The 71,035-nt window shown below is 36.2% G+C and overlaps 1 protein-coding gene across 1 annotated transcript; it reads left to right on the forward strand.

The window, feature by feature from the left end:
• Nucleotides 1-45,586: 45,586 nt before the first annotated feature.
• LOC102809273 (serum paraoxonase/arylesterase 2-like) lies at nt 45,587-59,249 on the forward strand. The gene is made up of 9 exons (XM_006820129.3): nt 45,587-45,678; nt 52,146-52,216; nt 55,038-55,093; nt 56,061-56,247; nt 56,902-57,028; nt 57,270-57,473; nt 57,791-57,872; nt 58,015-58,149; nt 58,873-59,249. The coding sequence occupies exons 1-9, from the start codon at nt 45,614-45,616 to the stop codon at nt 59,050-59,052; spliced, it is 1,107 nt and encodes a 368-aa protein (XP_006820192.2). The 5' UTR covers nt 45,587-45,613; the 3' UTR covers nt 59,053-59,249.
• The last annotated feature ends 11,786 nt before the right edge of the window (nt 59,250-71,035 follow it).

A 71,035-nucleotide genomic window follows, 5' to 3' on the forward strand; every position in this document is an offset into this window, starting at 1 on the left:
CTGTTCGCAGATAATATGGATTCATATTTCCATTTCTTGAAGACATTTGTAATACATTACACATGGAATATTGCGTCGATTTAACACTGCGCACTTTGACTAACAATGGAAAGTATTTTAAGCTGACATAACGGGATGTTTAACGTACAATAAAATCAATGTTAAATAGAAATCTGAACATAAATGTTAATGAAGATCGATGCAACTGAATACACGTTTATTGTTTTTGGATGCTAACCTAATTAAATTTATTTCTGTAGATAATGCGTAAATTCTGCCTTCTGATTGGCTGAAACTTCGTGCATCGTACGCTAAGATATTGTCCACGACGTGAATACAATCGCTGTACGATTCACAAGGACGTAAATTTCGATATTTTGTGAATAACCTAACGCATATTGCGAGAAAAGTTTTTGTGCGGAACGTGATCGTGCTGCTTAACATTAGAATCAAACACGTGGCGTCATTTACTCATCGGTGCTGGTGCTACTCACCGGAACTGTATATTGTACATTGTATATTTTACTTTTTTTGAAATCGGTTTATTGTTTATTATTACCGCTGAAATATAATGGAATTGTTGTATATTTTGTCATGCGCCTTACCAATCTAAGATTATGTTCAATGAATTGCGTTTTAGCACTAACAAATATCTAACGCGCACTACAAGGCGAGTGAATTCTGCTCCCTGAAAATATATTGGAAATGCCAGTTTAAAAATATTCAATCTATGCACGTCACGGTAAATGACCTAATGAAATACACAATGAATGTAATTTAAATATACTAGTATATCTAAAACAATGGACGTGCTGCGATGGGATAAGTCTATTCCTAATCGATTACTGATATGTATTCTTTACTTTTTGCAATTATTTTTTTAAAATCTTACAATGAAATATGTACATTTTCAGAAAACAATTACGCATCTAAAGCTGATGTCATCATATGAGTCCATTATTGGTATTATAACTGTCTCGTATCTTAATCGCTTCTACTTCTAAGCAACTGGGTGTGTGTGTATGTTAAATTATTAATTGTTTTCTGATTAGACTGTGGAAAATCACTTATATGCCATCGGAACTACTTTCACTTCATTGACATTGATAAATATAAAGCCCCTATTGGTATTGTCGCTATGCTAAATGCATCTAAAATAGCTGAAAGTCTGTTTTGTCACGTATTTTCATCAGTTAAATTGTCATTTGCAAAAACGAGTGAACATTGACTATTCTTAAATAAAATCACCTGTACATTAAAACATGTATCAACAATCTGAAGGTCAAGTTACATTCAACGATACGTTACTTGATTTTGTGGAAAGAAGTTCGTGCAAAACATTCTAACGCCCTTAAAACAGTGGAATGGTTACGATATTTGCCGACAATGTTGCGAATTATGTAAAATATGTTGGAATTGAATTACAAATTAGTAACAATGGGATGGCAAATATTGATAATAAATTAGTGTTCGATTATATGAACTTAGGTATATGGTATATTTTCGGGCAGTGATTGTTCTTGATAGTATAAAAATGAATGACATTGCCCGATATTATATCCTATGTACATATTGCAGGCAATGCATTAGGGCATTGTTGGTGGCAGTGAATGAACACATGCGAAATGTAACCAATATGTTTATTGCACAAATTACTTTTGGTGACATCACATACAATTGGCTATGTATGAATACTAGCATTGGATATCCCAGAATATTTATACATGTGTATATTCAATTTGAAATGTCTTAAATCGAAATGTTTAACATCTACTTTTATATCGCAGCATTGATGTTACGACGCTGTATTTTGTAAGATTATTTAGTTTTCTGTGGAATATTGTTAGCCGTCAAAATATTTACTTCATTGTCATGAATATTGATAGGTGTGTATCAGAAATATTGGGAGCATTTATTGTTTTATTGGGCAGATATAATCAATTCAAGATTTTGTTGACTTAACCAAGTCATGTAAAGAACATAGTCATGTATGTTTATTGTGTATTAAATCCATTTTCCAAATTACGCTGTATCAAAAAGTGGTTGAATCACATTCCTTTATATGTACCATTGACCAACGAGTTGATCATATACAATTCACATTTGTTTTTTTGCAGGCAATCTACATGCTTGATTTCATAGAACTGATAGATACTCTGTTGTGTGCATAGACTTTACTCCTGACTTCAACTAATGGCTTCAAAATCAACATCTTAACACTTGTTAGGCTTGCATATATTCTACTCTCTTGTCATTCAACGACGCATAGCCAGAATGTCTAGGTGTTCACAAACTTTTAACTTTTTCTCTTTTGCGACGAATTTTGTATTGCTAAGTCTATAAACAGAATTGTTTAAACTGTTGAATATTCTCATGGATATGTCACGGTATTGGAGTTGATTTAACTATCGACATAAGTTCCGGGAAATTACACATGTGCGGGGAGTGTAGTTGTGAACGCAACATGTAATGTACTGTACTGTAGTGCGTATACACTGCAACCTCGAATGTACACTGATAGCTTCACGATCACGATTGTTGATTGAAAGTATAGGTATCTTGGCACCAAGTTTAAAGATAAAAGTGACAATTTATTGTATCTCACATATGCCTTTTTGTTTTTAAACTTCTGTAAGTGCGCTTATTTTATCTGACACTGCAAAACGCATGCAAAAGAAAACCATGACGCATGCAACGACGTCAAAAATTTCAAAGTCGAAATTCATAATTTATGACAAAGGCCAAATTTTATTTGATCCCGATTATATTATGACAAATAAATGGCAGTACGACGTCATAACATCCACTAATATTAACCATGCTGTAATACCTAATGAAGGCCGAGCAAAATCCTAAGGACTACAATGTATGTTACAGGTGGGTGAACTTATAGTCTCTATAAGACTCGACTTTATTTTGGTTTATTGCAAAATTGAGGCTTATCGAAACTGAGCCAACTGGGGAAAACATGACTATCGAACACGCGCCGAAATGTTAATGAAGTCGATGAGATCGGTGCATCTCACCGCGGTATAGACCTACCACCTTTGATGATCATTATCTGGATATATCCCCATTGTACAGTGCATTCATGTGTACTCTCTCGCTTTGATATAGATTTTCCTACGGTACTAAACCAATTAATTATTTTACAGTTCGACAATCACTGAATACATGATTTATCTAGTACATTGATCGTAAATCACAATAATAGGTTCTCGATATGAGTTATAGTAGTACATAGCACCTGCGTTCACCGATAATTCGCGATTTCGTCATATTTACAAATACGCCACTCTTCTTTACAATTTGGTTTTAACACATTTTTTGTAACACACTAAACACATAATTATTACAGTACAGTGCTGGATTCCATTACACATATTACCTATGTACACTAACTATGTCACAAACATTCGTTGTTGACCATCTTAAAAATGTAAGTTAATACGTGGCTTTTAGTTATACAATAATTCTGAAGCAATCATTTACTCTGTATCGAAATATTAAAATATTTCATCCGTCAAATCAATATTTGAAGGGTTCCCGTGTTTAACACTACATTTAATGTCATCATAACTTATTGGAAAATCTTCATGCTGATTTAGTAAAATTAGTAGATTGCAAACTCCAAAAATTATAAAAACGTGTGAATGGTGTCCCAGTCAGCTTTTTCGAAGTTGAGAAAAGAATTTCCATATATGTTGAATCCTAGATTGAAAGTACATTACTCTCGTATTCCATTAGGTTAGCTATATGTTACCTAATACCATTAAAACTGACATGGGACTTACTGCCCAAGTTGTTCTAAAAAGCATTTCAAATGCATTAACTTTTATATCATGGAATCGATTTACTATGATATTGCAAAACATTTGTTTTATTATTAAAATGTACATTATCGATGAAATACGTTTTTATCTATGAAAATAACTAATATCAAAGTCATTTGGATATCCAACATTGTATCACATATGTATTATAATTTGGATATCCAACATTGTATCACATATGACACTTGTGTTTTATAAAAAATGCTCCAGGAACTAATATTATTAGTGATTCTTTTTTGTGCGTAATTGTTGAGGTACATTACACAAATGTACACTACTTCACCAATATAATGTTTATAAATAGTAAATGTGTCCCACATATATTAAGATTTATAAAGGAAGAACACAAGCATAAACCTAAAAAACATACCATCATAGTTTATGTGGACGAAAATTGTGCGTTACTGCAATGTGCCTACCGTGATAACGAATTGTAACAAAATATTTTGTTTTAAGCTCATTACAAGTTAATTCTAACATATATATTTCATAAAACGAGGGCAATCAGATAAAGCCATTTTTTTATAATTAAAAACGAGGTGTGAGACAATTTGTGTATGTGCTACATATACCTAATTTAGATGTTTGTGCTGTTTAATTTAAATGATTAGCTAGTATATATGTATAATGCTGCAACAATATTTTCACTCAGCTAAAAATTGGTAAACACAACATGGATATCACAAAAATAACACTTGAAATATTTGTTCTGACAGTTTTTCGGTAATGTATTTCAAATGTTCATGCATATATCAGGATAAACTGGGACTAAAAACAAAGGAACAAGGTTAAATCAAATTATAAAAAAAAGTTATACTAACTTTAATTTATAATATGATTATCTAAGGTTATCAAAAGAGTCGCCATTTCAATGATCAAGAAGTAAGTCAACTGAAATTAAAAGTCATTAACACTAAATAAGAATGTATTGGGGAAAATAATTCTAACCATGATTTGCATCAAAGAAATGCCCCAGTTTAATATCCTTCTCTGGGGTTTATGATGTAACCAACGATCAAAATGGAACAGTAACTGATAAAAATTACATGATCTCAAGCCACTAAAAATTACTGCCCCCTGAAAGAAATAAACATACGCCTGTGGCATGAAAGACATAGTGAACATCGACGACACTGTCCTAGAATATTCACACCATCACAGCACCCACAACAATACCGGTATATATGACACATTGATCCCAAATTCATCACCTCCGACCGTTTCATATATTGATACACCAATGCTACGAACGTCATAGTAATATAATGGTATCCATCCACATTAGAAGGGCCGAATAAATAAATAAATAAATAAATAAATAAATAAATAAATTCATTTCAATCATTTTAATTTAATATCAAGAAGAATGCATTCTAACCATAACGTCTGTATGGCGTTATATAAATATGACTCACTCCTGTGTATTAGAACGGAAAGAGTGACTAATAAGGTGTCCAGGATATTTATCTATTTGATTATACTACGTGATTTGTTAAATTTTAAACGGTAGATCATTTTTCCTACATTCCGCGACGTTATCTTTTAGTTCTCGTCAAAGCATCTACAACATTGTTTGCTCATTTTAATTTTAAACTAATTTCTATCGAATTTGAGGCAGAAAAAGTAAAGTAATAGATCAGCAATCAGATTATGTCGTAACATGAAGCAGAACGTATAAATACATTCCAAATTCAGTTAACTTTAGGTGGAAGAGTTTGACATGAGTAATGACAATAAGGCTATTGACATCATCAATAACGAACATGTATATCATATTTGAGCATTATTTGAACAGCTGTACACTAGTTGGCACATATGGTGCTTGAGTTGATTTGTGTGTGTGCATTGGAAACTAACTGATAATGATAATTTATTTCATCAATCTCCAGATGATTAGTTAGGCCTTGCGTCATACATTAATGTCGATTTTTTTTAATGATTTATATAAATTAATGGCCAAAAGTTAAAGTTCAGTGCGGTAGTCTTGTAACGCATTACACAGTTCACGATGTTGTTACAGGGCATATACACAATTATCTGCAACTGATTTATAATTCGTTAAGATTAACAAAGATTAATAGTTCATGCGCATCAAAACAGGCTCATTTGCATCAATAGTCAATTCCATGGAGGTCATGTGATCTTATTAGAAATCACAACAGAGTTTCATCGCATCATGTATATATTAAACGACACATTATTTTAATGTTAAAGTATCTTTCTGTAAGGATATACTCACGGGCAAATCTGTACCCGCCGCGTAAATTATCAACTGCACAGTTACTTATCTCAATTGGCAATTCGAGTATTGACGTCATCATATTGATTGAAATGGCTTCGTTAATGAGTCTGCTATTTACATTATTCCAAGCGAAGATAGTCATATAACTTACTACAATATAGGTATAGGTAGTACAGTTATTTGTAAACGTAATGGACTACTTGTGTTACGTTATCTAATCCCTATCGAATTGTATCGAATTGACCCATCCATAGTGCTAATAAAGAAAAACATTACTACACAGTAATGATCTGCGCTATGTGGCAGGAGTGTGCAACGTATGTAACGAGACGGCAAAGTGCAGTACAGTAACAACTGTACAATATTCAAGTGACTCAGTTTTAAAATCATTCGCATAGCCATCACCCTATCGTGTGCAGTTAGTTCGTAGTCTAGTTGCTGATTAAGCAACATGTTTAAGAACTCCAACAGAGAGAGTTAATGTTACCATTAGGTTGTTGTATATGTGCCGTGCATAACAAGTTATTTATATTATTGGGGAAAGCAGCGTGTTTAGCAGTATTGCTGACTGGGTGTCACGGAATGTCACCTGCTACAATACATCAATCATCGCTCCAATTACATTTACACAAGGTATGCTCCAAGTGAGTGGAACAGGTTCAGATCGCCATACACGTATTTCCAGACTGCTTTATGTATATATTCGTATGTTTGCTAATAGTTAAATAAAGTATCCTCCTTTGGTATATAGATATACGTTTATTGCTTGAAACAATAAACAATTAAACAACCTGATCAAATATTTGAGAGCAGACAGACGACTATGTAAGCATTTATATTTATATTCAGATATAATGCGTTACATTACATTTAAAAACACAACTGCAAAATCGGTTAAAAATATTGGTAAAATAGTGTAAAATTCGGCAGTGTTAGGAGACAACACCCACATTATTTTGTACTTTTTCATACATTTTGATGCACCACATATTTAATCACATTACATTTAACCATACTCATACTTTTTGCGTTTTTCAAGATGTCACTAGAACCTTATTTTTAACACAATGTTAGCATACATGCGATGAAGTACATGTTCGTATTACTGAATATTCTGTCAAATACATTCAAATGGGTTTTAGTTCATTCATTCGGAAAATAATAACAACGTATTACGGAAATCAGACACAGGTGAGATGCAATAAACAAAAATGTGTTGACCAATGAAAATACGCTCATGTACTTGTATCCGACCTGACCTCAACCCATCTAATTAATTTACACATAATCAAAATTATTTATTGATAATCCGAATGAATGCTCATCAACTCTGATATATACGCGTCCCCTGCTGTAGTCAGGACCCTACTATGAATCTACCATATGTGCGAATACATTTAATATTACTGTAATATGTGAATGTTCACGAATATCGAGGGTTATTCTCAGGACATGTCATCGATACAATTACAGTGCGACGAATTTTCCCTAATTTAATGTGGAGAAAAGGCGTAGGTGATAAATCGATTTGGTATAATGTAGTTCAGTCATTTATCTTGGTTAAGTCGGCCTAATGAGCGAATTCACCTTAAAGACCAGCGGCGGATGTGTTGTTTGCAGGCAGCTGGTTTTACGAATGTAGTTTGCCGTACACTGACGTGGGAAGTTATTTACATTGTGTGATGTTGGAGCGAATGCTGTTTTTTTATTATAATTTGCCATTTGAGACGTTTTATTATCTCGAAATAAGGTATATTCATTTAACCAAATGTTAAAATTTCTGTTAAAATTGTATTTCTGAATGAATTGCACGTTGGAACAAGCAAATAAAACCAAATGACGAGTCATTTGCTCAGTTTCAATTTTCCTCTTTTGATAAAAGCGTTCGAACTACACATAACTACACATTAAATCAGCGCCTTGAAGCCATCTTCGTTGATTCAAGATAGTTAAATAAAAGTATTTTGAATGAAATCATCGTAAGAAAAACCTGCGACCGCAACACGAGATAAGGTAAACTGACTGATAATTCTTAATAAGAACAGCGCCTGAATTTCAACTTAAATCGATGAAGCATCCGAAAAACACATTTAAATTGGCAAGTGTTTTCTTTATACCTCTATTTTTGCTATGTATATCAAATATATCAATTACTTGGAGCTCAGGCTTAATATTATAATATTATGATTTTGAAGGAGTCCTAAAATCTTACAGAACAGCTGCATATTTATTGACTATTGCGGGTCCCAGACATATATAACACATCAGACGAGTAGCATAGCGCCCTCCATATCCAATTCGTGTGTTTTAGTCTGAATCGTATTTGTACGAGTTATTTATATATGTGAAGTTTTGGTGATGATTAATATATTTATATATTTTGCACAACATTTTCTTTGCAAGAGATTAAAAGTGGTACCAGAATAACTATTCCTTTAAATTAGATAACAAACATAAGTGACTAACACCAACACTGTGACTGATGGTCATAGATCTAAAACATTTATTTGACTGACGTCTATAGATCTAAACAATATCGAATATGGCACTACTGACATACATACACAAACGTTCGTTTAGAAAAAGTGTTAAATTAAATTAAAAATTACTGGAGTAAATTCAAGCATAATACCTTCATATGTGCGTCTCTGTTTTGAAAAAAAAACATTGCATACAATCAGTTTACAGCCATCACCTTTTCTGAAGTCCTATAAATGTTTATAACATGTTTGTACATTTATGACTGATTTAGGTAGATTTTTAATTTATCCCCTGTGCACTCAGTTTATCACATATTTTAAACAGCGATAAGGTAGCAAAGATACTTTAAAAAATACATGTAGTCAATTTACACTAATTTTGAACAAAATTATTAGGTATATGATTATTTGAAAATGAAACAATATGTTTTATGTCTATATAGACGCAATTGTTGTGACATACAGGACTCACATAGAGAAATATTTCACCACAGTCCTCTATCCCCGGTCTGGAAACGGCTATTGTCTAAGGTACGAATAACCTGCTGTGCTCGAACGCCGCTGGGTGTGGCTTTCCATGAAGCATAGTCTCTTGATAGCAGAGCATTCTATTGAAACGGTCGATTCATTGTTCCTTTTATATTCTAGTTTTCACAAACGAAAAAAAAAAACATATATTTTGATAAATTATATAGATTTAGAAGCTCAACACAATTCATAAACCGGCAAGTCTTTCTATAGTGGTGTATTGACATTATTATCCGTGAATATCGCACTTAAATTTGAGTTACTCTGTCAGGGATCGCAACTTGGAACACTTCTAACAACCTTGATCGGTTTGCCCCTTCTATTCGTCGTGTGGTTTAGAAAGATCAATGTTTTTGTTTTTTTTTCGTTTATTCGATAGCTCAAACTTAATTGTAGTTGGTGGGTCCAAATACACCCAGAATAAACCCACAGGTACACAACCACTAAGTAGTAAACAAAAGACCTCGTGTTAGTCTCACCTTTGACCAAGGTGATCACGCCCTCAAACAGGGAGCACCTGAGAAAAAAATATTTAAAAAATGTCATTGGTTCTTGCAAGGAATTTAAATTGAGGCTACGATCAGCCTAGTGGCATGAGACCTTTAACACTGCCAGAAATTGAGTCGACACACTATTTTTTGCCCAAATGAGAATTTATTTACGGGCGCCATTTTGTTTTTGATTTACTGAACTTACTCAACGCGTTGTCAGCGGGTTGGTTCTTATTATAGTAGGAAAACTGCGTTCAACCACAAAATTGTTCAATGTGAACACTTACTTTTTGGTGATGTGGCCAGTTTTTCTCTCGGATGTTCGTATTTTGATAAATCACGGTAATATGTTCTGTTCTGTTTGCAGTTTGTGATTGAAGCGATAAGGTAGCAAAGATACTTTAAAAAAAACATGTAGTCAATTTACACTAATTTTGAACAAAATTATTATGTATATGATTATTTGAAAATGAAACAATATGTTTTATGTCTATATAGACGCAATTGTTGTGACATACAGGACTCACATAGAGAAATATTTCACCACAGTCCTCTATCCCCGGTCTGGAAACGGCTATTGTCTAAGGTACGAATAACCTGCTGTGCTCGAACGGCGCTGGGTGTGGCTTTCCATGAAGCATAGTCTCTTGATAGCAGAGCATTCTATTGAAACGATCGATTCATTGTTCCTTTTATATTCTAGTTTTCACAAACGAAAAAAAAAACACATATATTTTGATAAATTATATAGATTTAGAAGCTCAACACAATTCATAAACCGGCAAGTCTTTCTATAGTGGTGTATTGACATTATTATCCGTGAATATCGCACTTAAATTTGAGTTACTCTGTCAGGGATCGCAACTTGGAACACTTCTAACAACCTTGATCGGTTGGCCCCTTCTATTCGTCGTGTGGTTTAGAAAGATCAATGTTTTTGTTTTTTTCGTTTATTCGATAGCTCAAACTTAATTGTAGTTGGTGGGTCCAAATACACCCAGAATAAACCCACAGGTACACAACCACTAAGTAGTAAACAAAAGACCTCATGTTAGTCTCACCTTTGACCTAGGTGATCACGCCCTCAAACAGGGAGCACCTGAGAAAAAAATATTTAAAAAATGTCATTGGTTCTTGCAAGGCATTTAAATTGAGGCTACGATCAGCCTAGTGGCATGAGACCTTTAACACTGCCAGAAATTGAGTCGACACACTATTTTTTGCCCAAATGAGAATTTATTTACGGGCGCCATTTTGTTTTTATTTACTGAACTTACTCGACGCGTTGTCAGCGGGTTGGTTCTTATTATAGTAGGAAAACTGCGTTCAACCACAAAATTGTTCAATGTGAACACTTACTCCTTAAGCTCCAGTAAATTCGATCATTATTAACGCCCTCTCGTGAGCGTCTATTGGCATACAAATTAATACACACGTCTATAAATATCAAATTACACAAAATGCGTCACAAGTGCACTTTGTAACGTTTTTAATGTCTTTTTGAGATAGGAGTATGGTGCGCTTATATACGTATTGTTTGATAACGCAAGCTTTTGTTCATGATTGACAGGTTTATGTAACTCAGTAGTTTCTATCGTTTTACTTTCCCGTCTTTTTTGCCAGAGGAGTAATGTGTTATGATAGCTTTATCTTTGCATTCCGTTACCACGCCGTATGACTTGTGTTTAGATTAACGACTTGTGAGTTCAGTTGAAGTTTATAAGCGTATATGACAGGAGTTTGATTAATAGCTTGTTTATTCATTGTTTATTAGTTACCGCTTTGCAATGCTTTAACCGAGAGACGCATCCCTGGTAATCACGTGATCATGCTGTCGACTGCAGTGATGGGCTGATCGCTTGGTTACACCGCCACGCCTTAGTTTGTTTGACCTTTTGATATAGAGTTTGTAACCTTAGTAACCTTAACAAAATAAGATATTCTGACGAGTGTTGTGCGTTATTTTAATTGATCAAGTCAGTAAAGATTAAATCTTGCTAAAAATCGGCAGAGAATGTGAAAATACTTGTATTAGTTCCGCGGAAGAAACGCTGAGTAAAATGGTAGCGGATGAATATTTAGACTTCAGAGGCTAGTTATGCGTACAGTTTGTGCTGAATAGCGCCACCGGTGTTGACACAATGCCTCTTCTCTTCTATCCCCAGTCTTGAAACGCTTCGCAGACTATTGTCCCTGGGCTGGATGCGGGTAAATACACCGTTCACACCTTGGACAATTAGCCATGAAACTGAGCGTACAATAACTTAAAGGGCGGCAGTCGTCGCGCCGCGCCCTGTTCGATATGTGACTCATAGCGACGTATGGGACTCATAGCAACGCGTGTAAAATACTGTGGTTTGTCTGACTACAAACTTAATGCCTATGATATTAATACCAATCATAAACAAACTGAGAAAAAAACAATTTATGTGTTGTATGGCAAGATGTTAGACCTCGCGTTTGTTTGTTTGGTCTTAATGTATATTCATTTGGACTAGGTATGGTACAACTAGGGCAGTTGTACCAAAGTGGTACAATGTGTAAAAAAAGGTAGAATGGCACTGATGTACAGATGGTATCTAATCGATTTTACCAGTAAATAAACATGAACATATCATTAAACCAGACAGTAAGTGCTATTCCCGCTGCAAAAAGTCGAATGATAATGATATTTAAATCAGTGAAAAGTTTCGCAATACTAAAATTTTCAGTCATATGGACAATGATGGCCGAATAATTACAATTGTGGCGTTATCTTATTCGCATGTGTACCACAAAGATGGTGAAAATAAGGATTATTCGATCAAGTGTTAGTATGAGTGCCAACGAACGATTTTTACTTTTCTAAGACAATAAAAAAGTAGGATATACTTAGTCAGTCGCCAGTATAGCTGTCGCAGCTACAACTAGTTCAATGCTACGATCATGAAAATACAAACCAGCCGGTTTACGATCGACTGCATTTTTCATAGATATCACACGTTATTCAGAACTCACACCAACAATACCTGCTTAACTTGATTCCAATGCAGCTCTCAATACAGTTCACAAAGTCGCCCACAGGAAAGTGTAGCTCAAAACACTGCGGTCAAAGCAAATGCGTGACGATTCTAAGGATGTCAACAAATAACTTTAATTGTCCATAGCATATGATTAAAAGACCGCTGGCCGTAGGTGGCGTAGTCATTAACATTAACAAATCAAAATCGATTCCGTAGGGGCGTAGTTCATTAACATTACCCAATCGAAAACGATTCCCGAGCCGCTGCAGATCAACAGTCAGCGCATTGTGTATTGAATGTGTTGATTTTGAATTTCGCGTTTGATAATTGCTAAAGGTAAGGTAGCAATTTCATTTAATTCTTCGTTCAAATGAGTCATCGTGAAGCTATTTTACGTTGAGCGTGATAGCAGAATACGAACACGATATTTCCATATTTATTAAATATAAGAATATATTCACTGTATGCTCAAATAGTCATATGCTATAAATATCATCCTTCGTCACTGGCAATGTATTAATACGCGTGCATGCAAGTCAGATGAAACATTGTACTTTTTAAAGTCCTCCTCGATATAGCTGTTTTACACGCTTGTTATGTCAGTCATTACGTAACCATGACCTAATTGTTATACCAAGCGTAGACTTGTGATCTATTTCAGGGTTTACTTTCTTTTATCAACGTTCAAAAGGTTCTGCTCATGTTGACCTCTGTCACATAATCGGTTTTAACAATAGTAATCTCAAACAATAGTAATCTCAGTGTCATGCCATACGGCTATTTTGAGACAAAATCCTGGTTACAATTTCAGTATTTAGAAAAATAAAGATCGATTACTGATGAAATATTACATATGGTCTTACCATGCGTCGCGTATACGTGGTTCATGCACACATCGAATATATTTTAGTATGTTATACAAATAAAAGTATCTTTATTTCATTTTAGCTTCAAAACAGAAATGATACAGTCAATCATGCATCATCCGGCAATACGAGCTTCAGCGTACTGATAAGAAAGTGAAGACAATGTTCAGTGATGGTATTATGGAATTGTGGAAGCCACTATTTTTCCGACAGTTTTACCACACAGAGATACAAAATTACGTTCTCATTTCTCTGTGGTCATTCCTTCCAATGTATTTCTACAAATCTTTTCTGATGTCATGTCTGTTGGCCGTTATTATACTGTCCTTATACGGACTAGCCGCGTACGTATATTTGAAACTGTATGTCCGATCTAGGCTTTTAAACGATTTGAATGATATCCAGGCTTACTACATTGATAGCAGATACGGGAATTTCTGGTTGGCTGAATATGGCGGTGAGATAGTCGGTACAGTCGCCGTGACTCTCCATAATTTCGGCCACATAGGCGTGCAACTCAAACTGACAAATATGTCTGTAGATAAGAAGTATCGACGTATTGGAATCGCTAGTGTACTAATCAACAGGGCAGTGAAATATGCCAAAGATCACGCGCACACAAGATTATTCCTCACAGTTCAAGAACATAACCATGTAACAAAAGCACTTTACCAGAAAAAATGTTTTATAAAGGTAAACACCAGACTTGACGTCAATACGTTCTTTTTCCATGCTCACTTGACGATGTTTTGTCTCTTAATAAATTGATCTCCTAGTATCCGGTATTAACTATGAAGTTCATTACTACTTCCAATATGACAGTAAAATGTAATGGTAGCAGGAATATTACCAGGGCAACTGTTATAAAATTATTAAATTCATTTTATTTAATTGTAATCGATTGTCATTTTTTTAGTTATTATAGCAAAACAAACGGAACGATGAGAAGACACTTACACACCGTGACATTTACACTTTGCATTGAGTTTATTAAGATTGAACCGATGGGTATAATAAACCGTAGTTTCACCACCTACCTGACAAAAAATCTATAGTTTAATTCCGTAACTGCGAAGAACACTCTATGTTATATCGAGACTGATTTTCACACATTAAAAAAATTGAATGACCAACAAAATGTTTAGATCCTTGTTCCCGACATTTTAGAATACCCAATGTTCTTTTTACGTCACGGTACTTCCTCATCCTTCTGATAAATGTGTGTGTCGTACTACAAAGGGAGCTGTAATATTTTTAGAAATAATTTATATTTCATCAAATATGTCATATATGTCAATTAGGAAAAGAAACCTGGCTCTCTTTTCATTCTTTTAATTAACAATAACAATAAAATTCAATGTTTCCTTGACAAATTCGTGAAATTCAAACACAGTGAATATGCTCAAAACATCAAAATAGTGAAATTAAATGTCAGTGAAAATAAATGGTTTTACAGTATCCATTTTGAGGCGTGTGTTGGTTGGTGTTTGCTTTCTGATATGTAACCTACCAGATACTTCGTTTAGTAATTCTAACTTAGCAGACTGCTTAAAAAGATATTTATTATAAAAGTAGGTCGCAACTTGAACAGAATAATGCGCTGAAAAAATTGCTGGTGGATGACCGAATGTGCACTCTAATGTGTTGTTCATAGACCTAAAAACTTCGGACAAGTAAAAACAATAGAATGACTCGCTGGAAACATGTACAAGTTCTTCTGGCACAGGGTTACGGGGTCGGGTCCAATGTAGTTACCTTTGTAAATTACATTTATTTTGAGCTTGTTCGAAAACGGTGTCGTAACGTATATTTATCCATAAACGGTGTGCAAGTTTCAACATAACTATTTACAATTTAAAATGTGTATTAGGTATAATTTTAAGTTTAGCGTTGACAGTTTGCCTGTATGTGTAGGCATGTGTAGCCATCGTGACATTAAACGAATTCGCTATAATTATTAAAAACGTGATTAAAACCACCCCCTACACTTTGATCTGTTTCTGAAAGCAAGTGAGGAATAGAGAAAGAAATTAAGTTAGTTCAGAATCATATATAGCGCCCACGCAGAGCTTGTTTTTAAATAAATACATTATTCAGGCTTTATAAGCCCGCCATCAACGACAAACAAGTTATATGTACCCCCAGACGTGCTCTATTACATCACGCTTCTCGCGCGTCTTTCTAAGATCAATGTCGTGACATTTCACGCGTAAAATCTAGTCGGGCTAAAATAGAGCGAAATTAGTCATATTTTATGAACAAAGCGTGTAATAATAATAAAAGGCAGCACTTAATTGAACTCGTCTTGCGACGGTTATTCGAGGAAAGAATGGATACTGGGTTGGTCGCTGAACGATTTTGTCCTAGTTTTGATCGCTATTTTTTTTTCTAAATTTTTCATCGCTATTACTATAATAATACTAAAGATAATTGAATGCAGTGAAATCGATGAAGTATCAAGGGAAAATTCTTCTCCTCTAGGATTCTCCATACGTGCCAGGGGGGAATTTCGTCTCGTCTCTCTATCGCGTCCCCTTGAGGTACGGGATCGGGAAAGTCACTTAAACATTACAGTCAAATAGACGCACACAACAAAATACGTTTCAACTCTCGTTTTAGTCGGTCAGTCGAGCACTCTATAAGACACAGCGCCCTGGGGAAAAGTCCCCAAGACTATCGCAAGGCTGACCCAAGACTAGACTCGCCCCAAGACTCTCCAGGACTGAACTGCCTCTGTCCTTGTGTGCTCGCCAAGACCAACTAAAAACAACTTTATTCATTTTCAAAACATTAACCAATTACAAAGCAGTATTAAGACTCTAGGGCGTAACCTTCAATCATAAAGCCAATCACACTAAGTACTGAACACGTCATATCTTTTGATTGATCGTTCACTATATTAGTAATTGTCAGAAATAGTAGTCCGAATAGCGACGGTTATATCGTAATTAGTTCCAAATCACTGAGTCGAGTTCCGTCCAGAACCTCGCCTGAACGATGATAGACATAACACAACCAATCGTTAATAATCAGCTAAATAAGTCGATCAACAGATACGCGTAAACAATTTCATCATTATGATAGAAGCATGTCAAAAATAGCTCTCACCGAAAAATTACGTACTGCAAATTACAAGTTTCTCATGATATAGATTCACACTTTTACGTCATTCTACAGCACATAGCAGTCAATTAGTAAATGCGGGGTTGTTTAACAATATCAAAGAGTGTTATCACCTATATTGCCTTATCGTGGCTTCAATTTCCTATACTATCGGGCAAGGCTATCTAACAAATGTAAGGGGACCACATGTCATCACTATGGCAGTGCCAGCATGTTTACATGGTTAACAACTTTTAAAGATAAATTTAATATAATTGTATCATTTGGTTGTTTCAGATATTCAACCTGTATTCCGGTGTTGAAAATATAGAGGTTAATAAAAAGACGGGTACGTGATCTGTAGTGGTTGGGATATCCACGCTGTTTTACCAATTTGTCCATAATGTCACGAAACCTGCACCTTCTCCAGCACGTTTTGTTATTGTTATACATAAAATAATATACAGTTAATATATATATATATATATATATATATATATATATATATATCAGTTCTTTTTATTTAGATCATGGCAATTTTTGGTCAGAGCGCCCTCTAGCATTGTAGAGAATCATGTTCATTTGGAATGCTCTGATTGGATGGAAGTTCAAGCCTAGCAAGGTGTGATAGAATTGGCCTGTTATGTTCAGATTCAAATAAGCATGAACCACTAATTTGACAGGGAAGTGATACTTATAATGCAGCAAGCTGTTCTAATTGCTGTTGTGGTAGAGTTTTTCTATTTTCCTGTCAAATGCATTTATTGGTCCACCGAAAAATGAAAATAATGTTCCCTGTAACTTAGACTCTTATTGATCAAGGCATTTTAAAAATCATGGGTGTTAACTCCCCTCAAGTTATGACCCGTTGTCCCCTACAGAATAATGGTTGCATCTAATATTAAAATAAAGATGGCGGAGTATAGCGTTGATTCATCTCGTTCTACTCTGGATTACTTGGAGTCAATAAAGATCCTAGAAAGTTAGTATTTATATGCCTGTGTTTTTTTTTTTTTTTTTTCACTGTCTTTGACTTTCCCAGTATGTTTGTTGCTGTTGACAACAATTCAGTCCTCTGCCAGGCTTCAGTCAATGTTTTTCTTCTCTACCTACCCAACTCCTCGTCGGGCACTATGTAGCTGGTGTTGTATATTTATCACAGACAGTAGGGCAATTGTCACATTTAGTGCTCCAAGAAAATATTCTCTGTCCATGTGTATTTATATAAATAGATGCAGTTTCTTTGGCTTGAATAACATTCACTGGCTTCGTACATACAGGTATACTGGTTTACCTGTTTCTAGTTGAAATATAGCCAATCTTATTAACCAAGACAGTTGGACATTTGCCACATGTCACAACACTCATTTCCAAGTGCCTTAGCTTGAAACAAGTAGTCAAATCTGATATTGGCTGGAGCTTTAGTTTATATGGACATGGTAAATGGCAAACTAGATGGTCAGAAAGTAATAAAAATAATCACAGCTTTACTCCACCCACCCCACTATGAAGTAAAAGGCTGTTTATAAGGCCGTGTATGATGGTTTCATTTTTCTTATGGAAAACAATTTTAATTAAAAACTTCTATGCTCCTCTACCCAACTGTGGGGGTTCATCACACTAAACAACAGGTGTCACTATTACTAAGATAAATGTACTCTTTTTCATTAAAATTACTGAATGCTTATACTTATGTACTAAGACGTTAGTTAACATTTAATATCAGGCAATGCATTGGTTCATTACCCTGGCTACGTGTTAAAATGGTTATGAATTCACTCTGGATAAGTACGTACATAACCGACCAATCGTGGACTTTAATTCAATGTGTTGGTCAGGGTTCCGACCCTGTGTATTTTTCGGTGGGTACCGTTTAATTTCACTATCCTGGCTACGTGTTAAAATGGTTATGAATTCATTTTGGATAAGTACGTACATAACCGACCAATCGTGGACTTTAATTCAATGTGTTGGTCAGGGTTCTGACCCTGTGTATTTTTCAGTGGGTACCGTTTAATTTCACTACCCTGGCTACGCGTTAAAATGGTTATGAATTCATTTTGGATAAGTACGTACATAACCGACCAATCGTGGACTTTAATTCAATGTGTTGGTCAGGGTTCTGACCCTGTGTATTTTTCGGTGGGTACCGTTTAATTTCACTATCCTGGCTACGTGTTAAAATGGTTATGAATTCATTTTGGATAAGTACGTACATAACCGACCAATCGTGGACTTTAATTCAATGTGTTGGTCACGGTTCTGACCCTGTGTATTTTTCGGTGGGTACCGTTTAATTTCACTATCCTGGCTACGTGTTAAAATGGTTATGAATTCATTTTGCATAAGTACGTACATAACCGACCAATCGTGGACTTTATTTTGCATGCAGGTAAGGTATACCTACAGACATAACTGTGGACATTCAGTTCTTTTTATTTAGATCATGGCAATTTTTTGGTCAGAGCGCCCTCTAGTATTGTGGAGAATCATGTTCATTTGGAATGCTCTGATTGGATGGAAGTTCAAGCCTAGCAAGGTGTGATAGAATTGGCTTGTTATGTTCAGATTCAAATAAGCATGAACCACTAATTTGACAGGGAAGTGATACTTATAATGCAGCAAGCTGTTCTAATTGCTGTTGTGGTAGAGTTTTTCTATTTTCCTGTCAAATGCATTTATTGGTCCACCGAAAAATGAAAATAATGTTCCCTGTAACTTAGACTCTTATTGATCAAGGCATTTTAAAAATCATGGGTGTTAACTCCCCTCAAGTTATGACCCGTTGTCCCCTACAGAATAATGGTTGCATCTAATATTAAAATAAAGATGGCGGAGTATAGCGTTGATTCATCTCGTTCTACTCTGGATTACTTGGAGTCAATAAAGATCCTAGAAAGTTAGTATTTATATGCCTGTGTGTGTTTTTTTTTTTTTTTTCACTGTCTTTGACTTTCCCAGTATGTTTGTTGCTGTTGACAACAATTCAGTCCTCTGCCAGGCTTCAGTCAATGTTTTTCTTTACTACCTGCCCAACTCCTCGTAGGGCACTATGTAGCTGGTGTGGTATATTTATCACAGACAGTAGGGCAATTGTCACATTTAGTGCTCCAAGAAAATATTCTCTGTCCATGTGTATTTATATAAATAGATGCAGTTTCTTTGGCTTGAATAACATTCACTGACTTCGTACATACAGGTATACTGGTTTACCTGTTTCTAGTTGAAATATAGCCAATCTTATTAACCAAGACAGTTGGACATTTGCCACATGTCACAACACTCATTTCCAAGTGCCATAGCTTGAAACAAGTAGTCAAATCTGATATTGGCTGGAGCTTTAGTTTATATGGACATGGTAAATGGCAAACTAGATGGTCAGAAAGTAATAAAAATAGTCACAGCTTTACTCCACCCACCCCACTATGAAGTAAAAGGCTGTTTATAAGGCCGTGTATGATGGTTTCATTTTTCTTATGGAAAACAATTTTAATTAAAAACTTCTATGCTCCTGTACCCAACTGTGGGGGTTCATCACACTAAACAACAGGTGTCACTATTACTAAGATAAATGTACTTTTTTTTCATTAAAATTACTGAATGCTTATACTTATGTACTAAGACGTTAGTTAACATTTAATATCAGGCAATGCATTGGTTCATTACCCTGGCTACGTGTTAAAATGGTTATGAATTCACTCTGGATAAGTACGTACATAACCGACCAATCGTGGACTTTAATTTAATGTGTTGGTCAGGGTTCTGACGCTGTGTATTTTTCGGTGGGTACCGTTAAATTTCACTATCCTGGCTACGCGTTAAAATGGTTATGAATTCATTTTGGATAAGTACGTACATAACCGACCAATCGTGGACTTTAATTCAATGTGTTGGTCAGGGTTCTGACCCTGTGTATTTTTCGGTGGGTACCGTTTAATTTCACTACCCTGGCTACGTGTTAAAATGGTTATGAATTCATTTTGCATAAGTACGTACATAACCGACCAATCGTGGACTTTAATTCAATGTGTTGGTCAGGGTTCTGACCCTGTGTATTTTTCGGTGGGTACCGTTTCATTTCACTACCCTGGTTACGTGTTAAAATGGTTATGAATTCACTCTGGATAAGTACGTACATAACCGACCAATCGTGGACTTTAATTCAATGTGTTGGTCAGGGTTCTGACGCTGTGTATTTTTCGGTGGGTACCGTTAAATTTCACTATCCTGGCTACGCGTTAAAATGGTTATGAATTCATTTTGGATAAGTACGTACATAACCGACCAATCGTGGACTTTAATTCAATGTGTTGGTCAGGGTTCTGACCCTGTGTATTTTTCGGTGGGTACCGTTTAATTTCACTACCCTGGCTACGTGTTAAAATGGTTATGAATTCATTTTGCATAAGTACGTACATAACCGACCAATCGTGGACTTTATTTTGCATGCAGGTAAGGTATACCTACAGACATAACTGTGGACATTCAGTTCTTTTTATTTAGATCATGGCAATTTTTTGGTCAGAGCGCCCTCTAGTATTGTGGAGAATCATGTTCATTTGGAATGCTCTGATTGGATGGAAGTTCAAGCCTAGCAAGGTGTGATAGAATTGGCTTGTTATGTTCAGATTCAAATAAGCATGAACCACTAATTTGACAGGGAAGTGATACTTATAATGCAGCAAGCTGTTCTAATTGCTGTTGTGGTAGAGTTTTTCTATTTTCCTGTCAAATGCATTTATTGGTCCACCGAAAAATGAAAATAATGTTCCCTGTAACTTAGACTCTTATTGATCAAGGCATTTTAAAAATCATGGGTGTTAACTCCCCTCAAGTTATGACCCGTTGTCCCCTACAGAATAATGGTTGCATCTAATATTAAAATAAAGATGGCGGAGTATAGCGTTGATTCATCTCGTTCTACTCTGGATTACTTGGAGTCAATAAAGATCCTAGAAAGTTAGTATTTATATGCCTGTGTTTTTTTTTTTTTTTTTTTCACTGTCTTTGACTTTCCCAGTATGTTTGTTGCTGTTGACAACAATTCAGTCCTCTGCCAGGCTTCAGTCAATGTTTTTCTTCTCTACCTACCCAACTCCTCGTCGGGCACTATGTAGCTGGTGTTGTATATTTATCACAGACAGTAGGGCAATTGTCACATTTAGTGCTCCAAGAAAATATTCTCTGTCCATGTGTATTTATATAAATAGATGCAGTTTCTTTGGCTTGAATAACATTCACTGGCTTCGTACATACAGGTATACTGGTTTACCTGTTTCTAGTTGAAATATAGCCAATCTTATTAACCAAGACAGTTGGACATTTGCCACATGTCACAACACTCATTTCCAAGTGCCTTAGCTTGAAACAAGTAGTCAAATCTGATATTGGCTGGAGCTTTAGTTTATATGGACATGGTAAATGGCAAACTAGATGGTCAGAAAGTAATAAAAATAATCACAGCTTTACTCCACCCACCCCACTATGAAGTAAAAGGCTGTTTATAAGGCCGTGTATGATGGTTTCATTTTTCTTATGGAAAACAATTTTAATTAAAAACTTCTATGCTCCTCTACCCAACTGTGGGGGTTCATCACACTAAACAACAGGTGTCACTATTACTAAGATAAATGTACTCTTTTTCATTAAAATTACTGAATGCTTATACTTATGTACTAAGACGTTAGTTAACATTTAATATCAGGCAATGCATTGGTTCATTACCCTGGCTACGTGTTAAAATGGTTATGAATTCACTCTGGATAAGTACGTACATAACCGACCAATCGTGGACTTTAATTCAATGTGTTGGTCAGGGTTCCGACCCTGTGTATTTTTCGGTGGGTACCGTTTAATTTCACTATCCTGGCTACGTGTTAAAATGGTTATGAATTCATTTTGGATAAGTACGTACATAACCGACCAATCGTGGACTTTAATTCAATGTGTTGGTCAGGGTTCTGACCCTGTGTATTTTTCAGTGGGTACCGTTTAATTTCACTACCCTGGCTACGCGTTAAAATGGTTATGAATTCATTTTGGATAAGTACGTACATAACCGACCAATCGTGGACTTTAATTCAATGTGTTGGTCAGGGTTCTGACCCTGTGTATTTTTCGGTGGGTACCGTTTAATTTCACTATCCTGGCTACGTGTTAAAATGGTTATGAATTCATTTTGGATAAGTACGTACATAACCGACCAATCGTGGACTTTAATTCAATGTGTTGGTCACGGTTCTGACCCTGTGTATTTTTCGGTGGGTACCGTTTAATTTCACTATCCTGGCTACGTGTTAAAATGGTTATGAATTCATTTTGCATAAGTACGTACATAACCGACCAATCGTGGACTTTATTTTGCATGCAGGTAAGGTATACCTACAGACATAACTGTGGACATTCAGTTCTTTTTATTTAGATCATGGCAATTTTTTGGTCAGAGCGCCCTCTAGTATTGTGGAGAATCATGTTCATTTGGAATGCTCTGATTGGATGGAAGTTCAAGCCTAGCAAGGTGTGATAGAATTGGCTTGTTATGTTCAGATTCAAATAAGCATGAACCACTAATTTGACAGGGAAGTGATACTTATAATGCAGCAAGCTGTTCTAATTGCTGTTGTGGTAGAGTTTTTCTATTTTCCTGTCAAATGCATTTATTGGTCCACCGAAAAATGAAAATAATGTTCCCTGTAACTTAGACTCTTATTGATCAAGGCATTTTAAAAATCATGGGTGTTAACTCCCCTCAAGTTATGACCCGTTGTCCCCTACAGAATAATGGTTGCATCTAATATTAAAATAAAGATGGCGGAGTATAGCGTTGATTCATCTCGTTCTACTCTGGATTACTTGGAGTCAATAAAGATCCTAGAAAGTTAGTATTTATATGCCTGTGTGTTTTTTTTTTTTTTTTTTCACTGTCTTTGACTTTCCCAGTATGTTTGTTGCTGTTGACAACAATTCAGTCCTCTGCCAGGCTTCAGTCAATGTTTTTCTTTACTACCTGCCCAACTCCTCGTAGGGCACTATGTAGCTGGTGTGGTATATTTATCACAGACAGTAGGGCAATTGTCACATTTAGTGCTCCAAGAAAATATTCTCTGTCCATGTGTATTTATATAAATAGATGCAGTTTCTTTGGCTTGAATAACATTCACTGACTTCGTACATACAGGTATACTGGTTTACCTGTTTCTAGTTGAAATATAGCCAATCTTATTAACCAAGACAGTTGGACATTTGCCACATGTCACAACACTCATTTCCAAGTGCCATAGCTTGAAACAAGTAGTCAAATCTGATATTGGCTGGAGCTTTAGTTTATATGGACATGGTAAATGGCAAACTAGATGGTCAGAAAGTAATAAAAATAGTCACAGCTTTACTCCACCCACCCCACTATGAAGTAAAAGGCTGTTTATAAGGCCGTGTATGATGGTTTCATTTTTCTTATGGAAAACAATTTTAATTAAAAACTTCTATGCTCCTGTACCCAACTGTGGGGGTTCATCACACTAAACAACAGGTGTCACTATTACTAAGATAAATGTACTTTTTTTTCATTAAAATTACTGAATGCTTATACTTATGTACTAAGACGTTAGTTAACATTTAATATCAGGCAATGCATTGGTTCATTACCCTGGCTACGTGTTAAAATGGTTATGAATTCACTCTGGATAAGTACGTACATAACCGACCAATCGTGGACTTTAATTTAATGTGTTGGTCAGGGTTCTGACGCTGTGTATTTTTCGGTGGGTACCGTTAAATTTCACTATCCTGGCTACGCGTTAAAATGGTTATGAATTCATTTTGGATAAGTACGTACATAACCGACCAATCGTGGACTTTAATTCAATGTGTTGGTCAGGGTTCTGACCCTGTGTATTTTTCGGTGGGTACCGTTTAATTTCACTACCCTGGCTACGTGTTAAAATGGTTATGAATTCATTTTGCATAAGTACGTACATAACCGACCAATCGTGGACTTTAATTCAATGTGTTGGTCAGGGTTCTGACCCTGTGTATTTTTCGGTGGGTACCGTTTCATTTCACTACCCTGGTTACGTGTTAAAATGGTTATGAATTCACTCTGGATAAGTACGTACATAACCGACCAATCGTGGACTTTAATTCAATGTGTTGGTCAGGGTTCTGACGCTGTGAATTTTTCGGTGGGTACCGTTAAATTTCACTATCCTGGCTACGCGTTAAAATGGTTATGAATTCATTTTGGATAAGTACGTACATAACCGACCAATCGTGGACTTTAATTCAATGTGTTGGTCACGGTTCTGACCCTGTGTATTTTTCGGTGGGTACCGTTTAATTTCACTACCCTGGCTACGTGTTAAAATGGTTATGAATTCATTTTGCATAAGTACGTACATAACCGACCAATCGTGGACTTTATTTTGCATGCAGGTAAGGTATACCTACAGACATAACTGTGGACATTCAGTTCTTTTTATTTAGATCATGGCAATTTTTTGGTCAGAGCGCCCTCTAGTATTGTGGAGAATCATGTTCATTTGGAATGCTCTGATTGGATGGAAGTTCAAGCCTAGCAAGGTGTGATAGAATTGGCTTGTTATGTTCAGATTCAAATAAGCATGAACCACTAATTTGACAGGGAAGTGATACTTATAATGCAGCAAGCTGTTCTAATTGCTGTTGTGGTAGAGTTTTTCTATTTTCCTGTCAAATGCATTTATTGGTCCACCGAAAAATGAAAATAATGTTCCCTGTAACTTAGACTCTTATTGATCAAGGCATTTTAAAAATCATGGGTGTTAACTCCCCTCAAGTTATGACCCGTTGTCCCCTACAGAATAATGGTTGCATCTAATATTAAAATAAAGATGGCGGAGTATAGCGTTGATTCATCTCGTTCTACTCTGGATTACTTGGAGTCAATAAAGATCCTAGAAAGTTAGTATTTATATGCCTGTGTTTTTTTTTTTTTTTTTTTCACTGTCTTTGACTTTCCCAGTATGTTTGTTGCTGTTGACAACAATTCAGTCCTCTGCCAGGCTTCAGTCAATGTTTTTCTTCTCTACCTACCCAACTCCTCGTCGGGCACTATGTAGCTGGTGTTGTATATTTATCACAGACAGTAGGGCAATTGTCACATTTAGTGCTCCAAGAAAATATTCTCTGTCCATGTGTATTTATATAAATAGATGCAGTTTCTTTGGCTTGAATAACATTCACTGGCTTCGTACATACAGGTATACTGGTTTACCTGTTTCTAGTTGAAATATAGCCAATCTTATTAACCAAGACAGTTGGACATTTGCCACATGTCACAACACTCATTTCCAAGTGCCTTAGCTTGAAACAAGTAGTCAAATCTGATATTGGCTGGAGCTTTAGTTTATATGGACATGGTAAATGGCAAACTAGATGGTCAGAAAGTAATAAAAATAATCACAGCTTTACTCCACCCACCCCACTATGAAGTAAAAGGCTGTTTATAAGGCCGTGTATGATGGTTTCATTTTTCTTATGGAAAACAATTTTAATTAAAAACTTCTATGCTCCTCTACCCAACTGTGGGGGTTCATCACACTAAACAACAGGTGTCACTATTACTAAGATAAATGTACTCTTTTTCATTAAAATTACTGAATGCTTATACTTATGTACTAAGACGTTAGTTAACATTTAATATCAGGCAATGCATTGGTTCATTACCCTGGCTACGTGTTAAAATGGTTATGAATTCATTTTGGATAAGTACGTACATAACCGACCAATCGTGGACTTTAATTCAATGTGTTGGTCACGGTTCTGACCCTGTGTATTTTTCGGTGGGTACCGTTTAATTTCACTATCCTGGCTACGTGTTAAAATGGTTATGAATTCATTTTGCATAAGTACGTACATAACCGACCAATCGTGGACTTTATTTTGCATGCAGGTAAGGTATACCTACAGACATAACTGTGGACATTCAGTTCTTTTTATTTAGATCATGGCAATTTTTTGGTCAGAGCGCCCTCTAGTATTGTGGAGAATCATGTTCATTTGGAATGCTCTGATTGGATGGAAGTTCAAGCCTAGCAAGGTGTGATAGAATTGGCTTGTTATGTTCAGATTCAAATAAGCATGAACCACTAATTTGACAGGGAAGTGATACTTATAATGCAGCAAGCTGTTCTAATTGCTGTTGTGGTAGAGTTTTTCTATTTTCCTGTCAAATGCATTTATTGGTCCACCGAAAAATGAAAATAATGTTCCCTGTAACTTAGACTCTTATTGATCAAGGCATTTTAAAAATCATGGGTGTTAACTCCCCTCAAGTTATGACCCGTTGTCCCCTACAGAATAATGGTTGCATCTAATATTAAAATAAAGATGGCGGAGTATAGCGTTGATTCATCTCGTTCTACTCTGGATTATTTGGAGTCAATAAAGATCCTAGAAAGTTAGTATTTATATGCCTGTGTGGTTTTTTTTTTGGTTTTTTTTTCACTGTCTTTGACTTTCCCAGTATGTTTGTTGCTGTTGACAACAATTCAGTCCTCTGCCAGGCTTCAGTCAATGTTTTTCTTCACTACCTACCCAACTCCTCGTCGGGCACTATGTAGCTGGTGTGGTATATTTATCACAGACAGTAGGGCAATTGTCACATTTAGTGCTCCAAGAAAATATTCTCTGTCCATGTGTATTTATATAAATAGATGCAGTTTCTTTGGCTTGAATAACATTCACTGGCTTCGTACATACAGGTATACTGGTTTACCTGTTTCTAGTTGAAATATAGCCAATCTTATTAACCAAGACAGTTGGACATTTGCCACATGTCACAACACTCATTTCCAAGTGCCTTAGCTTGAAACAAGTAGTCAAATCTGATATTGGCTGGAGCTTTAGTTTATATGGACATGGTAAATGGCAAACTAGATGGTCAGAAAGTAATAAAAATAATCACAGCTTTACTCCACCCACCCCACTATGAAGTAAAAGGCTGTTTATAAGGCCGTGTATGATGGTTTCATTTTTCTTATGGAAAACAATTTTAATTAAAAACTTCTATGCTCCTCTACCCAACTGTGGGGGTTCATCACACTAAACAACAGGTGTCACTATTACTAAGATAAATGTACTCTTTTTCATTAAAATTACTGAATGCTTATACTTATGTACTAAGACGTTAGTTAACATTTAATATCAGGCAATGCATTGGTTCATTACCCTGGCTACGTGTTAAAATGGTTATGAATTCACTCTGGATAAGTACGTACATAACCGACCAATCGTGGACTTTAATTCAATGTGTTGGTCAGGGTTCCGACCCTGTGTATTTTTCGGTGGGTACCGTTTAATTTCACTATCCTGGCTACGTGTTAAAATGGTTATGAATTCATTTTGGATAAGTACGTACATAACCGACCAATCGTGGACTTTAATTCAATGTGTTGGTCAGGGTTCTGACCCTGTGTATTTTTCAGTGGGTACCGTTTAATTTCACTACCCTGGCTACGCGTTAAAATGGTTATGAATTCATTTTGGATAAGTACGTACATAACCGACCAATCGTGGACTTTAATTCAATGTGTTGGTCAGGGTTCTGACCCTGTGTATTTTTCGGTGGGTACCGTTTAATTTCACTATCCTGGCTACGTGTTAAAATGGTTATGAATTCATTTTGGATAAGTACGTACATAACCGACCAATCGTGGACTTTAATTCAATGTGTTGGTCACGGTTCTGACCCTGTGTATTTTTCGGTGGGTACCGTTTAATTTCACTATCCTGGCTACGTGTTAAAATGGTTATGAATTCATTTTGCATAAGTACGTACATAACCGACCAATCGTGGACTTTATTTTGCATGCAGGTAAGGTATACCTACAGACATAACTGTGGACATTCAGTTCTTTTTATTTAGATCATGGCAATTTTTTGGTCAGAGCGCCCTCTAGTATTGTGGAGAATCATGTTCATTTGGAATGCTCTGATTGGATGGAAGTTCAAGCCTAGCAAGGTGTGATAGAATTGGCTTGTTATGTTCAGATTCAAATAAGCATGAACCACTAATTTGACAGGGAAGTGATACTTATAATGCAGCAAGCTGTTCTAATTGCTGTTGTGGTAGAGTTTTTCTATTTTCCTGTCAAATGCATTTATTGGTCCACCGAAAAATGAAAATAATGTTCCCTGTAACTTAGACTCTTATTGATCAAGGCATTTTAAAAATCATGGGTGTTAACTCCCCTCAAGTTATGACCCGTTGTCCCCTACAGAATAATGGTTGCATCTAATATTAAAATAAAGATGGCGGAGTATAGCGTTGATTCATCTCGTTCTACTCTGGATTACTTGGAGTCAATAAAGATCCTAGAAAGTTAGTATTTATATGCCTGTGTTTTTTTTTTGTTTTTTTTCACTGTCTTTGACTTTCCCAGTATGTTTGTTGCTGTTGACAACAATTCAGTCCTCTGCCAGGCTTCAGTCAATGTTTTTCTTCTCTACCTACCCAACTCCTCGTCGGGCACTATGTAGCTGGTGTTGTATATTTATCACAGACAGTAGGGCAATTGTCACATTTAGTGCTCCAAGAAAATATTCTCTGTCCATGTGTATTTATATAAATAGATGCAGTTTCTTTGGCTTGAATAACATTCACTGGCTTCGTACATACAGGTATACTGGTTTACCTGTTTCTAGTTGAAATATAGCCAATCTTATTAACCAAGACAGTTGGACATTTGCCACATGTCACAACACTCATTTCCAAGTGCCTTAGCTTGAAACAAGTAGTCAAATCTGATATTGGCTGGAGCTTTAGTTTATATGGACATGGTAAATGGCAAACTAGATGGTCAGAAAGTAATAAAAATAATCACAGCTTTACTCCACCCACCCCACTATGAAGTAAAAGGCTGTTTATAAGGCCGTGTATGATGGTTTCATTTTTCTTATGGAAAACAATTTTAATTAAAAACTTCTATGCTCCTCTACCCAACTGTGGGGGTTCATCACACTAAACAACAGGTGTCACTATTACTAAGATAAATGTACTCTTTTTCATTAAAATTACTGAATGCTTATACTTATGTACTAAGACGTTAGTTAACATTTAATATCAGGCAATGCATTGGTTCATTACCCTGGCTACGTGTTAAAATGGTTATGAATTCACTCTGGATAAGTACGTACATAACCGACCAATCGTGGACTTTAATTCAATGTGTTGGTCAGGGTTCCGACCCTGTGTATTTTTCGGTGGGTACCGTTTAATTTCACTATCCTGGCTACGTGTTAAAATGGTTATGAATTCATTTTGGATAAGTACGTACATAACCGACCAATCGTGGACTTTAATTCAATGTGTTGGTCAGGGTTCTGACCCTGTGTATTTTTCAGTGGGTACCGTTTAATTTCACTACCCTGGCTACGCGTTAAAATGGTTATGAATTCATTTTGGATAAGTACGTACATAACCGACCAATCGTGGACTTTAATTCAATGTGTTGGTCAGGGTTCTGACCCTGTGTATTTTTCGGTGGGTACCGTTTAATTTCACTATCCTGGCTACGTGTTAAAATGGTTATGAATTCATTTTGGATAAGTACGTACATAACCGACCAATCGTGGACTTTAATTCAATGTGTTGGTCACGGTTCTGACCCTGTGTATTTTTCGGTGGGTACCGTTTAATTTCACTATCCTGGCTACGTGTTAAAATGGTTATGAATTCATTTTGCATAAGTACGTACATAACCGACCAATCGTGGACTTTATTTTGCATGCAGGTAAGGTATACCTACAGACATAACTGTGGACATTCAGTTCTTTTTATTTAGATCATGGCAATTTTTTGGTCAGAGCGCCCTCTAGTATTGTGGAGAATCATGTTCATTTGGAATGCTCTGATTGGATGGAAGTTCAAGCCTAGCAAGGTGTGATAGAATTGGCTTGTTATGTTCAGATTCAAATAAGCATGAACCACTAATTTGACAGGGAAGTGATACTTATAATGCAGCAAGCTGTTCTAATTGCTGTTGTGGTAGAGTTTTTCTATTTTCCTGTCAAATGCATTTATTGGTCCACCGAAAAATGAAAATAATGTTCCCTGTAACTTAGACTCTTATTGATCAAGGCATTTTAAAAATCATGGGTGTTAACTCCCCTCAAGTTATGACCCGTTGTCCCCTACAGAATAATGGTTGCATCTAATATTAAAATAAAGATGGCGGAGTATAGCGTTGATTCATCTCGTTCTACTCTGGATTACTTGGAGTCAATAAAGATCCTAGAAAGTTAGTATTTATATGCCTGTGTGTTTTTTTTTTTTTTTTTTTCACTGTCTTTGACTTTCCCAGTATGTTTGTTGCTGTTGACAACAATTCAGTCCTCTGCCAGGCTTCAGTCAATGTTTTTCTTTACTACCTGCCCAACTCCTCGTAGGGCACTATGTAGCTGGTGTGGTATATTTATCACAGACAGTAGGGCAATTGTCACATTTAGTGCTCCAAGAAAATATTCTCTGTCCATGTGTATTTATATAAATAGATGCAGTTTCTTTGGCTTGAATAACATTCACTGACTTCGTACATACAGGTATACTGGTTTACCTGTTTCTAGTTGAAATATAGCCAATCTTATTAACCAAGACAGTTGGACATTTGCCACATGTCACAACACTCATTTCCAAGTGCCATAGCTTGAAACAAGTAGTCAAATCTGATATTGGCTGGAGCTTTAGTTTATATGGACATGGTAAATGGCAAACTAGATGGTCAGAAAGTAATAAAAATAGTCACAGCTTTACTCCACCCACCCCACTATGAAGTAAAAGGCTGTTTATAAGGCCGTGTATGATGGTTTCATTTTTCTTATGGAAAACAATTTTAATTAAAAACTTCTATGCTCCTGTACCCAACTGTGGGGGTTCATCACACTAAACAACAGGTGTCACTATTACTAAGATAAATGTACTTTTTTTTCATTAAAATTACTGAATGCTTATACTTATGTACTAAGACGTTAGTTAACATTTAATATCAGGCAATGCATTGGTTCATTACCCTGGCTACGTGTTAAAATGGTTATGAATTCACTCTGGATAAGTACGTACATAACCGACCAATCGTGGACTTTAATTTAATGTGTTGGTCAGGGTTCTGACGCTGTGTATTTTTCGGTGGGTACCGTTAAATTTCACTATCCTGGCTACGCGTTAAAATGGTTATGAATTCATTTTGGATAAGTACGTACATAACCGACCAATCGTGGACTTTAATTCAATGTGTTGGTCAGGGTTCTGACCCTGTGTATTTTTCGGTGGGTACCGTTTAATTTCACTACCCTGGCTACGTGTTAAAATGGTTATGAATTCATTTTGCATAAGTACGTACATAACCGACCAATCGTGGACTTTAATTCAATGTGTTGGTCAGGGTTCTGACCCTGTGTATTTTTCGGTGGGTACCGTTTCATTTCACTACCCTGGTTACGTGTTAAAATGGTTATGAATTCACTCTGGATAAGTACGTACATAACCGACCAATCGTGGACTTTAATTCAATGTGTTGGTCAGGGTTCTGACGCTGTGTATTTTTCGGTGGGTACCGTTAAATTTCACTATCCTGGCTACGCGTTAAAATGGTTATGAATTCATTTTGGATAAGTACGTACATAACCAACCAATCGTGGACTTTAATTCAATGTGTTGGTCAGGGTTCTGACCCTGTGTATTTTTCGGTGGGTACCGTTTAATTTCACTACCCTGGCTACGTGTTAAAATGGTTATGAATTCATTTTGCATAAGTACGTACATAACCGACCAATCGTGGACTTTATTTTGCATGCAGGTAAGGTATACCTACAGACATAACTGTGGACATTCAGTTCTTTTTATTTAGATCATGGCAATTTTTTGGTCAGAGCGCCCTCTAGTATTGTGGAGAATCATGTTCATTTGGAATGCTCTGATTGGATGGAAGTTCAAGCCTAGCAAGGTGTGATAGAATTGGCTTGTTATGTTCAGATTCAAATAAGCATGAACCACTAATTTGACAGGGAAGTGATACTTATAATGCAGCAAGCTGTTCTAATTGCTGTTGTGGTAGAGTTTTTCTATTTTCCTGTCAAATGCATTTATTGGTCCACCGAAAAATGAAAATAATGTTCCCTGTAACTTAGACTCTTATTGATCAAGGCATTTTAAAAATCATGGGTGTTAACTCCCCTCAAGTTATGACCCGTTGTCCCCTACAGAATAATGGTTGCATCTAATATTAAAATAAAGATGGCGGAGTATAGCGTTGATTCATCTCGTTCTACTCTGGATTACTTGGAGTCAATAAAGATCCTAGAAAGTTAGTATTTATATGCCTGTGTTTTTTTTTTGTTTTTTTTCACTGTCTTTGACTTTCCCAGTATGTTTGTTGCTGTTGACAACAATTCAGTCCTCTGCCAGGCTTCAGTCAATGTTTTTCTTCTCTACCTACCCAACTCCTCGTCGGGCACTATGTAGCTGGTGTTGTATATTTATCACAGACAGTAGGGCAATTGTCACATTTAGTGCTCCAAGAAAATATTCTCTGTCCATGTGTATTTATATAAATAGATGCAGTTTCTTTGGCTTGAATAACATTCACTGGCTTCGTACATACAGGTATACTGGTTTACCTGTTTCTAGTTGAAATATAGCCAATCTTATTAACCAAGACAGTTGGACATTTGCCACATGTCACAACACTCATTTCCAAGTGCCATAGCTTGAAACAAGTAGTCAAATCTGATATTGGCTGGAGCTTTAGTTTATATGGACATGGTAAATGGCAAACTAGATGGTCAGAAAGTAATAAAAATAATCACAGCTTTACTCCACCCACCCCACTATGAAGTAAAAGGCTGTTTATAAGGCCGTGTATGATGGTTTCATTTTTCTTATGGAAAACAATTTTAATTAAAAACTTCTATGCTCCTCTACCCAACTGTGGGGGTTCATCACACTAAACAACAGGTGTCACTATTACTAAGATAAATGTACTTTTTTTTCATTAAAATTACTGAATGCTTATACTTATGTACTAAGACGTTAGTTAACATTTAATATCAGGCAATGCATTGGTTCATTACCCTGGCTACGTGTTAAAATGGTTATGAATTCACTCTGGATAAGTACGTACATAACCGACCAATCGTGGACTTTAATTCAATGTGTTGGTCAGGGTTCTGACCCTGTGTATTTTTCGGTGGGTACCGTTTAATTTCACTACCCTGGCTACGTGTTAAAATGGTTATGAATTCATTTTGCATAAGTACGTACATAACCGACCAATCGTGGACTTTAATTCAGAGTGTTGGTCAGGGTTCTGACCCTGTGTATTTTTCGGTGGGTACCGTTTCATTTCACTACCCTGGCTACGTGTTAAAATGGTTATGAATTCACTCTGGATAAGTACGTACATAACCGACCAATCGTGGACTTTAATTCAATGTGTTGGTCAGGGTTCTGACGCTGTGTATTTTTCGGTGGGTACCGTTAAATTTCACTATCCTGGCTACGCGTTAAAATGGTTATGAATTCATTTTGGATAAGTACGTACATAACCGACCAATCGTGGACTTTAATTCAATGTGTTGGTCAGGGTTCTGACCCTGTGTATTTTTCGGTGGGTACCGTTTAATTTCACTACCCTGGCTACGTGTTAAAATGGTTATGAATTCATTTTGCATAAGTACGTACATAACCGACCAATCGTGGACTTTATTTTGCATGCAGGTAAGGTATACCTACAGACATAACTGTGGACATTCAGTTCTTTTTATTTAGATCATGGCAATTTTTTGGTCAGAGCGCCCTCTAGTATTGTGGAGAATCATGTTCATTTGGAATGCTCTGATTGGATGGAAGTTCAAGCCTAGCAAGGTGTGATAGAATTGGCCTGTTATGTTCAGATTCAAATAAGCATGAACCACTAATTTGACAGGGAAGTGATACTTATAATGCAGCAAGCTGTTCTAATTGCTGTTGTGGTAGAGTTTTTCTATTTTCCTGTCAAATGCATTTATTGGTCCACCGAAAAATGAAAATAATGTTCCCTGTAACTTAGACTCTTATTGATCAAGGCATTTTAAAAATCATGGGTGTTAACTCCCCTCAAGTTATGACCCGTTGTCCCCTACAGAATAATGGTTGCATCTAATATTAAAATAAAGATGGCGGAGTATAGCGTTGATTCATCTCGTTCTACTCTGGATTATTTGGAGTCAATAAAGATCCTAGAAAGTTAGTATTTATATGCCTGTGTGGTTTTTTTTTTGGTTTTTTTTTCACTGTCTTTGACTTTCCCAGTATGTTTGTTGCTGTTGACAACAATTCAGTCCTCTGCCAGGCTTCAGTCAATGTTTTTCTTCACTACCTACCCAACTCCTCGTCGGGCACTATGTAGCTGGTGTGGTATATTTATCACAGACAGTAGGGCAATTGTCACATTTAGTGCTCCAAGAAAATATTCTCTGTCCATGTGTATTTATATAAATAGATGCAGTTTCTTTGGCTTGAATAACATTCACTGGCTTCGTACATACAGGTATACTGGTTTACCTGTTTCTAGTTGAAATATAGCCAATCTTATTAACCAAGACAGTTGGACATTTGCCACATGTCACAACACTCATTTCCAAGTGCCTTAGCTTGAAACAAGTAGTCAAATCTGATATTGGCTGGAGCTTTAGTTTATATGGACATGGTAAATGGCAAACTAGATGGTCAGAAAGTAATAAAAATAATCACAGCTTTACTCCACCCACCCCACTATGAAGTAAAAGGCTGTTTATAAGGCCGTGTATGATGGTTTCATTTTTCTTATGGAAAACAATTTTAATTAAAAACTTCTATGCTCCTCTACCCAACTGTGGGGGTTCATCACACTAAACAACAGGTGTCACTATTACTAAGATAAATGTACTCTTTTTCATTAAAATTACTGAATGCTTATACTTATGTACTAAGACGTTAGTTAACATTTAATATCAGGCAATGCATTGGTTCATTACCCTGGCTACGTGTTAAAATGGTTATGAATTCACTCTGGATAAGTACGTACATAACCGACCAATCGTGGACTTTAATTCAATGTGTTGGTCAGGGTTCCGACCCTGTGTATTTTTCGGTGGGTACCGTTTAATTTCACTATCCTGGCTACGTGTTAAAATGGTTATGAATTCATTTTGGATAAGTACGTACATAACCGACCAATCGTGGACTTTAATTCAATGTGTTGGTCAGGGTTCTGACCCTGTGTATTTTTCAGTGGGTACCGTTTAATTTCACTACCCTGGCTACGCGTTAAAATGGTTATGAATTCATTTTGGATAAGTACGTACATAACCGACCAATCGTGGACTTTAATTCAATGTGTTGGTCAGGGTTCTGACCCTGTGTATTTTTCGGTGGGTACCGTTTAATTTCACTATCCTGGCTACGTGTTAAAATGGTTATGAATTCATTTTGGATAAGTACGTACATAACCGACCAATCGTGGACTTTAATTCAATGTGTTGGTCACGGTTCTGACCCTGTGTATTTTTCGGTGGGTACCGTTTAATTTCACTATCCTGGCTACGTGTTAAAATGGTTATGAATTCATTTTGCATAAGTACGTACATAACCGACCAATCGTGGACTTTATTTTGCATGCAGGTAAGGTATACCTACAGACATAACTGTGGACATTCAGTTCTTTTTATTTAGATCATGGCAATTTTTTGGTCAGAGCGCCCTCTAGTATTGTGGAGAATCATGTTCATTTGGAATGCTCTGATTGGATGGAAGTTCAAGCCTAGCAAGGTGTGATAGAATTGGCTTGTTATGTTCAGATTCAAATAAGCATGAACCACTAATTTGACAGGGAAGTGATACTTATAATGCAGCAAGCTGTTCTAATTGCTGTTGTGGTAGAGTTTTTCTATTTTCCTGTCAAATGCATTTATTGGTCCACCGAAAAATGAAAATAATGTTCCCTGTAACTTAGACTCTTATTGATCAAGGCATTTTAAAAATCATGGGTGTTAACTCCCCTCAAGTTATGACCCGTTGTCCCCTACAGAATAATGGTTGCATCTAATATTAAAATAAAGATGGCGGAGTATAGCGTTGATTCATCTCGTTCTACTCTGGATTATTTGGAGTCAATAAAGATCCTAGAAAGTTAGTATTTATATGCCTGTGTGGTTTTTTTTTTGGTTTTTTTTTCACTGTCTTTGACTTTCCCAGTATGTTTGTTGCTGTTGACAACAATTCAGTCCTCTGCCAGGCTTCAGTCAATGTTTTTCTTCACTACCTACCCAACTCCTCGTCGGGCACTATGTAGCTGGTGTGGTATATTTATCACAGACAGTAGGGCAATTGTCACATTTAGTGCTCCAAGAAAATATTCTCTGTCCATGTGTATTTATATAAATAGATGCAGTTTCTTTGGCTTGAATAACATTCACTGGCTTCGTACATACAGGTATACTGGTTTACCTGTTTCTAGTTGAAATATAGCCAATCTTATTAACCAAGACAGTTGGACATTTGCCACATGTCACAACACTCATTTCCAAGTGCCTTAGCTTGAAACAAGTAGTCAAATCTGATATTGGCTGGAGCTTTAGTTTATATGGACATGGTAAATGGCAAACTAGATGGTCAGAAAGTAATAAAAATAATCACAGCTTTACTCCACCCACCCCACTATGAAGTAAAAGGCTGTTTATAAGGCCGTGTATGATGGTTTCATTTTTCTTATGGAAAACAATTTTAATTAAAAACTTCTATGCTCCTCTACCCAACTGTGGGGGTTCATCACACTAAACAACAGGTGTCACTATTACTAAGATAAATGTACTCTTTTTCATTAAAATTACTGAATGCTTATACTTATGTACTAAGACGTTAGTTAACATTTAATATCAGGCAATGCATTGGTTCATTACCCTGGCTACGTGTTAAAATGGTTATGAATTCACTCTGGATAAGTACGTACATAACCGACCAATCGTGGACTTTAATTCAATGTGTTGGTCAGGGTTCCGACCCTGTGTATTTTTCGGTGGGTACCGTTTAATTTCACTATCCTGGCTACGTGTTAAAATGGTTATGAATTCATTTTGGATAAGTACGTACATAACCGACCAATCGTGGACTTTAATTCAATGTGTTGGTCAGGGTTCTGACCCTGTGTATTTTTCGGTGGGTACCGTTTAATTTCACTATCCTGGCTACGTGTTAAAATGGTTATGAATTCATTTTGGATAAGTACGTACATAACCGACCAATCGTGGACTTTAATTCAATGTGTTGGTCACGGTTCTGACCCTGTGTATTTTTCGGTGGGTACCGTTTAATTTCACTATCCTGGCTACGTGTTAAAATGGTTATGAATTCATTTTGCATAAGTACGTACATAACCGACCAATCGTGGACTTTATTTTGCATGCAGGTAAGGTATACCTACAGACATAACTGTGGACATTCAGTTCTTTTTATTTAGATCATGGCAATTTTTTGGTCAGAGCGCCCTCTAGTATTGTGGAGAATCATGTTCATTTGGAATGCTCTGATTGGATGGAAGTTCAAGCCTAGCAAGGTGTGATAGAATTGGCTTGTTATGTTCAGATTCAAATAAGCATGAACCACTAATTTGACAGGGAAGTGATACTTATAATGCAGCAAGCTGTTCTAATTGCTGTTGTGGTAGAGTTTTTCTATTTTCCTGTCAAATGCATTTATTGGTCCACCGAAAAATGAAAATAATGTTCCCTGTAACTTAGACTCTTATTGATCAAGGCATTTTAAAAATCATGGGTGTTAACTCCCCTCAAGTTATGACCCGTTGTCCCCTACAGAATAATGGTTGCATCTAATATTAAAATAAAGATGGCGGAGTATAGCGTTGATTCATCTCGTTCTACTCTGGATTATTTGGAGTCAATAAAGATCCTAGAAAGTTAGTATTTATATGCCTGTGTGGTTTTTTTTTTGGTTTTTTTTTCACTGTCTTTGACTTTCCCAGTATGTTTGTTGCTGTTGACAACAATTCAGTCCTCTGCCAGGCTTCAGTCAATGTTTTTCTTCACTACCTACCCAACTCCTCGTCGGGCACTATGTAGCTGGTGTGGTATATTTATCACAGACAGTAGGGCAATTGTCACATTTAGTGCTCCAAGAAAATATTCTCTGTCCATGTGTATTTATATAAATAGATGCAGTTTCTTTGGCTTGAATAACATTCACTGGCTTCGTACATACAGGTATACTGGTTTACCTGTTTCTAGTTGAAATATAGCCAATCTTATTAACCAAGACAGTTGGACATTTGCCACATGTCACAACACTCATTTCCAAGTGCCTTAGCTTGAAACAAGTAGTCAAATCTGATATTGGCTGGAGCTTTAGTTTATATGGACATGGTAAATGGCAAACTAGATGGTCAGAAAGTAATAAAAATAATCACAGCTTTACTCCACCCACCCCACTATGAAGTAAAAGGCTGTTTATAAGGCCGTGTATGATGGTTTCATTTTTCTTATGGAAAACAATTTTAATTAAAAACTTCTATGCTCCTCTACCCAACTGTGGGGGTTCATCACACTAAACAACAGGTGTCACTATTACTAAGATAAATGTACTCTTTTTCATTAAAATTACTGAATGCTTATACTTATGTACTAAGACGTTAGTTAACATTTAATATCAGGCAATGCATTGGTTCATTACCCTGGCTACGTGTTAAAATGGTTATGAATTCACTCTGGATAAGTACGTACATAACCGACCAATCGTGGACTTTAATTCAATGTGTTGGTCAGGGTTCCGACCCTGTGTATTTTTCGGTGGGTACCGTTTAATTTCACTATCCTGGCTACGTGTTAAAATGGTTATGAATTCATTTTGGATAAGTACGTACATAACCGACCAATCGTGGACTTTAATTCAATGTGTTGGTCAGGGTTCTGACCCTGTGTATTTTTCAGTGGGTACCGTTTAATTTCACTACCCTGGCTACGCGTTAAAATGGTTATGAATTCATTTTGGATAAGTACGTACATAACCGACCAATCGTGGACTTTAATTCAATGTGTTGGTCAGGGTTCTGACCCTGTGTATTTTTCGGTGGGTACCGTTTAATTTCACTATCCTGGCTACGTGTTAAAATGGTTATGAATTCATTTTGGATAAGTACGTACATAACCGACCAATCGTGGACTTTAATTCAATGTGTTGGTCACGGTTCTGACCCTGTGTATTTTTCGGTGGGTACCGTTTAATTTCACTATCCTGGCTACGTGTTAAAATGGTTATGAATTCATTTTGCATAAGTACGTACATAACCGACCAATCGTGGACTTTATTTTGCATGCAGGTAAGGTATACCTACAGACATAACTGTGGACATTCAGTTCTTTTTATTTAGATCATGGCAATTTTTTGGTCAGAGCGCCCTCTAGTATTGTGGAGAATCATGTTCATTTGGAATGCTCTGATTGGATGGAAGTTCAAGCCTAGCAAGGTGTGATAGAATTGGCTTGTTATGTTCAGATTCAAATAAGCATGAACCACTAATTTGACAGGGAAGTGATACTTATAATGCAGCAAGCTGTTCTAATTGCTGTTGTGGTAGAGTTTTTCTATTTTCCTGTCAAATGCATTTATTGGTCCACCGAAAAATGAAAATAATGTTCCCTGTAACTTAGACTCTTATTGATCAAGGCATTTTAAAAATCATGGGTGTTAACTCCCCTCAAGTTATGACCCGTTGTCCCCTACAGAATAATGGTTGCATCTAATATTAAAATAAAGATGGCGGAGTATAGCGTTGATTCATCTCGTTCTACTCTGGATTATTTGGAGTCAATAAAGATCCTAGAAAGTTAGTATTTATATGCCTGTGTGGTTTTTTTTTTGGTTTTTTTTTCACTGTCTTTGACTTTCCCAGTATGTTTGTTGCTGTTGACAACAATTCAGTCCTCTGCCAGGCTTCAGTCAATGTTTTTCTTCACTACCTACCCAACTCCTCGTCGGGCACTATGTAGCTGGTGTGGTATATTTATCACAGACAGTAGGGCAATTGTCACATTTAGTGCTCCAAGAAAATATTCTCTGTCCATGTGTATTTATATAAATAGATGCAGTTTCTTTGGCTTGAATAACATTCACTGGCTTCGTACATACAGGTATACTGGTTTACCTGTTTCTAGTTGAAATATAGCCAATCTTATTAACCAAGACAGTTGGACATTTGCCACATGTCACAACACTCATTTCCAAGTGCCTTAGCTTGAAACAAGTAGTCAAATCTGATATTGGCTGGAGCTTTAGTTTATATGGACATGGTAAATGGCAAACTAGATGGTCAGAAAGTAATAAAAATAATCACAGCTTTACTCCACCCACCCCACTATGAAGTAAAAGGCTGTTTATAAGGCCGTGTATGATGGTTTCATTTTTCTTATGGAAAACAATTTTAATTAAAAACTTCTATGCTCCTCTACCCAACTGTGGGGGTTCATCACACTAAACAACAGGTGTCACTATTACTAAGATAAATGTACTCTTTTTCATTAAAATTACTGAATGCTTATACTTATGTACTAAGACGTTAGTTAACATTTAATATCAGGCAATGCATTGGTTCATTACCCTGGCTACGTGTTAAAATGGTTATGAATTCACTCTGGATAAGTACGTACATAACCGACCAATCGTGGACTTTAATTCAATGTGTTGGTCAGGGTTCCGACCCTGTGTATTTTTCGGTGGGTACCGTTTAATTTCACTATCCTGGCTACGTGTTAAAATGGTTATGAATTCATTTTGGATAAGTACGTACATAACCGACCAATCGTGGACTTTAATTCAATGTGTTGGTCAGGGTTCTGACCCTGTGTATTTTTCAGTGGGTACCGTTTAATTTCACTACCCTGGCTACGCGTTAAAATGGTTATGAATTCATTTTGGATAAGTACGTACATAACCGACCAATCGTGGACTTTAATTCAATGTGTTGGTCAGGGTTCTGACCCTGTGTATTTTTCGGTGGGTACCGTTTAATTTCACTATCCTGGCTACGTGTTAAAATGGTTATGAATTCATTTTGGATAAGTACGTACATAACCGACCAATCGTGGACTTTAATTCAATGTGTTGGTCACGGTTCTGACCCTGTGTATTTTTCGGTGGGTACCGTTTAATTTCACTATCCTGGCTACGTGTTAAAATGGTTATGAATTCATTTTGCATAAGTACGTACATAACCGACCAATCGTGGACTTTATTTTGCATGCAGGTAAGGTATACCTACAGACATAACTGTGGACATTCAGTTCTTTTTATTTAGATCATGGCAATTTTTTGGTCAGAGCGCCCTCTAGTATTGTGGAGAATCATGTTCATTTGGAATGCTCTGATTGGATGGAAGTTCAAGCCTAGCAAGGTGTGATAGAATTGGCTTGTTATGTTCAGATTCAAATAAGCATGAACCACTAATTTGACAGGGAAGTGATACTTATAATGCAGCAAGCTGTTCTAATTGCTGTTGTGGTAGAGTTTTTCTATTTTCCTGTCAAATGCATTTATTGGTCCACCGAAAAATGAAAATAATGTTCCCTGTAACTTAGACTCTTATTGATCAAGGCATTTTAAAAATCATGGGTGTTAACTCCCCTCAAGTTATGACCCGTTGTCCCCTACAGAATAATGGTTGCATCTAATATTAAAATAAAGATGGCGGAGTATAGCGTTGATTCATCTCGTTCTACTCTGGATTACTTGGAGTCAATAAAGATCCTAGAAAGTTAGTATTTATATGCCTGTGTGTTTTTTTTTTTTTTTTTTTCACTGTCTTTGACTTTCCCAGTATGTTTGTTGCTGTTGACAACAATTCAGTCCTCTGCCAGGCTTCAGTCAATGTTTTTCTTTACTACCTGCCCAACTCCTCGTAGGGCACTATGTAGCTGGTGTGGTATATTTATCACAGACAGTAGGGCAATTGTCACATTTAGTGCTCCAAGAAAATATTCTCTGTCCATGTGTATTTATATAAATAGATGCAGTTTCTTTGGCTTGAATAACATTCACTGACTTCGTACATACAGGTATACTGGTTTACCTGTTTCTAGTTGAAATATAGCCAATCTTATTAACCAAGACAGTTGGACATTTGCCACATGTCACAACACTCATTTCCAAGTGCCATAGCTTGAAACAAGTAGTCAAATCTGATATTGGCTGGAGCTTTAGTTTATATGGACATGGTAAATGGCAAACTAGATGGTCAGAAAGTAATAAAAATAGTCACAGCTTTACTCCACCCACCCCACTATGAAGTAAAAGGCTGTTTATAAGGCCGTGTATGATGGTTTCATTTTTCTTATGGAAAACAATTTTAATTAAAAACTTCTATGCTCCTGTACCCAACTGTGGGGGTTCATCACACTAAACAACAGGTGTCACTATTACTAAGATAAATGTACTTTTTTTTCATTAAAATTACTGAATGCTTATACTTATGTACTAAGACGTTAGTTAACATTTAATATCAGGCAATGCATTGGTTCATTACCCTGGCTACGTGTTAAAATGGTTATGAATTCACTCTGGATAAGTACGTACATAACCGACCAATCGTGGACTTTAATTTAATGTGTTGGTCAGGGTTCTGACGCTGTGTATTTTTCGGTGGGTACCGTTAAATTTCACTATCCTGGCTACGCGTTAAAATGGTTATGAATTCATTTTGGATAAGTACGTACATAACCGACCAATCGTGGACTTTAATTCAATGTGTTGGTCAGGGTTCTGACCCTGTGTATTTTTCGGTGGGTACCGTTTAATTTCACTACCCTGGCTACGTGTTAAAATGGTTATGAATTCATTTTGCATAAGTACGTACATAACCGACCAATCGTGGACTTTAATTCAATGTGTTGGTCAGGGTTCTGACCCTGTGTATTTTTCGGTGGGTACCGTTTCATTTCACTACCCTGGTTACGTGTTAAAATGGTTATGAATTCACTCTGGATAAGTACGTACATAACCGACCAATCGTGGACTTTAATTCAATGTGTTGGTCAGGGTTCTGACGCTGTGTATTTTTCGGTGGGTACCGTTAAATTTCACTATCCTGGCTACGCGTTAAAATGGTTATGAATTCATTTTGGATAAGTACGTACATAACCGACCAATCGTGGACTTTAATTCAATGTGTTGGTCAGGGTTCTGACCCTGTGTATTTTTCGGTGGGTACCGTTTAATTTCACTACCCTGGCTACGTGTTAAAATGGTTATGAATTCATTTTGCATAAGTACGTACATAACCGACCAATCGTGGACTTTATTTTGCATGCAGGTAAGGTATACCTACAGACATAACTGTGGACATTCAGTTCTTTTTATTTAGATCATGGCAATTTTTTGGTCAGAGCGCCCTCTAGTATTGTGGAGAATCATGTTCATTTGGAATGCTCTGATTGGATGGAAGTTCAAGCCTAGCAAGGTGTGATATAATTGGCCTGTTATGTTCAGATTCAAATAAGCATGAACCACTAATGTGACAGGGAAGTGATACTTATAATGCAGCAAGCTGTTCTAATTGCTGTTGTGGTAGAGTTTTTCTATTTTCCTGTCAAATGCATTTATTGGTCCACCGAAAAATGAAAATAATGTTCCCTGTAACTTAGACTCTTATTGATCAAGGCATTTTAAAAATCATGGGTGTTAACTCCCCTCAAGTTATGACCCGTTGTCCCCTACAGAATAATGGTTGCATCTAATATTAAAATAAAGATGGCGGAGTATAGCGTTGATTCATCTCGTTCTACTCTGGATTACTTGGAGTCAATAAAGATCCTAGAAAGTTAGTATTTATATGCCTGTGTGTTTTTTTTTGTTTGTTTTTTCACTGTCTTTGACTTTCCCAGTATGTTTGTTGCTGTTGACAACAATTCAGTCCTCTGCCAGGCTTCAGTCAATGTTTTTCTTCACTACCTACCCAACTCCTCGTCGGGCACTATGTAGCTGGTGTGGTATATTTATCACAGACAGTAGGGCAATTGTCACATTTAGTGCTCCAAGAAAATATTCTCTGTCCATGTGTATTTATATAAATAGATGCAGTTTCTTTGGCTTGAATAACATTCACTGGCTTCGTACATACAGGTATACTGGTTTACCTGTTTCTAGTTGAAATATAGCCAATCTTATTAACCAAGACAGTTGGACATTTGCCACATGTCACAACACTCATTTCCAAGTGCACTAGCTTGAAACAAGTAGTCAAATCTGATATTGGCTGGAGCTTTAGTTTATATGGACATGGTAAATGGCAAACTAGATGGTCAGAAAGTAATAAAAATAATCACAGCTTTACTCCACCCACCCCACTATGAAGTAAAAGGCTGTTTATAAGGCCGTGTATGATGGTTTCATTTTTCTTATGGAAAACAATTTTAATTAAAAACTTCTATGCTCCTGTACCCAACTGTGGGGGTTCATCACACTAAACAACAGGTGTCACTATTACTAAGATAAATGTACTTTTTTTTCATTAAAATTACTGATATATATAAGGCAACTTTAATATTAATATTTACACACACACCTATTTGTTTTCTTTGTGCGTACTCTTTCTTGTTTGTTTTGAAGCAGGTATTGAGAATCCACTTTTGGATCCAAGAGCGCCCCCTACGACAAAGTTGATATCCTCCATTGTTTTTTTCGGATGATGGTTCGTTTATAAAAGACTCCAGCGTTGCCTGTTACTATGACAGTTCAAAAGTGTATAGTTCCCAGTTTTTTGCTCTGTTGTTTGTTAAACTATTTTGGAGTCTTGTATATCATACATTTTGTGCGGTAAAACATCATTTGCACGCAAATGTATTCAATAATATTAATAATTCTGTTTCATTACAAACGATAACAACATGGTGGGTTAGAAGAATCCAAGAATGTGATTGCGAAAAGAGGGCGCTATCGCAGATAGCTCGTCGGGCGAAAATGAGTCATAAGTAACCTTTGAACCTGATACGTTTCAGACGAATCTGTTCATACACCAGTCATGCTTCTCCGTGTAGTGTTTCTTGTTACATTGGCGTTGGTGTGCAACCATGTGGGTAAAATAGTGTAAGTATCAGGTAGTCCATAGTCAAGGATTTCCATTGAAGAGAGCCTTAGTTGTGTGTAATATACAGGTGGGATCGCAATATATATTATTTTGAACATGTGGTAGGTTATTCATGGTCGTTCGTTGACCTTGTGACCTTGCTTTGCCTGTCCTATTGAACTGTACGGCATTGTATTAGTAGTTTTTACGCATGGCTGTACACACAGCTGGTTACTCAGAGCTATCATTTGGGTAAGGGGACTTGACTTGAGCAAAAATCACTATACGGGGCTATAATGTGTTAACAAAATGTAATTATTCAATGTATCGATCTGTCCAATTGGTGATATTGCATTCATAATTTTTCATGTTAAGAGTTCCTTAGTGCCCACAATTCAAATCTTAACCTGCCCCTCCCCCATTTTATTTGTGTACCCCCGCCCTCATTCAGGATACATAAACGGACCGGCACATACTATGACATTAACATTGGGGTTAAGGTTAATAATGGTGGAAGCATTAAGAATTATTTTGTCTATATCTACACTAAAACCATCCCTCAACCGGGCCCTCGAGTAAAACACTGCATGCTTCACATCTAGTATAAAATGTTATTAGATGGCATTTGTACGGCAACCAAGGTGGCTCACAACATGGCATTTTATAAAACCATTTTTACAATTTATTTACATTTTGAAAACTCGTTTTTATTTTAAAATCCTTTTTAATAACCATTTTCGGTTCTGCAATCGATTTTTTTAAACCTTCGTTTTTGGGGTCTGTTTTTTTTTTAAAAAAAAACAATTGTTTAAATCCATTTTCATTTTTAAAATCATTTTTTGTATTCAAAATCATCCATTTTCGTTTTTAAAATACATTTTCGTTTTCAAAATCTGTTCTCATTTTTAAAATTCAATTCTGTTTTTAAAATCCGTTTTCATTTTTAAAATTAATTTTTGTTTTTAAAACCCATTTTCGTTTTTAAAACTCATTTTCGTTTTTAAAATTCGTTTACATATTGTACATATCGCATTATGTATGTGTTAACGAGACACGTCACATGAATATATTGTTTTACCAATTCAATGTACACCAGTAAGTATTGTATTCGAACAACATATCAGTTACTACCCAACCATTGTACCTCATTCGACATTAAGGGTACGTCAACACAAAACGTGACTGTTTGCATTGCTCACCCAGACCAACACTTTAGTAGCTACGACATGTCCATTTCAAAAGGCGGCTGACATTCCAGAATTGACAGCATGTCATCGTTAGAATTACTCACTAAATGTGTGCTCATAAACTAGAAACCTTGTACTGTCAACTACAACGCTAATACGACAAAATACTTTCTAAAATAAAATTACTGTCGTCCATCATTAACCTAATTCAAGTTATCAACCTTCACATTGGGCGCTCTTGAACTGAATGGAGGCGTAATCTCAATAATCTCAAAGAAGAGGTCGAAGTTGTTTCCCAGCATTACAACATGGAAAACAGTCGTGGTTGAAATTACGTGAATAAGGCTTTTAAATTTCAATAGTTCTATGGTTACATGGGTTCAATGATCAGAGGGTTGCATAGTCCTAGTTTTGTATTGTTCAAGGGCTCTATTCAGGATTTCTGAATTCAATTCCTGAGAACCACTTGTGGACGGCCGCAGTGGTTGGAGACAGGCAGTGAGAGAGGGAGTCAGGCGAGAGGTGAGAAAAAGAGAAAGCAAAGTTGGAGGAGAGAAGAGCAAGAAGGAAAGACAGGCAGCATAACCAAGCAACAAATCCACCTTCAAACTATGCGTGCGGCAACTGCGGCAGAGTCTGTCACGCAAGGATCGGGCTGCTGAGTCACGCCCGCCGCTGTTCTCAACAAGACTGAGCGAACGACTCATTGGGCGCAAACCCATTGTCCCCCGAGACGGAAGGATGCCTACTACTACTACTACGGCTTCGATAGTCAGACGTTTTAGTCTAATGATTCAGATGTCAGAGGTCTCCATCGTCCAGGGTTTCCATAGTAGGATAATACGTGGTTTACCTAATTAATCTATTCTGTGGATTCTATATTCAGATGTTACTTTATTTACAGTGCTTCATGTTCAAAGGTTATATACTTTGAGTGTTCCATATTCGAGGTTTATATTAGACGTGGGTTCTGAATAGTTCAAGGGTTTAATAGTCGCACGCAACAGTCTACAAAAGGTCGGGGGTTCAATAGCCCAAAGGTTATACAGTCCGTGGTATTGTTATAAACTGAGGATTCTATAGCATTTTTTTTTCATTTGCGGGAATATCCTAGGTAAAGTTGTCAAGACAATATTACCTGTGAACTAACTGTCATGGGAGTGCCCTTCTTTCTATGAGCGTGATTTCGTTTCGATTATGGGCAGCACATATTAGTGCGATTTTGATGCTTGTACAATGAGTATATTCATGCTATAGCAACTCACATCCATATTAAGTATTAGTTCGAGCAACGAATATTATATGCATTGCCCTAATGCAATGATTCAACATAACAATGTATAACGTCTATTTGGTGATATCACAAAATTAGTCATAGTGTAATATTAAGGTAGCGAGAAGGTTTTGTGACGTTTTTAAATAAAACATTCTCTGTCTGTTGTCTCGTTCAGAACAGTAATTTAGGCTATATATATCAAAAGACTAAGTATAGAGGTGCAAGTTCGCACAAACTGGACAGACATTGTTTACATAATTATCACGTGACATCAAAATTGGCGAACCTTGTAAAAATGACTAAGTACGCGATTGCGAGAGCACACTGCGGAATTTCCTGGTGAAATTTAAGTTATGCATTATCCGTAATCAAGTCCATTGAAATGCGTCTCCGATAATCAAAAGACCTATTATTCCGATTTCTATGCAGGTTTGTTTTTTGTCCCCAAATTATTTCATACTTGGCACCTTTAACAGACTATTATTCTGTGACAAAGCATTTTCTTTAAAAACCCAGACATATTTCGCACCATCATTATCTTTTGAACGATAACTGCGAGTTTGAATGTCCTAGTCCGAACGCACTTGATTTGGCGGCGGTCCCGATGAGTCGTTCTCGATCAAAACTTCAACTCGAGAAAAACGCGAAAAACAGTTTTGGTTAATAAAACGGTTTTCATGGTAGACTTGTGTAATTCATTCTTAAGGTAGCGAGAAGGGAAATTTTCACTTTTTTCTTGATTTTTCAAAAATTGATAAAACGGTTACTTTAGACCTTGATACATCATCCCAGGTTAACAAAGATCGAAATTGCGAAATAACGTTGCTCAAATTAGTGTTTTAAAACACTAGCAGAAAAGACTACAACTGGCGTTTCGTGGATATTTGCATAATGTTTATCTTTGAAAGGGTTTAAATGATAACATCTTATCTGTATACTCTGTTGTTGACGATTCTGATATAACGGGTGATAAGCTTCTAGTTGCAAACAATGCGTGTTTATCTAACGTCCATTGTCAGCATTATTGTCATTCGAGACTTCGTCGGAGAAACATGGTCATACAGTCCGGGCATACAGTACTCATTTCGCCCAACATTCCGCTTTTACATCGACCGCTTATCGCTTAATTTCCGACCACGCGGTCTTGTCTGACCGGAAACCGACCGCATTTTAATCGCGTTTTTGTTTTCGCTCGCTCGCTCGCTCGCTCATTGAAAACATTGACCGCTCGCCCAAACACTGATCACTGGCACATGGGTGGTCGAAATGGTGGTTTTGATAGTAAAGTGTGAACATACAACTAGTATTAACTATTATTGCATTCTGAACGACACTTCAAATCTTAGACTAATAGTTGTATTACACTTGTATCGTGAAAGCAACTGAACTGGGACCTCTTGTTACGTGTTTTGGGTGCTTGTTCTAGATGTAATATTTTTTTTTTATTTTAATGAGACAGTTACGTGAAAAAAGCCTAGGTAACTCCTTTTGAGAGAGCAGAGAAACGAGGAAATGTTAGTGATTAATTCCAAAAATAACGATACCGAATCCACATCGGTCCACGTCTGGTAAAATTTGACATTCAATTTTTAAAATCAAAAATCATTGAATGAGTTCGGTCTATACCGTATACGTACCGTAAAAGTGTTCCCACAACAAATATTTTCGACTAAAAACGGTCATATGCCCTGAAAAAATCGAACAGAGCTTGACATGTATGAATAATTTATTGGGCTTAAAAAAACGTGTCAAATTTAGTTATAGCCATAACTATTTTGTGGCCAGTCGATGAACAATTCGAAACTCAGGATTCACACGGAAGTCCTTCAGGGCTGAAAATCATCGACCCTACTCTGGTTTACTTTATTTCACAACTTGCTGATTCGCGTGAACTTTAATGTATCTTAGCCTAGTATTTCCTTTTTGAACTAAAGTCAAATTCCATCAGTTTGTCAAAATATATGTTTTTCAGCGAATAATTTTGAAGCCTGTCACAGGACAAAAAAATATGTGAATCGACGCCGGAGATTGGATTGTACGACGACCCTTCAATTAGCGTCAAATATGCTTTGTTACAACATCATTGATTGGCTGAGAGTCACCTGATCGAAGCACGACCTGGGTTACAGAACCATATTTGTTCGTAATATCAACAGGACTTTGCAAGATAACCACACCCACATTTTCAATCTTTGCCAACAAATGTAAAAAAAATCGTGAATTTCATGGATTCGAATAAAATAAAGCAAGCGATTGATTTTTTTTATTTCAAGGTAAGAAATGGCTAGTTGAAGTTGCATCGTCTTCAATGCGGTTGTTTCATCGCGAACAACTCTAGCTATGTTTTGGGCATGGTTTAGTTTTGCGATGTAAAATAAAATATATATTAAAATAATAATACTAGTTTAATTATTTGGGGTTTCAGCCCACAAATTACGGACTTGATCCCCATGAATTACGGTCAATGTTTGTCTTCTCTCGGCTGATTGTCACGGTGTTGATCGACGCCCTTCCCAAACTCAGTATGGAGAAACCAACGGGGGTCGACATTCCAAACAAACAATCGAAATTATCAACGAAAGACGAGATTTTTCTAGATATTTACAAACATACTGTCATGACAAACATATGTAAAATTAACAAATACACAAAGAGGTGTAATATTAGGTTTTATTTTAGGCTTAGAAATATTTTCTTTCACTCAGCCCATGCATGTAACTGCCATTTAGCTTTACGGTCCTTCAGCATCGGGGGAAAACAACAATAATTATACAAAACACATTGCGAAGACTCAACAATCAGGAAAGAAACCCCAGACAACCATGTCGTACTTGTGTTGAAATACATTTTGTATTTTACGTCAGAATATTGTTTAAAATAAAATATTCAGTCCAAGCCAAATCGAGGTCAAAGGGTCAGGTTCGTGTATATAATTATAGATAAATATATATAAAAGTATTTGAACTTTTGTCAGCTGTTCAACATCTATAAAAACCAGAAAGACAATTATAAGACAATGTGAATCTCGGAAATTATTCTGTTAGTCCGAATTTAAATTGCGCGCGAGCGAGCAGGTGGGCGGTGATATTCCAGGGTTTGCGCGGTCGAAAAAAAAGCGGAAATTGTCCGGTCGAATTCAACAAGCGGTCGCAAAACCGAGAGAAAAAGGTGATTGGAAAGCGGAAGCGGGTGGGAGGTTGTGCGAAAGGAGTACTGTAACTTTGCACAACTTTCTTTTAAATCGTTTTATTTTCCAAGTCAATATTCTATTTTACTAATACATTTTTTTTCTAACGCAATGGCGAAGAAAAGTAAGAAAGCGTTGACAGACGAGGCAAAGAAAATCTGCCACTCAGTGTCGCACTCTGACACAGCAATTTTTTTCAAACATCGGTCATTTTGTTTCACCATGAAAACCGATTTATTAGATGTCTTATCAGAGACACTTGAAGGATTAGCTTGTTTGTAAACTGTCAGCGTGTACAGTGGGACAATAATGTTTGTCAGAGGATTATCCTTCGTTGTTCGTTTGCATAACAATGGAAAACCCGAACGTTCCTGGAGTACGGACTCAAATGCCAGCAGGTGTTAAAGGTGCAAAGTATGAAATAATTTAAGGACTAAAAAACAAACCTGCATAGAAATCGGAATAATAGCTCTTTTGATTATCGGAGACGCATTTCAATGGACTTGATTACGGACAATGCATGACGTAAATTTCACCAGGAAATTCCGCAGTGTGCTCTCGCAATCGCGTACTTAGTCATTTTTACAAGGTTCGCCATTTTACATGATAATTATGTAAACAATGACTGTCCAGTTTGTGCGAATTTGTACCTCTATACTTAGTCTTTTGATATATATAACCTAAATTACTGTTCTGAACGAGACAACAGACAGAGAATGTTTTATTTAAAAACGTCACAAAACCCTTCTCGCTACCTTTAGATATTTAATAACTTAAGTTATACGTCACGCACAATCATTAAGTATTACAATAATTTGTTTAATTTACTCCCGTTAGGTATATGTCAGGCTTGTTTAAGGTTGTGTACAATCAACATCCGGGACCTTGTCGAATTGTGCCTGGCATTGGTGAGTATAAGGCAAAGCACTCCCACGCAACAATCAACGACTGATGATGGTTGGTTGGACTAAATGACGTCACAGTGCGCCAGTTTGTCTGCTCTTATTTGGTGGCCATTAATTTCCCCTGTCTGATCTGTTCTTCTATTCTTCTTAGTGATTATGAATATATTTCTTTTTAAACCACGGAGTCTCTTGAACTTGCTTGTTCGTTTTTTTTTTCGACGTAAAAGGAAAAGCCCCGAATATTGAGAAATGACAGAAAGTCATGGGAAGTTATTATTGTGGAGCAGTTGTAATATGATGTCGGAAACATTTGTTTTAATATAAAAAAAATACTATCAAAACAACTACTTTAATGTTAAATGTGACATGGCACAAATTTATTTTATCTACGCCATACTTAAAACAAATTTAATCAAAGGAATAGTGTAAACAATCTGAAGAAATAACTCTGCACGGAACCTGTTTTTTACTGTGAATCGGGTTCTTTTCACAGTTTGCATCTCAAACGTGTTTTGCGTGCAGCCACACATGGTGACACTTTATCCATTTAGGTGGTATATTCTGTAGTAACGGTGTTCTCGAGTTATCCGTGTGGGATACAAATTGGATGCCCTAACGTCACGTCATACTGATTCTAATACTGCTTTGGATGCGTCGTAAAAGCGGGAGGGTCGACACCTGCGCACGCGCGGGATTGAGTCCCAAACGATGATAACAACACACGCTAAAACGCAAAGGCTCATGGGTAACGCTTGTTTGTAAACATTAACACGCTTTAGCCATCCGACGCATGCGCAGGTGACGACTCTCCCGCTTTAAAGTGCCTGTGAAATGGCTATTTTCACGCCTAAAATTATCCATTGATACATAAATATTATTATTTTTTATGTTTCTAAGCATGAATTATTTTTTTACGTGAAAAAATGTGTTTTAAACTCAATCTACGGCAACTTTATTTTTGTGTATTTTAAAACGAGGCTCCTCATTAGCTTCTTATTTGCATACAGAAATTCCCCTTGTGACGTCAGAAGGGGAAGTCGCATTGCAGCTTGCATTGCCGATACGTGTAAATAAGGCAAATTTCTTCTGCAGTTTTCTCGTCTTTGACTAAATTTTCACTTATGTACTTGTTCGTCGAGGAGGAATGGACCATAATGAACACATAGTATCAATTTTTGTTGTATGGGGTTGAGTTAGATGCGAAATATGTTCGTTCTGGTGTAGCTGGTCACCGTGATCGTCAGCGGCGCACGTTTGTACACTGTCGTTGGACAAAATAGGTTACTAGGCACGTCACTACACTGTTTTATTTCATCGATCGTCTGAGTAAAACTTTCAAAATTAAAATAAAAGAGAACATATTTTGACATTCTAAACATTAGACCATGATAGTGATCACTATAAAATAATTTAAAAACGACAAATCACAGTTACTAAATAAATGACAGCCGCGTGGAAATAAATTGAAATTTTGTTGAAATAGGTGAACGCGTCGGGTCACGACGAGGGCAGGTGCGTTAAAAGCGGCGTTTAATTGGATAACAAAAATAATCGAGATCGACACACATACAGATAAATTCAGAGTGGATTCGAGTTAGCGTGGTCCATGGCGTGATTGTCATAATTATAACATCACATTAAAACTTTATTTGGTGGAAACACATTGACCAAGCCCGGATTCTTATTTCAGAAATTATTACGCAGATCAAGCATGGAGGTAAAAAAAGAACAGAGGTGTGAATTCGACATTCAACACAAACCACCAAACAATTCAGAAACTTTTAGCCTTCGAAAATGAAAACAGTTAGCAGTGTGTAAGGGCTGTGTCATTTCCTGTTTGTCCGACGCTTCGTTTTCGTGTCACTGTCAAAATTATTGCTACCTTTTACTTAACAGGGACTAAATGGTCTCTATAAAACGATAATCAGGATCGCAAAAAAGTCAACTCATTTGAAACACTTGCCGGACGTCTCTCTCTCTTCTGAAATCCGCCTCGGTGATCATGGTCCGGAATCTATTTCTTTCAAAAGTGTTGCGCCAGGTTTATGTTGTCGGCGTTTCTCTTTAAACCTAGTTGTTTTTTTCATGGACGAGGACAGTTTTTCCAAAAAATGAATCTGAGGTTAAGTGGCTTTCGTCCACTGATGTCGCACCTTCGGATTGATTAGAAACGTGTGAATACTTACACTATGACTATACGTTTCATTGCAACTGCCCACAACACAACATCTAAAAACTCTCTCTCAAAAAAAAAAATAGACAAAAAAAAGAAAGAAAAAAAACGCCGACTGAAAAATGTATATCGTTTAAAAGTATACTGAATGACCAGTGTTCTTACGGCTCAGGGGTATGACTTCCTCTCACATTTTGGCATTTGGTGGCGCACTTTCGGCGAGAGTCGGAAATCCGGAAACAGTCGACCGTTTCAGAATAGGTGGGCGTGGCTACAACACGAGAAATATCCCAAATTTACTTGGATACGAGTAATCATTTTCAGCAAAAAAATCAATAACTGCCCATTTCAGTGGGATACAGATCTAAAATGGGAAACGTGAGGGTGGGCATTGCACAGGCACTTTAATACAACTGACCTTAGTGCGAAATAGCACCGTCTTATAAATTCGAAAGGAGGCATTTAATGGTTGTGCAGAAATGTGATTTTGAAATGTAATTGCGTGATAAGTTAATTGCCTGATCGTCTATCAGTGAATCGCGCATGCTCAGTAATATTCGGGTAGGTCACGGATATCTTACTAATTACTTAACTATTGTTTTGGTATATGACATAATTAAATGAGTAAAATAGCATTCGATTTATTTACAGAGAAGGGTTCCGAAGATGTGACAGTTTCTAACAATGGTCTGGCGTTTATTTCGTCGGTGAGTAAAAAGTATACATTTATAGAGACAAGATCAGTTTTATATATTTTACATAATTTTTTATATGAATGTGAATTATTTTATGCAGTGCAACTAATTATAGACGTATATTAAAGCAATTACATTTGGTTTTATTTGGTATTTTACGTGGTCGATAGGAACGAAAATATATCACAATATTTAATGTGTTTCAAAATTGGTACATAATTACTGATTAAATACTCCATGTAAACTATTATTATTAATAGTATGTATCAGAAATAACTAATAATTAGTGAAATCCGTATCTCAAATATTGTTTTACTGTTTTAATATGAGGTTATTACGAGGATACCTCAAAGCATGCACGAAGACAGTATAGCTGGAGTATCACGGACGCGCAGCGTGGGTCGATGCGCGACGTACTGTCTGAGTGCATACTTTGAGGTATGCTCGTAGTTGAACCTTATTATTATACATCTTTACCTTACAATGATACAACATAAGAATGCCCAAAATGTTAAAGCAGAAACTTCTTTGTACTTAGTCCGGTCAAACTCTGGTGGCAGCCGTTTTATTATTAGAGGACCGTGACGCTTACGCGCGTAATCACTCCACATTTGAAATGTATGGTAATATGGTTGGATGAAATTACCCTGTAAAATACCGCAAAATTATGGCACGCTGTAACTTATGGCGTTATGGTGACAGATATATAATAATAATCATTATGATACGTGGGATATAATGAAAACTTGTCACCATATAAATCAATGGTTAATGGCTCAATAATCACGATTTCCATTACAATGTTTTGTCTGTGTATGTTTTACCTGCGTTTTATGAATAACATCATACAATAAAACTAAATCGTAAAGGTCCATTAATCGGATTCTCTATTTAAATGGTAGCAATCCACATTCGTCCAAATTTATTATTTTTGGTTCAGTATTTGCCAAATTTGTGAACACGTCTGTTATTTCCAAAGGAACTAAACGGCAGAACAGACGTTGCTGTTGACCCGACTCGCAAGCCCCCAAATATCAGGGGAAAGATATTCCTCTTTGATTTCAACCATCCTGAGAATAACGTTATAGAACTTCCCATGAAAGGTGATATCGATAGAGACCGCTTTTATCCGCATGGCATTAGTTTATACGAAGATCCTAAAACAGGTAATATAGCGCTTAATTTTATACATTTCAACAACTCCTTTTTTCAAATGAAGGTCACAAAACGATCGCCTGCGTTTTGTAAAGAGATTTCATTTCCGTCACATATCGTGCTTTGGCCATTGTTTGCTTTTGGTGAAGAGATCCTATTTTTATTATGCAAGAAGATGTTCGTGGCATACATAGTTTTCAAGATAAAACAAATGCTATTGTTATCGCTGCTAGTTGTATTGTAATGCGCCATTTTTGAATTCAAATCTATTCCTACTGTAACTCTGTAAAACGTCCCGAATAATTTAAGTTCATCTCGATCTTCTTAATGTATAATTATATCTTTTTATTATATGCAATTTGTCTATATAATATTCCATCGCCAATCCGAAGCCCTGGTCTCAAACAAAGTTGAAGTCAAACGTCTAGGACCTCTGTATAGGCTTATTGGTCGATGCCCTGTCGATATTTAATGGCTCACCGATACTATATGAAAACTGTGTGTCATTCTGCCAAATGCACAATAACAAATTCTCTGTTTGTTGCGTGTGGGTATATGTACTAACACTCGTTGTTCAGTCAATCCGATCATCGTAACTGTACATGGCATCAAGGAAACATGCTGTATGACATAAATCGCCATTATTTTTCTATACTTATTATCAGATGAAAAAAGACTGTTTGTTGTTAATCACCGTGCCAGTGGCGATGAAAGTATTGAAGTATTTCGGTTTGAGGAGAAGACCAAATCTTTGCTTCATTTGAAAACCGTAAGAGGAGACAACATATATCGGTAAAACCAATAACACATCACATGATTAAAAAGTTGTACACAAACTCCATCAACGTGAATAGAAATTTGTTTATTTTATTTTCTACATTAGATTCGCTGAATGTTAATACATGCTCATGTAAGTACAATTATCTGGGTAAAAAGTGAAGCGTTTTTCGTATTCCTGCCTTAATCAATAACAATGCGCTGTTGTATAACTTAGATTTTGTCTTCTGTTATTTTTTTTTCTAATTTATTTTAGTGTCAATGACGTTGTGGCTGTTGGACCCGATTCGTTTTATTTTACAAATGACAAATATTTTGTCGCGTCCGAATTTCTTAGACAAGTCGAAGTTTTCGCAGATTTGGCGTGGGCAAACGTTGGATTCTATGATGGAAAGACAGATATGATTGTCAAGTCCGGATTTCATTACGCCAATGGAATCAACGTATCACCTGACGGAAGGTAACTCGATTAATATTCACACGTGTTCGTATATAGGCATTAATACGGAAATAATTTGTCTATGCTAATTAGACAGCGTATTTGCCTATACATGATGTATATGTAATGTAATATATAGATAGCTTCATGTAATTTTGGCGAATATGACTCAAAGCATGAAATAACATATTCTCATATATTCTTATTTTTAAATTAACTACATCTTGAATTGGCGATATCACTAAAATTAGCTAAAATAACTTTCTAGCTAAAAAGTCTCCTCGCAGTATAGGAAATTATTCATACATTAACTCAATGGTTCTCCTGTCTCTTATTAGATACTTGTATGTTGCATCAATTACCAAAGGCATTATTTTTGTCTTCGAGATAATGAAAGACAATTCACTCGAAGAAAAAAAGGTGAGCGCTGCGACAAAACAGTTATTGCAGATATGTGTGATTTACGTATCCCAAGTTCAGAGATGCATTGAGTCGATTGCGTACCCTGGTTCACAGATGAAACTATCATGACATTTTACATTTATTATAATTATTATTTTAGAGAATTAACGTATACTCGGGTGTTGACAATATAGAGGTTGATAAAAAGACAGGTGATCTATGGTTGGGATGCCACGCTGTTTTGTACCAATTTGCTAGGCATGAACAGAATGTCACGAGATCTGCACCTTCGCATGTAAGTTTTTTACTTTCAACGTTAACGATTTCAACATACTCGTTTACACACATATTGCGTTGCGTTGCATATGGAACATATATAAAGGCCCGGTCACACCACCCGAACTTTGTTGGAACGTTCCGTCAACGGTTGGGAGAGGGGCGGAATTTAGACAACGCTCGTCACCGCGCACAAAATGGGAAAAAAATCGAAAACACGGGCGTTGCCTTAGAGGTTCACCACTGAAGCCGGCGTTGCTTTAGCGTTGGTTTAACGAGCGTTGGCTTAGCGGTGACGCGAGAGTGCCCGCTCCTCGCCGCTCGCAATATTTTGTGCAGCTCAAAACTTTCGGAGCGGTAGGAGGGACTATCAGCGGTGGCCGAGCGTATACGGCGTTGCCTTAATGGGTGCCAACTTCTGTTTAACGGTGGTGAACGGTAACGAGCGGTGATGAAATTTTTTCACCGCTCCAGGAACGCTCCAACAAAGTTCGGGTGGTGTGACCGGGCCTTAATTTCATACATTTGCATAATGACGCGAGTAAATGCATTTATTTCAGAATTTTAACATTTAAAAGAATGACTTGGGCATCAACTTTGATGTTAATTTATTCATACAAGTTTTTGTTTTGTTTGTACGTTCTCTTATTTTTTATTTATTTATTTATTTATTTATTTATTTATTTATTTATTTATTTATTTATTTATTTATTTATTTATTTATTTATTTGTCTTGTATCAGGTATTGAGAATTCACTTTGGATCCAAGAGCGCCCCTTACGACAAAGTAGATATCCACCAAGTTCTCATGGATGATGGTTCGTTTTTAAAAGGCTCCAGCGTTGCTAGTTACTATGACAATAAAATGCTTGTGGGAACAGTAGTGGATAAACTAGGCTTCTGTGAAATTAAACATTTATAAACAAAAAAGTTACCTTTTATCTACTGTCATTATATTGCATTGGGTATCACATGACTTGTGAAACACTATCTCATTGGCTACTTTATGAAATATTTCAGATAACGACATCAAATATGGTACACTAATTTTTTCGAACTTATGAATTACTTTCATGAAGCAGGAATGAACGTCAATAAAAATTATAAAACAGTAAATAACACTGTGGAAAGTGCATTTTTGTGTTCGTCGAATTGTCTACGCCCGTGTGTCTGTATGCGGCTGTGAAGACATTCAGGGACTACCATTTCGTACAAGATTACATCGGGAGTCGACTATGCTAACTGCGTCGCCAACAGTTTGTGCCTCCGTGAATTACGGTGATGGCTGTTGAAAGACTGCTAACACGCGGTAACGTGGCATTTCACAAAGCACACACGGAAAAACCACCAGATACCTCCAATTTGGAATGGGGTGTTATTGTAACGAATAGTATTATTCTGAGAAAACTTTTTATGATTCAATGTACCTTTTTTATCTATATTTGTTATATTACGTTGTTAGCCTGCTAGCATAGTTATCATTTTAATATTTGGATGATTTTACGTATGCATATATTAAATATTTGTGTGCATAATAAATATTTATATAATATATTTGAACGTGTGCCTTGCATCTATGTATACACATCTCTCGTAATACTCGTTCCTACAATGCGGGTCACCTGTTACCATGACGATATCACGTACGCACATTTGGTTCACGTGACGTTACAGACATTATAAATGTATTTTACAAGAATTCAATGAATACATTGTTTACTAATTGTATTCAGTCATGGCAATTTCGCAATGCTTTAACTGTGAGACACATTTCTGGTAATCACATGTAAAATATTTGTGTCCATGTACATTATAATGGGTGCATGTGATCGTCATGCACCAATCAACGGAACTAAACTCAATGTATATTCTGTCTGGTCACCAAACGCACTGTAAATGGAGAATGATGTTCGACATGGGTTCTTTGTTTATTCACTGTCATTGGAATTAATTAATATACCTTCTCCGCATAGAGAGAGAAAAAAACAAGTGGTAATGGCCCTCTTCATTTCCACAATGTAATAAAGGCCCGGGTTAAACGGATGAAATCTCGAGGAATTTTCATCTAACAAAATAAAACAAGACCAAATTTAATGCAGCAACTCGCCAAAAAAAATGCTTGGTCTTTGACAAGATCTATCTCTTGATTTTGATCCAGACTGTTTGCATATGAGCTTATTTTTATTTGTGTTGCATGTCTCGACGGATTTGTAGTTGATTATGAAACATCGTGAGGTGAGGTGAGCATATACACGTTGTGTTGAAACTGTTCGTCTTCAAATCCACAAACTCCATCACCGATTACATTTATATCCTAAAACGACTGGTACGTGTATAAATAAAAAGCACATAGTCTCAGCTGATTTGTACTTACAATGGAATTTGTCTAGAATTAGTAATTATTGTATGTATACTAATACATTTAACTAAGGTAAGCTGGCGCAATTCCACAGCACGACACTTGTTGTATGTTATATGCTGTTGATTAATTCTGCGTTATGTCTACATAGAATTCTGTGCGAAGCCTGATTTGATACATTGCGTCCGGTAAAGCAATATTTTCAAGCAAATGCACATTTATGAAACCATTTATGTAGGTATATTTGAAGCGTTAGCAAGCATGCAAGTGCTAGTTTGTTGAGGGCGCCATCGCAAATAGCTCACTGTGGTCTGTAGTCAATTGATGTATGCGCACGCTATATACCTCACGAATAGAACCTCACAGATACGACCTCACGAATAGGACTCAGGAAGTGACGTATTGATTGTTCAATGGCGTTGTGGCACATTATAATTTAACGTTGCCGGGCCCATTAGTATCAATATATTTGGTATTTCGTAAATAGAAACTGAGCTCGCGACGTGGACTCGGGTCGCACACAGTCGGACAGAGCAAGGGAGCAAGGGAGTGTTTGGTTATTGAATGACCCTTGGTTTGCGGTGCTACTATTCGATGACTCGCGATGTAACGGTCGGTACTGTGACTGATTCAAACGCCGTGTGCCGTTATATTCCTGGGCACAGAATGTGTTTTGAGGCCTTCGAGTTCCAGTTTATAATCTTCAACTTACCGGTAGTGATGTTTTCAACAATTAGATTTTTCGGTACTTTGTAGAAGTTGGTCATGGAGAGCGACACGTTTACTATAGAGTCCTGTAGGTCCTAGCGAAGTACTCTGATGACAACAAACAATAATAATAATAATAATAATAATAATAATAATAACTTTATTGCATCCTTAGAATTACAAATGTTCTATTGGTTTACAGCAATAAATATATAAGTGATTAAAAAAAAAAAAAAAATCAAAGTACGATAACGTAAAAAATAGAAAAAAAAGAGTCAAGGTATTATATCCAAAAAAAGCTCATTTCTTAAAATAAATGATTTATGCAAAAATTCCCCTAAAAGTTTTATTATATTTCTGTCATTACTTTTCATTAAATATGTGAATTTTTGCAGGTTGGTAATGATTTCTTTGGGGAATAAAATATTGGAAATAAAATCATTTCTATCTGTTTGATATCGTGGGCAAACTAAAAGAAAGTGTAATTCGTCTTCGATCTCCTGTAATGGGCATTGTTTACAAATTCTATTTTCTAATGGGGTTTTTGGATTGGTATGTCTGCCTTTTTCAATGGCTAGATTGTGACTACTTGTCCTGAATCTAGCCATTGATATTCTTTGATTATTATCCAAAACATTAATGTAATTTTCCAGATTGTAATTAATTTTAAATTTAATGTATGTTCTCAGTTTTGTTTTTTCATTTGTCATATTCTCTCTCCAGTATGTTATGTATTGTTGTTTAATAGTGCTGCTAATTTCCTTAATATTTTGATGTGATAGCTGTGATGTTTTAGAGAGGTCTACATCTTTCAAGATATTTTTGACTGATGTTTCCCATTGTGCTTTTGACAAAGTCTGATCGCTTAACGCTATCTTTGTATAATTATTTTGTGACTTGTCTGTGACACGGGACCAGAACTTAATCATATTGATTTTCACTTCAGTTATCAATGGAAATGCTCCAATTTCACCCCGACATGCACTATTCGCTGTGTATTTATTAAGCCCAAGTAGTTGTTTAATGAATTTTAGATGCACTTTTTCTGTTTTAGTTTTGTCCCAGTTATTGTTACTCATATTTTCCATTCCCCAAATTTCAGATCCATACAGTAAAATTGGTTTGATACATATATTAAACAGATGGATGTACGTTTTACAGTCTGTTTCTTTTGGTAAAGACTGCTTTAGTGCATACATGGCTTTGATTGCTTTATCTGCTAGGTTGTCTCTAGCTTCTGTAAATTTACCATTTGACTGAAAGATTATTCCAAGATAATTATATGAGTTGACACAGCAAAGTTTTTCATTTTGATAATAGAATTGTTCATTTCTTTGTAGTGTTCCCCTTCTGAATACAAGAATTTTAGTTTTCGCAAGATTTACTTTGATTTTCCATTTTTGGCAATAATCTTGCAGTTTATTTAATGCATTTTGTAGGCCATTTTCTGTTATTGAAATTAGCACCAGATCATCGGCGTAAAGTAGCGAGTTAATTTTTGTGTTATGTAGTGTGACCTGATCAAGGGATCTGTCTTCCAAGTATTTACTCATATCATTAACATATAAATTAAATAGTGTGGGGCTTATAACACAGCCTTGTCTCACACCTTTTGTTGTCTCAAATATATCCGTGATTGTGTTTTCTAAACGAATGCATGCTTTTGTATTACAATACATATTTTTAATAATATTATAGATTTTGCCATTTATTTCATTTTTGAGTAATTTATAAAACAATCCATTACGCCAGACACTATCGAAGGCTTTTTGAAAGTCTATAAAGCATGCATATAATTTTCCATTTAGCTGGAGATATTTTTTAACAATTGTTTTCAATACAAAAATGTGGTCTGTTGTGCGGTGACCTTTACGGAACCCTGCTTGATTATTGTTAATTATGTTTATTTGTTTCAAGGTATTGGGTAATTCTATTATTTATTATAATACAGAATGTTTTTCCCATACAACTTGATACAGCTATTCCCCGGTAGTTTCCTGGGTCGTGTGAATCACCCTTTTTATAGATGTGTGAAATAATACTAATATTCCACGACTTTGGATAAATTCCGGACTCTAAAATAAGGTTAAAAAGTTTTTTTAATGGTTTTATCAACGAATCTGAGCTGCATTTCAAAAGCTCAGAGCAGAAGCCATCATAACCAGGTGCTTTTTTATTTTTAAGTTTTTTAATAGCATTTTTTATCTCTTTTTCTGTTATTTTATTGTTAATAAGTTTATTAGATTCATTTCTGTTTTCCATTTCTGACATATCAGAAATGATATTATTTTGCAAATTGTTGTTCTGATCAGCTTTGTTTAATATTTTATAGTATTCTTCCCACTGTTCTACAGAAATAGGATTAGATTGATTTTTATGAGAATTTTTCAATTCATTAATGATTTTCCAAAATTGATTGGGATTTGCATTTCTCAAATGTGTTAATTTATTTACAATTAAAAGCTCTCCCTTTTTTTGTTTAGTTTTGATCAATTTTTTATATTTCTTTTTCTTTTTCTTCACAAAATATATTTCTCTTAACTTTTTGTCAAAAGGTTGTTTGCTAATCAGTTTAGCACAATAAATCAAATCTTTCTTATGGGTTCTACAATCTTTGTCAAACCACTTTTTTTGTTTATGTTTTTGTTTTGTTTTGATGTTTGATTTCTTCTTTTTAAAGGTTTTATCAGCTACATCACCAATAATTGAGTTGAAACAATGATGCTCGCAAGATAATTCTAAAATAAAACAGCGTTTGCTTATAATTATAAATGTGTGGGTTGAATAGAACTGCGGTGCTATCTAAATTTAGCTTTGAAAAACAGATTTCCAAATAATCTGGGTGACAGGAAACTCTCAATCTATTACATAAAATATACATGATTCGTCTTCATAGACTAAAAAAATATTTGACCCATTATTTGAATTGACCATCAGCACTAAGTTTCATGTTTTAATGCTGTAATGGAATTATTTACGTTCAACAAACTTATATAGAACTCACGGTTTCACGTTTTGTCACAGTCCGTGCTATTACTGACAGAGAATGGCATTTTCCAGTACACTAATAACGCTTTATAAATTCTCTCAGAGTGCAAATTTTATTTCAAATGACAGCAGTGTGATGATACCATTCAAGCGAATGTTTTATTTGCAAAATCAATGTCGAAATATGTAAGATGGTATGTTTTAATAGGTGTTCTAAACTCCACTTCTTATTTATATTAGAAAAGGTCTTAAAACTCAGGCTCCATTTTGGGTAAATTGTACTAAAATGGATATTCAAATTTCGACATTTTGATGAAGATGTGTTGTCATAATAAGACATAGTTCTACATTACACTGAAAAGAGGGGTTAAACAGTTTGAAATGAGAACTCCGTAGCGCAGAATGTACCTATACCTCTCCAACACAAGGAGCTTCAACTTGGCAGTGAACCCCTTCCTTTCACGGTGAATCGTCATTTAAGGATGTAACCCTGCATATTGTCTGTCTTTCTGTTGTCTAATAAGTATATTAAATGAGATTGGGTAATGCCAAAGAAATATTATTTTCTATTGCTATTTTGACAAATTATTATACTCAGTTTAGGTGATGAATTCCACGTCTTTGTTTCACTCATTTAATGAAATATACATTGCACTTACTACTAAATCAGAAAATACAACAACAGCTACATACAAATTAAAACAATATAGAGTACTGAGGCCTTTCATAGAAATGTAGATGTTTTAAGAATTATCATATTTCTACCGTTAAATGCGATTTCAACTTGTTCATTAGTACGGCTGCCAGTGAATGCAATTCATATTCACATAACTGACTTGCAGTTGATTGCCGAATGCACTGTGAATCAAAACACATTTAAAAGATGCGTAAACTAACCACTGAGCTTAATGTTTCATTTCGCCACGGTTTTGAGAATATGGGCTACTGGCAATAAGCCCCTGCAAAATTCGCCGATTGGCTTTAATACTAACCTCGGAGTATGCAATGTTATTTTTCTTTTAAGGGGCAGTTACACGTGATTCTTTGTGAACCCTGTGACAGACTCATCAAGGCGTAAAAGACAAAATATCCGACATGTACATATAATACACATATCCATGTGATACTAGTATATGACCCAACCATCCGACTACACTATACATATCCATGTGATAATAGTATATGACCCAACCATCCGACTACACTATACATATCCATGTGATACTAGTATATCACCTCAACCATCCGACTACAACTACACATATCCATGTGATACTAGTATATGACCCAACCATCCAACTACAACTACACATATTCATGTGATACTAGTATATCACCCAACCATTCGACTACAACTACACATATCCATGTGATACTAGTATATCACCTCAATCATCCGACTACAACTACACATATTCATGTGATACTAGTATATCATCTCAACCATCCGACTACAACTACACATATCCACGTGATACTAGTATAGTATATCACCAACCATCCGACTACAACTACATACATCCATGTGATACTAGTATATCATCTCAACCATCCGACTACAACTACACATATCCATGTGATACTAGTATATCATCTCAACCATCCGACTACAACTACACATATCCATGTGATACTAGTATATCATCTCAACCATCCGACTACAACTACACATATCCACGTGATACTAGTATAGTATATCACCAACCATCCGACTACAACTACACATATCCATGTGATACTAGTATATCACCCAACCATCCAACTACAACTACACATATCCATGTGATACTAGTATATCACCTCAACCATCCGACTACAACTACACATATCCATGTGATACTAGTATATCACCTCAACCATCCGACTACAACTACACATATCCATGTGATACTAGTATATCATCTCAACCATCCGACTACAACTACACATATCCATGTGATACTAGTATATCATCTCAACCATCCGACTACAACTACACATATCCATGTGATACTAGTATATCATCTCAACCATCCGACTACAACTACACATATCCATGTGATACTAGTATATCATCTCAACCATCCGACTACAACTACACATATCCATGTGATACTAGTATATCATCTCAACCATTCGACTACAACTACACATATTCATGTGATACCAGTATATCACCTCAACCATTCGACTACAACTACATATATTCATGTGATACCAGTATATCACCTCAACCATCCGACTACAACTACACATATCCACGTGATACTAGTATTTCACCTCAACCATCCGACTACAACTACACATATTCATGTGATACCAGTATATCACCTCAACCATCCGACTACAACTACACATATCCACGTGATACTAGTATATCACCTCAACCATCCGACTACGACTACACATATCCATGTGATACTAGTATATCGTCTCAACCTTCCGACTACAACTACATATATCCATGTGATACTAGTATATGATCTCAACCATCCGACTACAACTACACATATCCATGTGATACTAGTATAGTATATCACCAACCATCCGACTACAACTACATACATCCATGTGATACTAGTATATCATCTCAACCATCCGACTACAACTACACATATCCATGTGATACTAGTATATCACCCAACCATCCAACTACAATTACACATATCAATGTGATACTAGTATATCACCCAACCATCCAACTACAACTACACATATCCATGTGATACTAGTATATCACCCAACAATCCAACTACAACTACATATATCCATGTGATACTAGTATATCACCCAACCATCCAACTACAACTACACATATCCATGTGATACTAGTATATCACCCAACCATCCGACTACAACTACACATATCCATGTGATACTAGTATATCACCCAACCATCCAACTACAATTACACATATCAATGTGATACTAGTATATCACCTCAACCATCTGACTACACTACACATATTCATGTGATACCAGTATATCACCTCAACCATCCGACTACAACTACACATATCCATGTGATACTAGTAGATCACCTCAACCATCCGACTACAACTACACATATCCATGTGATACTAGTATATCACCCAACCATCCAACTACAATTACACATATCAATGTGATACTAGTATATCACCTCAACCATCTGACTACACTACACATATTCATGTGATACCAGTATATCACCTCAACCATCCGACTACAACTACACATATCCACGTGATACTAGTAGATCACCTCAACCATCCGACTACAACTACACATATCCATGTGATACTAGTATATCACCCAACCATCCAACTACAATTACACATATCAATGTGATACTAGTATATCACCTCAACCATCTGACTACACTACACATATTCATGTGATACCAGTATATCACCTCAACCATCCGACTACAACTACACATATCCATGTGATACTAGTAGATCACCTCAACCATCCGACTACAACTACACATATCCATGTGATACTAGTATATCACCCAACCATCCAACTACAATTACACATATCCATGTGATACTAGTATATGATCTCAACCATCCGACTATTTTATAAAGTTTATTCTTTACTCTGGGTTTTAAGTGTTCAGTCAAGAGAGCAAGTAAACATTATTCCTTGCAAAATCCGCTATTCTTATGATGATGCACAGTCCCTCTGATGATACAAGGGTTCTTCAGCTTTTTAAATAAATTTCAAAAACGTACACAATTTTTTAAAAACAACAACAACAACAACATTCAATTAACAAAAACATCAAAAGCATACCCTATTGGCGTAATTTCAACACATCAATAAAAACGATTGCCCTGTTAGCATTTTGCTCATCTTTATTCTAAACACCGAATATACATGTTCCCGAATGAGGTTTGCACATCCAACATTAGCCGGCCAAAAAATGAAAATATACTTCTATGAAATCCAGAAATATCATTTTGAAAAAAAATATAATTCATCATACCACCATCATGATATAATTCAGTGTTTGGCTGAACTATTCATTACAAATTAACTCACATCAAAATGTATCATACGCCTTAACGATTAGATCAACTAAGTTCTGTATTCAGGAAGGAAATTATACATATTTATGCAGTTAACACGCCAGTCTGTTCTTCGCGATTATTCAGGGGCGGGGGAATTCTGAACGTCACGTACTACTAAGTATACCTTACCGGAGATTCGCTGGTAGGTTCGCCGGAGAGATTCACAGAAGAAATTACAAAAATGTAAAACTTGAAGATTGATTAGTAACCTCTTTTCCGTTTATCTTATATGTCGGAAAAAATATACCCGTATTTTGTTTTCTCGATTTTAATAACCCTACCTACGTGTAGACATTACTTTCTATTGCATAACCACATTCACGGGCATGCACGCGGGGGGGGGGGCAGTTGATACATAGCTGGGTAGGGAAGTGCTCAAAAGTGTGGCCAATTTTATAACTGGATAGTGGCAAAATCTATACCCATGTTTATACCAAAGTACCATTTCTGTCCTCACTGTTTATTTCGAATAAAACAGTTACCTAGGGATATGAGGCCGGAATCTGAGGTGGAGATATTCGCTCATATACGGAACCATAAATACACCAAATTGGGAAAATACTACCGATATTCATACCTATCTTGATCAGAAATAAGACCGATACTTATTTCTAATATTCTAAAAACGAGAACCACTTCAGGGGCACGTAAAATATGCCGCCACTCGAAAATCAAGCTGAAACCTTTTGTGTCAGCACAATTTGCCCCTCAAAATGAAGGAAATAGCTTAGGTTGTAGAGGGTCTAGATTTCAAAATTCAAGGAAGAGTATGCCCCTGGGTCCTCCTAGTAAGCGAGGGGTGATGAGCAGATCTCGCCCCTCCATGGGGTATTTCGTTCCACCGCCTCTGTAAATCATAATAGCGACTGATTTGAATATCTCGGCAAAATGTATCCTTGTTTATATTACTGTGACCCCCCCCCCCAATACGAGACCACAAAATCTTTGTGCGCGTGTGTTCTCTAGAAAAGTTTGTTCTAGATGATTGGATATAAATTGTATTATCTGATGAAATGTTGAAACCTGTCTACACAACGGAGCAAATGTAACTTCCAGCCATATGTGCTAATTGTTGTAATCTTTCATTTTCCTTCGCAGTGCTGCAAAACAGCACGAACAAGTAATATTAAAATTTACCGTGACTGTTTTGTCTATTATGTTTCTTTAAGGTTTATGCACACTACGAATTGTTTCCATAAAATGTTAAGAAAATATTGTCGTAACTAATAAGTTTTTGTTGTGTGATAAGTAACTGCCATTTTCGACGGATCAACATGAAACCTCAACCGCAGCCTTTCAAATAGAGTCTGCGATGAACCTCAGACCAATGGTCTGACATTTACAGATAAATATCACAACTAGGACGAAACGAAACGTTGGCATGGCGACATCGATACACATACTGTAAAATGACTAATTTTCACTTGGTTTAAATTTCGCTGATTTACCATTTCAGGTATATTAAGTGGGTTTTAAATTCACGGTTTTGTCATTTAGATAATGTATTCTATGCTAAATTTTACATATTCACTGGGTTTTAATTTAGCGCATTTTTCATTCAGCGAAATAAGCCAAATTAAAACCCGGTGAACAATTGATCCTTTTACAGTATATGGCGCATTACGTGTGAAATGCTAGAAAGTTGTAAATATGCACAATACTTTCAAAACCTTATGCTTTCACAAAGCTTAGAAGACAGGATGCCCATGCACGATTATTTGTTCAAATACAAATCTGCAATATATGACCCTGATTTAGAGCTTGTGCTGCTGGGTGTAATCAGACCAGACGTCACAAACATGATTTATTGGTTGTCATCGTGGGTGGGAAAGTCCAATAACGTGTCGGCAGATGAACATTTGTAGACGGAGTACAGTTCATATAGCTGACGGTCGTACGTGGCTACATGGGGGTCGAAAGTTTTTTTGATAGTGGTTTGTCATCAGCTAGGTCAGTTTACCAGCTACCCAAGTTACAGTTGGTTTTCCAGTTCTCATCATGAATAGCGGCTACTTTTGTTTGAAGTAGATATAAGACGCATAATAATAATAACTGTATTTAAATCTACAAATACAACACTATCAGATATTGACAATAATGAGCTAAAATCGTCACAAATGTCACGGATATACGATAAAATAAAAAATGTATTTATAAAGCATTGGATTAACTCAATTAATGATGATAACAGACAAAACACTAATACAAAAAACAAACTGAGGACTTACAAAAAATTTAAAACAAACTTCATTTTGGAAAACTACTTAATTAAGCTAAAAAATAAAGAACTGAAAAGTACCCTAACTAAATTCAGACTGAGCAATCACAGTTTAGAAATTGAAAAAGAAAGACAAAACAGAATCAAAAGTAGCGACAGAATCTGCAAATTGTGTAATAAAAATGATATTGAAGACGAACATCACTTCCTCATAATATGCCCAGTATATAGTAAAGAGAGGGTCGTTTTATACAATGAAGCTGAAAAGATTATTCCTGACTTTACTAATCTCACACCTGAAAATAAATTCATAAAAATAATGTCAAATAATAACTTAGCAATTCCTCTGGCACAATATCTGAAATACAGCTTTGCTATTAGACAGCAGCACCTACCCCTGGTACTTAGTCATTGACTTTTTCTTTTATTTTTTTTTTACACCTATTCATTGGGTTTTTTGTTTTTATATTCAGTTTATAGTTTTTTTTTGGTGTTTTATTTTACTTTATTATATATTTCCGTTACTAACTTTTATTCTGTTTTTAGTCTGTTTTTGGTTGTCTTTAAACTATTAGCCATTGTAATTTGATTAATT

The sequence above is a fragment of the Saccoglossus kowalevskii genome, chromosome 18 (genome assembly GCF_978046115.1).
Source record: "Saccoglossus kowalevskii chromosome 18, keSacKowa6.1, whole genome shotgun sequence".
NCBI lineage: Eukaryota > Metazoa > Hemichordata > Enteropneusta > Harrimaniidae > Saccoglossus > Saccoglossus kowalevskii.

Excerpts from the sequence above, each read along its gene's own strand:
- LOC102809273 (XM_006820129.3), top strand. The coding sequence starts at position 45,614 with ATGCTTCTCCGTGTAGTGTTTCTTGTTACATTGGCGTTGGTGTGCAAC. Across the intron at positions 52,217-55,037 it reads TCGAATTGTGCCTGGCATTG|AGAAGGGTTCCGAAGATGTG; the intron begins GTGAGTATAAGG and ends ATTTATTTACAG. Across the intron at positions 56,248-56,901 it reads ATACGAAGATCCTAAAACAG|ATGAAAAAAGACTGTTTGTT; the intron begins GTAATATAGCGC and ends ACTTATTATCAG.